Below are 69577 nucleotides of genomic sequence, written 5' to 3'. Positions count from 1 at the left end.
TCATCGGAGGCATGCTGTGGAAAGTGTAGAAGATCTTATTATATACACACAAAAAGCATGAAAAAATACCTCCTCCCACCCCACTCTCCTGCTGGTAATAGCTTATCTAAAGTGATCACTCTCCTTACAATGTGTGTGATAATCAAGGTGGGCCATTTCCAGCACAAATCCAGGGTTTAACCAGAACGTCTCTGGGGTGAGGGGGGGGAGAGGGGTAGGAAAAAACAAGGGGAAATAGGCTACCTTGCATAATGAAAAGGAGGACTTGTGGCACCTTAGAGACGAACCAATTTATTTGAGCATGAGCTTTCGTGAGCTGCATCCGATGAAGTGAGCTGTAGCTCATGAAAGCTCATGCTCAAATAAATTGGTTAGTCTCTAAGGTGCCACAAGTCCTCCTTTTCTTTTTGCGAATACAGACTAACACGGCTGTTACTCTGAAACCTTGCATAATGACTTAGCCACTCCCAGTCTCTATTTAAGCCTAAGTTAATTGTATCCAATTTGCAAATGAATTCCAATTCAGCAGTTTCTCGCTGGAGTCTGGATTTGAAGTTTTTTTGTTGTAAAATAGTGACTTTCATGTCTGTAATCGCATGACCAGAGAGACTGAAGTATTCTCCGTCTGGTTTATGAATGTTATAATTCTTGACATCTGATTTGTGTCCATTTACTCTTTTACGTAGAGACTGTTCAGTTTGACCAATGTACATGGCAGAGGGGCATTGCTGGCACATGAGACTCCAGCGAGAAACTGCTGAATTGGAATTCATTTGCAAATTGGATACAGTTAACTTAGGCTTGAATAGAGACTGGGAGTGGCTTAGTCATTATGCAAGGTAGCCTATTTCCCCTTGTTCTTTCCTACCCCCCCCCCCCAGACGTTCTTGTTAAACCCTGGATTTGTGCTGGAAATGGCCCATCTTGATTATCATACACAATGTAAGGAGTGTGGTCACTTTGGATAAGCTATTACCAGCAGGAGAGTGAGTTTGGGGGGCGGGGGTGAGAAAACCTGGATTTGTGCTGGAAATGGCCCACCTTGATTATCATACACATTGTAAGGAGAGTGATCACTTTAGATAAGCTATTACCAGCAGGAGAGTGGGGTGGGAGGAGGTATTTTTTCATGCTTTTTGTGTGTATATAATAAGATCTTCTACACTTTCCACAGCATGCCTCCGATGAAGTGAGCTGTAGCTCACGAAAGCTTATGCTCAAATAAATTGGTTAGTCTCTAAGGTGCCACAAGAACTCCTTTTCTTTTAACTATCAGTGTGTATCTATAACTCCTTACACAGCATCTCTACCTGCGCTTTGCAATGACATTGATGCCCTGCATGGCACATGCTTTCATTAGAGACTTCACGTGAGTGTCAGGGACCTAGAATATAAACACCAGACCCAGGGGATCCCTGTACCCTTATGCGCTCTTCCCATTGGCATCAAGAGGTTCCTGGGTCACCCCTTGCTATCAACTTCCCCTTTTACCCCATTTGTTTTAGATAGACAGACAGACAGTATCTTTGCCACTTTCCCTTCCCCTCCATACCAGGTTTTTTAAACTAATATAGTCCGAGCCATCTCTCTCAACCATCAGGTTTCAGAGTAGCAGCCGTGTCAGTCTGTATCCTCGAAAAGAACAGGAGTACTTGTGGCACCTTAGAGACTCACCAATTTATTTGAGCATGAGCTTTCGTGAGCTACAGCTCACTTCAATCAGATTGTAGCTTTTAGTAAAAAGCGAGTAAAACAGTCTTTAACAGTTCCCACTTATGACTCTCATTTCTCTGTTTAAATTCTTTCTCCCCACGGCTTTAGTTTATAATTGTTTTTGGCTTTATGGAATTGGCCCTTTCAAAGCACCAAAGTATTCAGGCCTGGACTTTGTTGTGTTTGCACCTAACACATGTGCTCCAATCATGCTCCCGGGTCGCTAAGGTAGCGCTGCGTTTTCGTTCTGTGATCGATTCCTCTTTACCCTGGCGAGGGGAGGGGTACGATAGAATTCCCCCACGGGGGATGCAGCACTTGGCGAGTTAGGTCACTGTCATCTAGAATATATTTAGAAATCCCAAGGATGTTTTAGTCCTGACAGCGTGAGATCCCCAGCATGTCAGTCAGAGTGACGTCCTGTGCGTGAATGGAGCTTTCCCCCCAATACATTACAGATAGGGGTCTATTTAAATCGCGGAGAAATCACACATTTTGCCTGAGCTGGTCAGGGCATACACAGCAAATTTCGCGGATGGGTTCAGACAGTATGTATACAAGTATTGTACTATGCAACCGCTAGGTTTGGAAGACACCCAGATGAGAGAGTCTGCTAAGTCAGGGGTTCTCAGACTCTTTTTGCGGGGACCCCCTTTGAAAATATTTCAGACGGTGACACCCCCCCATACCATGCCATCCTTGGGCACCCAGCCAGCAGCCACCGCTCTCCTGCTAGCACCACTCAGCTCTGAAGGCAGCACAGAAGTACGGGTGGCAATACCATGATCCCGCTACATTAGGCTTGTGACCCCTTTTTGGGTTGGGACCCCCCAGTTTGAGAAACGCTGTGTACTTTTGTATACTAGTTGTCATAAACAGAAAGGGAAGGGTAAACACCTTTAAAATCCCTCCTGGCCAGAGGAAAAATCCTTTCACCTGTAAAGGGTTAAGAAGCTAGGATAACCTCGCTGGCACCTGACCAAAATGACCAATGAGGAGACAAGATACTTTCAAAGCTGGAGGGAGGGAGAGACAAAGAGTCTATCTGGGTGATGCTTTTGCCGGGGACAGAACTGCAATGAAGTCTTAGAATTTAGTAAGTAATCTAGCTAGATCTGCGTTAGATTATGATTTCTTTAAATGGCTGAGAAATTAAGCTGTGCTGAATAGAATGGATATTCCTGTCTGTGTGACTTTTTGTAACTTGAGGTTTTGCCTACAGGGATTCTCTGTGTTTTGAATCTAATTACCCTGTAAGGTATCCACCATCCTGATTTTACAGAGGTGATTCCTTTTAACTTCTATAAAAAGTCTTCTTGTAAGAAAACTGAATGCTTTTTCATTGTTCTAAGATCCAAGAGTTTGGGTCTGTGGTCACCTATGCAAATTGGTGAGGATTTTTACCAAACCTTCCCCAGAAAGTGGGGTGCAAGGGTTGAGAGGATTTTGGGGGGAAAGACGTTTCCAAACAACGCTTTCCTAATAAACCCAGATAAACATTTGGTGGTGGCAATGGAAGTCCAAGGGCAAAGGGTAAAACAGTTTGTACCATGGGGAAGTTTTAACCTAAGCTGGTAAAAGTGAGCTTAGGAGGTTTTCATGCAGGTCCCCACATCTGACCCTAGAGTTCAGAGTGGGGAAGGAACCTTGACACTAGTATAGGGTAAAAGTACACAAAAGACCAGATTTCACCAGGGAGACCAGCTTTCATGGCTTTGAATTTGGTAGGGCCCTACTTTTATATACGTGTGTACGGAGCTGGTCATTTTCTAGTGTGATGTGGGGGTCTGTAGCAGACGCCAGCGGGGGCCTCATCTTTTTCTGTGTCTGGTAGGCCACTGATCCCTGAGCAATCAAGAGAGTTTGCTTCCGAGTTGTCAGTGACTCGGACACAAGCCATGCCATTTGTGACACCGAGTGCTCCTCCCCACCCCTTTTGCCCACTCGATCCTTCCTAAACAGGTCCTAACCAGGGATTTTACCATGCCAACAACACAAGTCTTCCCATCAGGGTTCTGTAATGCCCACCAGATCAAACTGAGTGGAGTTTGGGCCCCCTTCTATTGAGATGGGGCCAGTCGGCTTGGACAGGCCCCTCTCCCCACAGAAGACGGACCAGTGTTCCTCCAAGCACAGAGCCCTTTACTCTACCCCACTTACCAATTCACTCCCACGGGGGACAGGAAGGATCTCAGAGATCCCTTGGCCTTTCCTCTCTTTCAGCGCCCTCCAGGTTCCCTGGAGTCATGTATAATCTTTGCGCTGGCCCTGCAGGCAACTGGCATTTTGCTTGTCAGGCTCCCCCTTTCGAATGCTGGTGTCAAAAAGTAAAAGGGAGCCAGGTGTCCCCATAGCACTGATATCATCCAGGGACTGCGATAATGTGACCCTGATGTCGCCCACTGCTTCAGCCTTCCCTTGGGGACCAGCTGGTGGACAGCTCTCCGTACAGCCCGAAGACACTCTGCTGAGCCCACTGCCCGGCCTGTTGACCAGCTCTGTCTCTGTTTCCTTGTGCGCCCCTGTGAAGTGGGAATTCCCTGGAATGTTTTTCTGAACCTGGTGTGTGCCTCAGTTTCCCTCTTTACTTTGCATGGCTACCTAGGATTACATTTGCTTTCAGGGCAGACTAAGTGACATGGGGGGGGGAGGGGAGGGTGTTGCCTCCCTGCCTCGGTGGAATGAATAAAGTTAATAAGGGACTGGTTGAAACCAACCCAGATCAACAACAGATCCGGAGAGACCATGCAAGTGCCAGGGACTCCTGAAGCCACACTAGGCTGAGCACAGACACCAGCTCGAGCCCAGAGAACTGAGTCAGAGAATGATGTGGGGGGTTCGTGAAGAGCCTGGGACTGACTGAGGAAGTCTGAGAGAGACAGAGCCCGGAAGTGGAGTCACTGCAGCTTGGCTGGCGAATGACGCTGGGCTGAGCAGAACGGATCATGCTTTGACCTTCATCTCTCGGTGCTGACCTCAGCACGTCCTAAGCTGCGTTCCACTGACTCATAAATCCTCTGTTTTCAGGCTGCTGCTCCGATGTCACTGCAAAGCCCGGCTGGGCTGCATTAGTCTCTGAGGAGTGGACTGGTCTCTGAGCAAGCGTCTGGCTCAGCTGGCCTCGCAGGGCAGAGCTCATGGGGTGACGCAGGAGGGCTGGAGGCCAGGAGCTCAGTTAGCCGGCCGGGAGCCCTGGAGGAAGAGTGGGAAGGTTCAACAAGGACAAGACAATTTAGGACAGAAGAATCCCATGCACCGCTGCAGACTAGGGACCGAGCGGCTCGGCAGCAGTTCTGCAGAAAAGGACCTAGGGGTTACAGTGGACGAGAAGCTAGATATGAGTCAGCAGTGTGCCCTTGTTGCCAAGAAGGCCAATGGCATTTTGGGATGTATAAGTAGGGGCATTGCCAGCAGATCGAGGGACGTGATCGTTCCCCTCTATTCGACATTGGTGAGGCCTCATCTGGAGTCCTGTGTCTAGTTTTGGGCCCCACACTACAAGAAGGATGTGGAAAAATTGGAAAGAGTCCAGCGGAGGGCAACAAAAATGATTAGGGGTGTGGAGCATGTGACTTATGAGGAGAGGCTGAGGGAGCTGGGATTGTTTAGTCTGCGGAAAAGAAGAATGAGGGGGGATTTGATAGCTGCTTTCAACTACGTGAAGGGGGTTCCAAAGAGGATGGATCTAGACTGTTCTCAGTGGTGGCAGGTGACAGAACGAGGATCAGTGGTCTTAAGTTGCAGTGGGGGAGGTTTAGGTTGGATATTAGGAAACACTATTTCAGTAGGAGGGTGGTGAAGCACTGGAATGGGTTCCCTAGGGAGGTGGTGGAATCTCCTTCCTTAGAGGTTTTGAAGGCCCAGCTTGACAAAGCCCTGGCTGGGATGATTTAGTTGGGGTTGGTCCTGCTTTGAGCAGGGGGTTGGACTAGACACCTCCTGAGGTCCCTTCCAACCCTGATATTCTGTGATTCTATGACCCCTCTGGGGTCTGGCCGAAGGGGTTCCTCCCAGAGACTATTTAAGAGCTGGATCATAGCGGCCCCCTCCGTTTTTATCCGTCATCTCTTGTCTTACACTTAGATTGGAAGCTCTTTGTGCTGTGTCTGTTCTGCACCAATCATGAGGCGGCCCTGAGCCATGACTGGGGTTTCTAGACGTTTTGGTAAGACAACAAATAATTATTCCCCCCTCCCTCCCCCTGGGTCAGGGGGAAACTGAGGCGCAGAGTGGGGCAGTGACTTGCCGACAGACTGTGGCAGAGCCTGGCTGAGAACCCAAGTGTCCTAGCACCCAGTGAACCGTGAGCCTTTCGAATCTGCACCAGATCCCACCAGAACAACACGGGAACAAAAGCAAAGCTCCCCTGCATGTTAATTACGTCTTCCCAACCCCGCAGGGAGGCAGCTGCAAGGTTCAGCATCTCTTGATATCTGAGACCCTGCCCAGCCCTGTGTGCCCTCCCTGAACGCCGCTTGGCACAAGTGGGGAGGAGGTGCCAGGTAGGTGGGAGAACCAGCTGGGAGCAGGGAAGTGGCCACTCGCCTGGCAGCTCTGGGCCCACCAGGTGGCACTGTGACACAGCTGCTGGCGGCTGGCTGGAACTGAGGGTGCTCAGATGGGTGAGTGCGAGGGACTGGGCCCCTCCGCGAGAGCGTCCACCAGAGCAGCCTCCACCCTGGGGGGCATTGAGGGACCAAGGCGGCAGGGCCAGCCACGGCAGGGCAAAGTCTGGGGTCCCTCCTCGCACAAGACACCCCTCGTGCAAAGGTGTGAAAATGGTGCCCGCTCACCCCTGGCTCCACGACTGTTCTCTCCCTGGCAGGACAGAGGCAGCATGTGTCCCTCAGCCCTAGGGCCCCGGGCCCAGTGCAGAATCTGAGCCAGGCAGATGGGATCAGGCTGGAGAGGGACCCAGGTGGGGTCACTAGGGGCTGCCCAGGTGCCCAGCTAACAGCCCTGCTGCTGCTCACACAGCCACTTATGCAGGCTCTGAGCGAGGGTGGGTCGGTGGCTGGGTGCCTCTTGTGATGGCAGGAGGGAGTCACCGAATGAGCCCCAGCACTGCAGATCATCACGTCAGGCCAGAGTCAGAGTCCAGAAGTCATGCTCTGCACGAGCTCAAAGCTTGGCTAAGGGCAGCCTTCCATTCAACAGATGGGGAAACTGAGGCATGGCGCCTCACCCAGGGTCACACAGCTGAGCCACGAGTAGACCCCACAACTCCTGACTCACTGCCCTCCCAAATCCAAGACAAGAACCCAGGAGTCCTGACCCCCCAGCCCAAACCACTAAACCCCACTGCCCTCCAAGCACCAGGGAAAGAATCCAGGAGTCCTGACCTCCAGCCCCTAGCTGGGAATAGAACCCAGGCAGTCTCACTCCCAGTCCCCATAGCCGACTCTCCTGTCAGAGCTCAGACGACAATGCAGGAGTCCTTCCTCCCACTCCTCTCTGCTCTAATCACTAGATTGAGCTGCCTCTCTTGAGACAATAACGTCAAGACTGGACAAAGGAGGAGAGGGAAGGGGACATATAGGAGCCGGAGCCTGCTCCCTTCCAAGTCGAGCGCAAAACCCCCATGGAGTCCAGTGAGCTCAGGATCAGGCCCTAGGGGGAGGGGGAGTGCAGCACTAGGAGGAGGGGCCCATTGGCTGTAGCTTCCCCTTCTGCAGCCACTATGGCTGCGCATTGCAGATGCAGGGCCCGATCCTGAAAGGTGGCCCCCTGCCTCCCTAAATGCCTTTGCCATACGGAACTCAGCCAGTCTGGGAAACGTCCCAGGATGGACAGATTCGGAGCAGCCCCTCGGCTAAGAGTCAGTGAGACGTGCATTATTGGAGGAATATACCCCCCCGGCTCCCAGCTCCCTCTAGGGGCTGCTCCCAGCCACTGACGAGCCTGCTGTGTATCGCTGCTGGAACTGGGTGGGTGGGTGGGGGGTAGGGCTTAGAGCCGGGGGGCCATAGCAGGGGTATTCTTGTGGGTACAAACTGCTGGCCTGGGGATTCGTGACCCCTCGGAGTCACGCGGCCCTGGACATTCGCAGGGGAGAGTTTTCACATCTGTGGGCATCACGTGTGCTTTCGCTTTCTAGCTCCGCTGATGAGCTCGGGGGGGCTGCATTTCTGCCCCGCAAGGCCTGTCGGCCCTGGTGGGCTGGGGCATGCTGCACCATTCGGCACGGGCGGCGAGAGCAGAGAGGGGCAGCTGCAGAATGAGTCACCGGGGCTGGAGCTGGGGCGGTGACTGGGAACAAGGAAAGCGACTCGGGCAGCGTGGGGGGTCTGTGCGGGGCTGGCTGATAACAGCAGACGGGGACGGGGGGCGGACGGGATGGGGGCTGGTGACTCAGCTGGCACTGCAGACGGCAGCAGGGGAGGGGCTGGGGAGTTCCATGAGGAAGCGGCTGACGGGCCTGGGCAATGACCCATCTCCAGTGAGCGCAGAGACCCCGGGCCGGACGCCGAGTGGCCCAGCTCCAGACGGGCCCCTCTCTCTGCCGGGCGGCAGGCAGCAGTGGCAGACTCACCTACATGCTCCAGCCACTAGAGGGGGACACAGAGCCACACATCCATCCCTGGGGTCCATCACCCCACGCGTTTGCCACTTCCTTTGCCCGTCTCGCTCACGGGCCCATCCCCATGGCCTCGGGCTCCAGAGGAGTCTCCTGGGAACCTGCTCCGGCTCCTGTACGGGGGCCAGGACAGCCGCGTTTGTGCCAAGCTGCAGCTGGTGTCCTGTCAGAGGCGAAGGTACCAGCAGCCGGGGCAGCTGAGCTGGACCGAGTGGGCGGCTCCAGCCCTCATCAAAAAGAAAGGAGGCAACGGAGCATCCTCCGCGAGGAGCCTGGGCTGAGGTGCCAGTCGGCCAGGGAGCCACGCAGCCTCCCGGCTGCCAGAGCTCGCGGTGTCGCGACAACCAAGGGCCCAGGAACGGTCCTGCGTTCAGCAGCCTCCAGCACAGCGAGCTGGGAGTCCTGCGGCAACTCTGCGAGATGTAACACCGCAGCCCTGCGCCGGGCATTGCCAGTGGGGATCGCACCGGCGAGTCCAAGCTCCCAGGCCTCAGGCCTGAGTTAGCACGGTGGCTGCAACAGACTCACAAGCCAAGCATGGCCAGGCCACTAGAGGGGGACAGAGAGTCGCCCTGAGAGCACAGGCAGCCCGGGAAGGAAGGGGTTAACGAAGGGAGGTGCCCCAACGGGACCGTCGGTGCAGCACCTCCGGGTTATGGATCCCAGGGAATTTATTTCATGCCGTCCCCCAGGTTTCAGTTTCTCAGTGTCCCAGATTTTTGTACTGGCAACGCCCAGCGGCCTTGTTGGGGCGGGTGGGGGAGAAGCTGGGGGGCTGGCAGCTGGGTAGGGGGTGTTTGGGGCTTTGGAGCCTGGGCGGGGGGGCAGTTGGATCTATCTGCCCTCAGGATCGGCAATAGGACAGTTACCAATGGGGACACGGACAGGGTCACCTTTAGGCTTCGGAGCGATTGCCCCTTCTAGATGAACGGGGCAGCTGACACCAGTCTCAGCCATGTGCAGACTCAAGCAGTGATCCTTGAACCGGTTACACTCAGGTCACGGTGATTGTCGCAACAACGAGGGCGTATGGCTTCAGTTCTGGAGCCCGGCCTCATGCCCAGGATTGTGTAGCAAACTGAATGGCCAGCAACCACTTGTAACTGGCCAACACAGTGCACCCTTATGCCATGGGGGCTGGGATTTCTTCCTGACGCGAGCTGGGGGATCACTTCATGCCCTGAAGCATGAAGGTTGGTAAACCTGATTCTCCTCTCGCCTACAGCTGGTCTACCCCAGTGGAATTCCCTTGGCTTCAGGTGTCACTCCTGATTTATAGTGGTGTGACAGGGAGACAAACTCCCGTTTTCACTAGTGGATGTGACTGCAGCTGTTCCTTCTGTTCCAGGCAGTGTCCAGTCCTGTTCGATTTAATACCGATAGACCGCTTGCCTCAACGTCTTCTAACAGTATTTATAAAACCCGTGTGAAAAGGCAATAATTAAGGTTGCAACGTCGAGCACGCGTGAGCTAGGAAATGCCAGAATTAAAGTTACCTGGGCTGTGTCAATCTGGCCCCCTCGGGCGTAGGCATTAGGAGACTGTCTGTCATCACAGGTTCACACAGGGTTTTCTCCACAGGACCCCGGCCTCATTCAGTGCAGGGAGGGACGTGCTCGCTAAATGAGCAGCACTTAGTCTCTTGTTTTATCCTCACTGGTCAGCGAATGGCCCTATGACTTATTTACAGCACGCTGCTCAAACCCTGCTCTGAGGACAGAACGATTTTTCCTCTGTCATTTTATCACTGTCGTCTCGGAGACCTGCACACTCACCCCCCTGGGAAAGAAGGGATGGCGTCATCTCCGGCTTACATGTCGCAAGTCAAAATGCAGAGAGATGAAGGGAAAAAGCTCCCACTAATTTTGTGTGCCCAGTTCGAGACCCCTCAGCCCCAATTTTTCAGAGCCCTTAGCCTTACCCAGCTCACGCTGGCTTCAGCTGTCACCGGGAATGCTCAGCGTTTCCCCTGGGTTGCCAGCTGGCAGCCAGCAAACGAGGCGCCCGCAATGAAAAGCTGCTGCAAGAGACTTGCCCAGGAACTGTGGCAGAGGCAGGACTGGAATCCAGTTCCCCAGGGCAGCATCCAGCAGCCGTAACCACGAGACTATCTGGTCTCCTCCGGCAGAGCCCTGCCTCGTTCACCACACACCTGCCAGCTTCTGCAACAAATGAGGCAGGGCCCCTACAGGGAGCCGCAACCTTCTCTGCACGGCCCCGATTCATCCCAGAGCAGGTCCGTGAGGCAGGGTCCTGTGGAAAGAACAGAATGTGAGCTGGTAATTAACGACCGCGTCATTATGTAAAACTGGAAATTCTAGTAGGTGGCATCGTACTGGCACCCAGAGGGGTCATCAGCGGGGTAGGAACCCTTCGATTCACCGCACAGACCTCTGCCACTTGAGCTAATGGAGTAACTGACAGCAGTAGTAGGTTGTTATCCTCTGTATGGATCAGCTCTAGATGGGGAGGAGACGCACACTTTGGCAGTGGCTTTCTCAGGTGTCTGCTGACAGCAGAGGAATGGTGAGACTCAGGAATCCTGGGGTCCAGTCCAGGCTCTGGAAGGGAATGTGCTACAGAGAACAGACTCTTCTGCCCATCCCTTCGAGCTTCACCCCTTCTGCCCCATCACCTCCAGCCAGCCCTGGCCCAGTCCTGTCTCTTCCCCTCACCTGGCTCCTTGTCCCAGTCTCCTTGCCCAGCCAGCCCTAGTCCTTCCTTCTTGGCTCACTACCCCGACCCAGTTTCCCCCCATCTCCTGGTCTCTCCCCCCACTCCCTACACCCAGTCCCTGTTCTCCCCAACTGCCCAGCATCTCCAATGGGTCTGTGTCTAACCCCACCCTGCACTGGTTCCTAGGTGGAACAAGATCCACTCTAGTTCAAACAGGAATGAAGTCAGGGCAGCCCTGTGACCTGTGCCAGGCAGGGGATGAGACCAGATGTTCACAGTGGTCCCTTCCGGTCCTGGAATCTATAAATCGACTGGTTCAGTCTCCCCCCATTCCTCCCCTGGTTCCTGATCTGATCTCCGTGGTCCCCCATCCCTAGCCAACTGGCTCCTAGTCCCCCCATTTCCCTCTCTGTCTCCCCGTCTCCCTCCTCTCCCAGGCCCAGTCTTGCTGTCCAGCCAGTCCCAGCCTCCCCCCCGTTCACAGTCCCAGAGTCCTTGCCCAGCCAGCTTCAGTTTGCCTCCCCTCTCCAGTCCCCATCCCACCAGACTCCTCGTCCCAGTCTACCCCTTTCTCTCCTCCGGCCTGGCCCTTGGGAGCCTCCACATTAGACTCGGGCACCCTCCTCCTCCCCTCTGCATGGGCCCCAGCAGGTGGTGGATCCTGGGACAGACAGGCTCCCTGCTCTCCAGTCTGGGATGGCAAACACTGCTGTTCTGCTCTGGTTCACTCTCACTTTGCACGAGTGCAACCGGGCCCGGGGGGAAGCCAGGCCCCAGGGAGTTCAGCTCGCCCGTCATCACAGAGTGGCGTGGGCAGAATCCCAGCCCAGAGCCGTCTTCCTCTCAAGCGGGCCGGAGCTGATCAGCGCTTCAAGGGGATGCAGAGTTATTCTAAGTCAAGTGGGAGAGATTGCCAGCTCCTAATCTTGGTGGCTCTGCTCCCAGCCAGGCCTTCCTCCCTGACCCCCTGCCCCAGAGATGAGCCCTTAGCCAGGAAGATGCAAGTGTGCTCCCAAGAAGGCTACCCCGGAGCTGGGGCTGGTGTGGGCTGGCGGCAGGGAAAGCTCCTTGGGCAGGCCCCTGGGGTTCCTCTCTCGGTTCCGAACATCCAAGGGGGAAAGAAGAGAGGGAGGGAGTCCTTAGCCTTAGCCAGCCCCATGGCGTCCCTGCCCCGGCTGCACATGGCTGTTTACCGTCAGCCCAAAGCAAACCAGATTTTATCTCCCCACTCCAGGCGGAGTTGGCTGCCGTCCCTTGCAGATGCCTCCTACGCAGACGGGGCGCGTGATGCACAGCCGCGGCCCCGGGGAGACAGAGCGAGTCGTTTGTACGCCCGCCTGCATTAGCTCATGTTCACGGCCCTTCCGGGGGCCACGGCCGCCCCCCGCCACGGCAAACGGCTCCTGGCTTTTCTATGCGATAACAGCCCTGTCCCCGACGTCCTGCCCTTCCTGCTGGAGACCAGCGCCTCTCTCCCAGTGCCCTCAAAGCACTTCCCATGGGGTGCTCGGTGTCATTAGCCCCGTGATACAGCTGGGGAAACTGAGGCATGAGACGGGACGGGGTTTGCCCAAGGGCACACAGGGAGCCAGGCACAGATCTCAGATCACCTGCCTCCCGATGCTGCATGCTGGGCCATGTGGCTTCCCTTTGCCCCTGCTAACTTCTCCCTAGGAAGCTACTGAGATCCAGCATTTTGCGAGCAGCGCCGACAAGAGCCACAGGGGAAACTCATCTGAGCAGGCCTGGGACTTGGGAGACCTGGTTCAAGTCCGACCCAGACTCCCTGTGTGACCGTGGATGAGTCACTTAGCCACTCCGTGCCTCAGTTTCCCCTCTGTACAATGGGGGTGACAGCCCTGTCCTGCCTCCCAGGGATACTGTGGGAATAGAGACATTGTGAGGTGCCCAGATGCTGGGGTGAGGGGGGCCAGAGCCGCACTGTAGGTAGAACCCCCTGAGATGGCACAAAGGGGCGTGTTTTCAGGGGTCACTGAGATGTTTTGCATTTTGGGACAAAAGGACAAATTTCCAGGCCGGGACAAAGTCACGCGAATTCCCCTGGAGGGCAGAATCTGGTCTGTTCTCCCCATGTCCAACCGGGTCTGCTGGGTGGAGAAAGTGACTGGAAAGCAGTGTGAGCTCTGTGGTTTGCACAGAGGCCACCTGGCCACCCAGCCACCCTGCCTGGGAGAATCTGTCTCTGCAGGGCTAGTGCATCCACCATGGGGAAGCTGAGGCACAGAGTCTGTTCATAGATTTTACAGGCAGGCGCCCAGATACCACGCTGACGGGCGGCTGATAGATGGCAGGTTTCATGCAGCGAGTCCCCACCGAGCAGTACAAACCAGGGGCGTTGCTTTGGCAGTAGCCGTATGATGCCCCCAGGGGCAGCTGCAAGCGCCCAGCTGACAGGAGACAGATGGGAGCATTGCTGGGCTCTTTGGCTACGTTTACACTGCATGTTTTAGCTCTTAACCCCAGCCTGGCGGGCCCCGGCCAGCTGCCCCGGGCTAGGAGACTCAGTGGGTGTGGGGTTTATCGCAGTGCGGATGTACCCTCAGGCTCTTGGTAATCCTCAACTGGGACTGTGTCTCGTGAGCCGCCATGGGGCAGCAACCCAGGGATTAGCTGACACTGCCCAGCCTGGGGGCAGGGAGTGGGGGTTTCTGCCTAGGGAAAACTCCAGCAACGAGCCCTAACCCCAAGGGCCCAATCCTGTGCACCCAGAGCTGCCCTTGATGCAAATGGGCCCAATCCTGGCCCCAGCATGGTGGATTAGGCCCTTTAAGAATGACATGAATTAGGGAGAGTGGAAAACTGCCTGCCGTTTGTGAAGCTGAACCCAAATCTAGGATCCCAATCCAACCCGACCCCCATCTCTGTAATGGGCCGAACCAAAACCCCAGATCTGGATCCACACACCCCCATCTATGTACTGGGCCGAACCAAAACCCCAGATCTGGATCCACACACCCCCATCTCTGTACTGGGCTGAACCAAAACCCCAGATCTGGATCCCAAAAAGCCAGATCTGGATCCACACTCCCGCTTCCCCACCTGCCTGCAACGGACAAAACCTGTATCAGGATCCACAACCCTATCTCTATAATGGGCCAAACCAAAACCATGGCTCCACATCCACTCCCCCATCTCTGTGATGGGTCAAACCAAAACCCTGACTCTGGATTTCACCCTCTCTATAATGGGCTGAACCAAAACTAGGGCTCTGGATCCAAATCCCCATCACTACGATGGGTCAAACCAAAACCCTGGATCCGGATCCACACCCCCATCTCGATAATGGGCCAAACCAAAACCCTGACTGTGGATTCACCCTCCCATCTCTGTAATAGACTGAACCAAAACCCTGGATATGGATCATAAAATCATGGAAGGTCAAGGTTGGAAGGGACCTCAGGAGGTATCTAGTCCAACCCCCTGCTCAAAGCAGGACCAACCCCAACTAAATCATCCCAGCCAGGGCTTTGTCAAGCCTGACCTTAAAAACCTCCAAGAGAGGAGATTCCACCACCTCCCTAGGGAACCCATTCCAGTGCGTCACCACCCTCCTAGTGAAATAGTGTTTCCTAATATCCAACCTAGACCTCCCCCACTGCAACTTGAGACCATTACTCCTCGTTCTGTCATCTGCCACCACTGAGACCAGCCAAGCTCCATCCTCTTTGGAAACCCCCTTCAGGTAGTTGAAGGCTGCTATCAAATCCCCCCTCATTATTCTCTTCCACAGACTAAAGAATCCCAGTTCCCTCAGCCTCTCCTCATACGTCATGTGCCCCAGCCCCCTAATCATTTTCATGCCCTCCACTGGACTCTCTCCAATTTGTCCACATCCTTTCTGTAGTGGGGGGCCCAAAACTGGTCACAGTACTCCAGATATGGCCTCACCAGTGCTGAATAGAGGGGAATAATCACCTCCCTCGATCTTCTGGCAATGCTTTCACTAATATGGCCTTCTTGGCAACAAGGGCACACTGTTGACTCATATCCAGCTTCTCATCCACTGTAATCCCCAGGTCCTCCTTCTGCAGAACAGCTCCTTAGCCAGTCAGTCCCTAGTCTGTAACGGTGCATGGGATTCTTCTGTCCTCAGTGCAGGACTCTGCACTTGTCCTTGTTGAATCTCATCAGATTTCTTTTGGCCCAATCCTCCAATTTGTCTAGGTCCCTCTGTATCCTATCCCTACCCTCCAGCATATTTACCTCTCCCCCCAGTTTAGTGTCATCCAACAACTTGCTGAGGGTGCAATACACACCATCCTCCACATCATTAATGAAGATGTTGAACAAAACCAGCCCCAGGGCTGACCCCTGGGGCATTCAGCTTGATACCGGCTGCCAACTAGACATCAAGCCGTTGATCACTACCCGTTGAGCCCAACGATCTAGCCAGCTTTCTATCCGCCTTATAGTTCATTCATCCAGCCCATACTTCTTTAACTTGCTGGCAAGAATGCTGTGGGAGACCATATCAAAAGCTTTTCTAAAGTCAAGGTAAAGTCCACCGCTTTCCCCATATTCACAGAGCCAGCTATCAGAGAAGGCAATCAGGTTGGTCAGGCATGACTTGCCCTTGGTGAATCCATGCTGACTGTTCCTGATCACCTTCCTCTCCTCCAAGTGCTTCAAAATGGATTCCTTGAGGACCTGCTCCATGATTTTTCCAGGGTGAGGTGAGGCTGACCGGTCTGTAGTTCCCCGGATTCTCCTTCTTCCCTTTTTTAAAGATGGGCACTATATTTGCCTTTTCCCAATTGTCCGGGACCTCCCCCAATTGCCGCGAGTTTTCACAGATAATGGCCAATGGCTCTGCAATCACATCCGCCAACTCCCTCAGCACTATTTTCTAAATAGTCCTTAACCTGTTCTTTCACCACTGAGGGCTGGTCACCTCCTCCCCATGCTGTGCTGCCCAGTGCAGCAGTCTGGGAGCTGACCTTGTCTGTGAAGACCGAAGCAAAAAAAGCATTGAGTATTTCAGCTTTTTCCACATCCTCTGTCACTAGGTTGCCTCCCCCATCCAGCAAGGGGCCCACACTTTCCCTGACCTTCTTGTTGCTAACATACCTGTAGAAACCCTTCTTGTTCCCCTTCACATCCCTTGCTAGCTGCAACTCCAGTTGTGTTTTGGCCTTCCTGATTACACCCCTGCATGCTCGAGCAATATTTTTATACTCCTCCCTAGTCATCTGTCCAAGTTTCCACTTCTTGTAAGCTTCCTTTTTGTGTTTTGTGTTCACCGAAGATTTCACTGTTAAGCCAAGCTGGTCGCCTGCCATATTTGCTCTTCTTTCTGCACATCGGGATGGTTTGTTCCTGGGCCTTCAATAAGGATTCTTTAAAATACAGCCAGCTCTCCTGGGCTCCTTTCCCCCTCACATTAGCCTCCCAGGGGATCCTGCCCATCAGTTCCCTGTGGGAGTCACAGTCTGCTTTTCTGAAGGCCAGGGTCTGTGTTCTGCTGCTCTCCTTTCTGCCTTTTGTCAGGATCCTGAACTCGACCATCTCATGGTCACCACTGCCCAGGTTGCCACCCACTTCTACGTCCCCAACAATTCTTCCCTGTCTGCCCGGGGCAGCCCCAGAGCCTCCCTTAGGGCCCAATCCTGCTGTTTGCGGCAAGCCTGGGAGAGAGGGGGAGAAGCAGAGCAGCGGCGGTGCGCTCAGGGGAGGAGATAGAGTGGAGGCGAGCTGGGGGGGCACGCGGGGAGCTGCCGGTGGGTGCTAAGCACCCACCAATTTTTCCCCCAGGGTGCTCCAGCCCCGGAGCACCCACAGAGTCGGTGCCGATGGGCACATTTCCAGGGGCAGCACATTTGCAGGGGCAGCATTCCAGCCAAAAAGGGGGGCTGGCCAAAAATTTTTTTTCTTGGGGCGGCAAAAAACCTAGAGCCGGCCCTGGGCTGGGTGACTGGGAGGATCTGGAGTGGGATGGGGTGGAGCAGGGCTCGGGTCCTGTTGGGGAAAGGCAGGGGCCACACAGGTATTTAGTGGGGGGTTAAACCACCCCTGCACTGGCAGTCTCTCAGCACAGCACCCCCCGCAGCCGCTCACTCCAGTTACCCTTCTGGGGCATGGCTTGTGGGTGGAGGAGACACAAAATCCTTCACAAGCAGGAGCACCTGGCTCTGGCGCTGGGGGTCCTATCCGGGGTCCCACCTCCAGGCCTGGCAGCCGGTCACATGGCAGCTTCATGCAGGTGCCAGCTGGAGAATGATCTCCACATGGCTCTGATCGGGAAGGGTGCGAGGGCTGAATGGGGCGGTGGGCTGGGGGTTGTGCAGGGCTGTGACCGGTGGGGAGAGTTTGATGGGGAATGGATGGGGCTGGGTGATGGACAGTGTGTGTTTGAGTGTAGTGAGGGGTGTGTCTGTCCAGAGAGCCAGGCCAGGTGTGGAGAGGGTGGCTGGGTGTACAAAGGTGAGTGTGGGGTGGTTGGGGGTGTCTGGACAGCAATGGGGCTGCGTGCGGCGGTTGTGGGGTGCTGGTGCTGTGTGTGTCCCGGGGCAGAGGACGTGGGGCGAGGGGCAAGGGAGGGGGCTGGGGCCACAGGCTGGGGCCACGGCCTTGTCTAAGTCAGGAAGCGTCCCCGTCAGCGCTGGGCGGCCGCTGTGATCTGGAGACAGGCCCTCATCTGCTGATGGAGTCACCTCCCGCCAACAGCGACACCCACGTGGCCCCACGCGTGCCCCTGATAAGTCCCAGCTGCAGACGCCCGCGGTGGCTGGCCCGACGCGGCCCTGGGGAGAGAGGAGACGCCGTCTGGCCTGTGCCGCTCTGTGCCGATCCCTGGGCTGCGGGGAGCCCAGCTGGCCCCCTCCCTCTCCCACAAGGAGCAAATGACCCAGCCAATGGCCCCCTGCCAATGGAGCCAGCCCTGCCTTCGGTTACTGAGCTCTGCCAGTGCCACCCTGAGATCGTGGCCCCCGCCGTCAGGGCCTGCCACCCACACGCTGTGCCCCGGCTTCTGCTGGATCCTGCTCCACTGGGGGATCCTGGAGCCGGGGTTAGTAAGGAAAAGCCTAGTGCTGAGCCCCATCCTGCCCCAGATAATCTGGCAGCCAGACCCTGGCCCCGGTTGGACTTACCGTTGTCAGCTCTCAGCCCCTCAGGGTCAGCGTCCCCATGGCAATGAGGGGGAAACTGAGGCACAGAGAGGGGGACGGAACTTGCTCAAGGCCAGCCCTGGGAGAGGAAGCCAGGAGTCCTGACTCTCCAGCTTGTACTTTTGCCACCGTCCTTCCTGTCTATCACAATTCCCCTTCCCAGGAGGGTCACTCACCATCCGCTCCTTTAGGACCCAGTCCTGCAGGCACCCGTCGGGCCCAGTTCCGCTCTGACACTGAATGTATTTATCCCATATTCATGCCACTGGCCTCCCTGAGTCTTGAGTCACAGCGGTGCCAGAGCTGGCCCAAGATCGATCTTCTTTGTAGCCTGCCTGGAGGGGACCCTTCCCCTCCCCCATGCTTTCATTAATGCAGCCCTGTATGCCCCGGCCATACATGTTGCTACACCTCCATGGGAAGGTGGAGATTTCCCCAGAAGCAGAGTCTAGGGCAAAAGCCGGAGGCTAGGTGGGGGAGGTAGAGTGGGCCTGTGTTATTTAAAGCCACGTTACAGCAAGATCCACCAGTGCCTCTTAGGTGCAAATTCACCAGACTTCACAGCCTGAAAGGGCTGGAGCAGCAGGAGGCTGGGGAACGGGGTCTCACCGTGGGAGGACGGGGGACGAATTGCGGGTGCGTGCAGAGCAAAATCCACACAAGAGGCCAAAAATCGCAAGCCGGCGCCCCCTCCCCATGAAATTGGCTTTAAAACATCACATGCTTTTTTAAAATAAACACGGGGGCTTCTTTGCCCTCTGGTTTCTGAGCTCATAGGGAGCTTATTTTCCAGCTTTGCTCTGCAGCCAGCGAGGCTGCAAACATTGAGTTTCCTTGTAAAACGAGAGCGGAGCGTCTCCCTGCTGGGAAGTGGGGCTTTCAGAAACACCCCAGAGCCGGTGACGGCTGGCCAGCCCTAGCATGCTGGTAGGTGACCTCCCCACAGGGAGGCTCTTCCCCAGAGCAGTCCGGGTCCGTACGCTAGCTCTGGAAGTGGCAGGAAGCACAATCCAGACCCAGACCCACCAGCCCGACCGGCAGCCAGCGGGAGGGAGGAGAGATTCGTCCTACTCCAGCGTCCACGGCATGAATAGGAGGACTTTTGTGGCACCTTAGAGACTAACCAATTTATTTGAGCATGAGCTTTCGTGAGCTACAGCTCACTTCATCGGATGCAGTCAGTGACGAAAGCTTATGCTCAACTACATCTGTTAGTCTCGAAGGTGCCACAAGTCCTCCTGTTCTTTTTGCGGCTACAGACTGACACGGCGGCTACTCTGAAACAAGGCATGAATGCGAGAGAGAAAAAGGGACACCCACAAATGGCCGGAAGTGGGCCAGACTTTCCAGTGACAGGGGATGAGAAGAAACGGGAGCAAGACAGCAGGGCTGGCATCCCATGGGCGGCCACTGGGTGAACTGGGGACTCAACCCCCGACCCGGGTCTGCCCCCAGGCTCTCCCCCTTGGGCGGAGGCAGAGTTTTGCCTTGGAACGCCCTGGCTGCTGCTTCTCCGTGCCGCCTGCATCGGGATCCTGTTGTTTCAATCAGATCATTCTCCCCCTGCCGGGAGGGCCGCAACCCCATGCTGATGACATCACAGCGCGCTGCCATGGAGACGGCGGGGATGTCACAAACACGGGTCTATGACCTCACTGCAGGGGCAGGCGGCGGGGCGGCGATGGGGCCACCCTGGCTTTAATCACCAGCGGCCGTGGTCACAGAGGAGAGATAAATGATGGGAAATATGTGCCTGCAGAGCGGCCGGCTGTTTGGGTTGGATCTCGCCGCGCTTTCCCACAGCGGGGATGGCCCGTTTCCCTGCCTCCCTCTGGCTGCGGAGCAGTTGCAAGGCGGGCGATTCCCTGCAAACAGCCAGACCACCTTGGCCTCCCGCCCTGGCGGCTCTCGCAAGCGAAGCTGGGGGGGTGGTGGGAAAAGGTGCACGGGACACCGCTGGCCAACAGGGGGTAGTGCACTGGGGATCCCGTGGGAGGCGCTGTCCTCTCTGGGTCCATGCAGACCCCATCGCGGTGCTCGGGGGGCACTGTGCTGCAGGGAGCCGTGGGGGTGACCCCAGGCTAACTCCATGGGGGTGCTGGTGACTCTGCGGAGGGTGCCATCCGGAGGTGCTGGAGCTCGGGGTGCTGGGGGTGCTGCCACGGCCCCCTGGCTTGAAGCGGTTTCTGTCATATACAGCAGTGGTTTTCAAACGTTTTTTTCTGGCCACCCAGCTGAAGAAAATTCTTGATGCCCGTGACCCCGTGGAGCTGGGGATGAGGGGTTTGAGGTGTGGGAGGGGCTCAGGGCTGGGGCAGAGGGTGGGAGTGCGGGGGTGAGGGCTGTGGAGTGGGGCTGGGAATAACGGGTTTGGGGGGAGCTCAGGGCTGGAGTGCAGGAGGGGGTCAGGGCTCTGGGCTGGGGGTGCAGGCTATGGGGTGGGGCCAGGGATGATGGGTTTGGAGTGCAGAAAGGGGCTCCGGGTTTGAGGGGGGCTCAGGGCTGGGGCATGGGATTGGGGGGTGGGGTTGGGGCGTGGGCTTACCTTGCGCAGCTCCCGGCCAGCGGCACAGCCGGGGAGCAGAGGCAGGCTTCCTGCCTGTCCTGGCACCGCGGACTGAGCTGCGCCCCGGAAGCAGGCAGCAGCAGGTCCAGCTCCTAGGCGGAGGCTCGCAAGTGGCTCCGCGTGGCTCTTACCCACAGGCACTGCCCCCCCCCCCCAGCTCCCAGGAATGCAGAGCCAATGCTCGGGGTGGGGACAGCGTGCGGGGTCCCATGGCCCCCCGGCCTAGGAGCCGGACCTGCTGCTGGCCGCTTCGGGGCACAGCGTGGAATCAGAAGAGGTACGGACTAGCCTGCCTTAGCCGGGTAACTCCGCCTACGGGACCGGGACCCAGCGCCTTCCATGCCGCCGCCCAGTCCTGGGTTGCGACCTGCAGTTTGAAAACCACTGATACGCAGGGTTTACAGTTTGGTTCAATGGCTCTCAGCACCCCACTATGCAAATTGTTCCGGCCCCCCTGGGGCTGTCTCCGTAAAGTGAGCGCTAAAACCAGCCCCAAGGTGGGTGGGCGGGCAGGGCTGTACTTCAGGGGAGATTTAAAACCAAGGCCCCAACCTCTTGGGGTCTTGTTTTGCAAGACGAGGATATTTACATTCCCAAATGCTCCCTGACTTTTCAACGGGGGATTCATCTTCACTTCCTGTCCCAAACTGTGTTAACCAGCTGCCAAGTCCCACCCAAGAAGTGGCTGCATGTAGGGGTTGGGATCCCTCCCAGCTTACTTTGCTCATCAGCGTAACAATGACTAATAACACCAAACACTTTTACAGCACTTCACTGTGCTTCGTGCAAAGCATAACTCAATTAATAGCGGATAACTCGTGAAGAGCCCAGCAGCTCCTCTGCCTCTGAGCTCTGTGGCCAAGGTATTATGAAGATTAAGTGTCTCCGCTGGGGAAACGCTTTACCAAGGCAGAGACAAATCTGGAAGTCCCCTGCCCTAGGGGTCATCAAGCGGCCGGTCCTCGCTTTGCAGGGGCGACTTAGGAACACGGCGCTCTCCCCTGATAGCAAAAATAAATACATTAAAATTCTTGCAGGAGGCAAAAGAATGCGGGACGGCAGGACAAAATTGTTTTATAATTTGCAATAACACAAAAGACGGGGGGAAGAGGGCTGGGAGGGGAGAGACAGGAACAAGCCAGAGACAAAGGACCGGATCTGCTCGGTCGGTGTTGCGGGTGGATGGCAAATGACAGGTCTCTCTCCACATCCCTTTGCCCCCCCTCAGTCTATGGCCAGCTCCTCCGCCGGCTGCAGTGAGCCGAGCTCCATGGGCGGAAGGGTGGCGACCGACAGCAGATAAGGATCTGGCCCTTTGGATATCAGTGTGTTCTGTTCTAGAAAGGCTGGCCTTAAATCCACAGGGCTGGGACCCAGGAGATCTGGGCTCTGTTCCAGACTGTGGGTAAGTCCCTGATTCTCTGTGCCTCAGTTTCCCCATCTGCAGAATAGGGATAATGACCCCGCCCTGCCTGACAGGAGGTGACGTTCATTCATGTCCAGGAGGGGCTCAGGTCTGATGTGGAGGGGAGACACAGAATCGCTCATGAATAAATAAATATAAACCCATGGTGATCCCATTCACCCATCTCCACGGAGCTGATACCCCTCCCTCCCCCGCCTGTGACGTGCTGGTACCCCCAATGCACATCTGTCTTTCAGGAGCAGTCCTGCTCCCCCCTTTAATCCCAGCGCGGAGGTTGACAGTACCCTGCTGTTTCACACCAAACTGGAATCCCAAGATACGCTCCGGTCACTTGATACCATTCCCCAGGGATATCTGGGGGGCTGCCCAGGCACGGGGGCTGCAGGGAGGGAGGCACGGGGGCCTGCGCTGAGCCCCCCCATGGATGCAGACATGATGGATTGCAATCGGACGCACCTGCTGCTCTGCTGAATAGGCTTTGGCTCTTTTCCCCTTTGAACTCCCCCCCGTGGAAGAAATCAAAGGGATTTTTCTGCCATTAGTACATCAGATAAACGGTTTTCACCTGCCCCGTGGTCCCTTTATGGCAGATACTAAAATGGCTTAGAATGCCAAGAGCTGGGGGGAGCTTTTCAGCACGAGACGTGGCTCATATTTCAGCTCTCTTGGGCCTTCCCCTCTGTCCGGAGAGCCTGAAAGCGAAGCCCCCCGTGTGATGAGTGCTACCACGCCACAGCCCTGCGAGCCCCCTCCCATGCCCCTGCCGCCTTCTGGCCTTGCCTTGGCCCAGAGCCCAGTGCAGCTCTGGGGTGGATGCAAAAACTCAGCGGGTTAGATGCCTTCTGGTGGGGATTAACTGAACCACTCTGGGGGAGATTGCAAATCTACCTCTGTCTCTTGAGCCCCCCATCCCCGGTCATTATCCTGCTGCTCTGAGTTTGAATAACGAGCCCCAGGACCCTGGCGACAGAGAAAACCGCCCAGCCATCCCAGCAAAGACTCCAGGGGCGCCTGGGTCCTTTGCGGTTTGTCTCGGAGGTGGATGCATGTTTTAAAAGCGCAGCGACAGACCCATTCCCCTGGGGAAGAAGTTGCAGACAAAGAGCAGGTAAAGGCATGCGGGGAAGCTGGGAACACGGCGAGAGCCTCTGGCGAGGAGGGGGACGTCGGAGTCCTGCAGGCAGAGAGGAGTTAGCAAAGCCCTACACGGTAGGGGGACTAGAGGTCAATATATCAGGGGCTTTGCCTTATGCAACGATACCCCCTCCCTGAAAAGAAAAGGGTTCCGATTTGTCACACTTGCTCTCTGGTCACCCTAGACAATGCTCTGGATTGGGGGCGGCTGTGGGAGCCTGGAGAAACCCGAGGTCCTGCTGCTGTTCAAACAAGGGACAGGAGAGAGACCCCGGCAGTGGCTTCTCTGGCAGTCAAACAACAGGGCAAGTATTAGGAGAGCAAACCTCACATGAGTTGGTGGGGCCAGATGGGCCGCCAGGGCATCGAACACGGCTCCCAACAGCAGTGGAGTTGCAGGCCCTGGCTTCAGGGCTGGGTTGAGCTCTCAAGCCAAGTCAGTCCGGGCAAGCCGCTGATCTCTGGCCTCTCACCCTCACCTGGCAGGCAGCTAACTCGTCCCAGGAGGGGAGCCTAAGCCCAACTCCTCTTAAAGGGCCAGCCCTCCCGTGCCACGCTCTAGGCTGACAGGCTCATCTGCCTGCCTTGCGGACCCCAAACCACCCACCTAGCACCCAGGCCCACCCAGATCTGACCAGGGGCGTGGAGCTGCCCCAGCGGCCCGGAGCGGCACTCGGGCTCCTGGAATCCAGGACGGAGCTCTGTGCCCGCCCTTCCGAAAGCCACGCTCCGGAAGCTCTGCCGGGCCATTGTCTGAGCCACCCCATGTGCGTGCCCCGCTCGGCAGGTGAGGCCGTGTCTGGGGGCAGCAGGGCTAGGGAGAGGGCGTGGTGTCGGGGGAGATGCTGAGCGAGCGCCATCTGTCATTGCTCACCTAAATTCCCACTTCTAGCTGCCCCAAACTCCAACCCATTTCAGTCGGAGTGCTGGAGGGAGGGGAGCAGCTGACCCCAGGTGCACTGAAGTCACGTGTGTCTTGATATTGCTGGATCGGGCCCCAGGGGGTGAGGGAAGAGAAGAAATAATGAGTATGGGGTGGCCAGGGCCCCTTCTGAGCATGGGCCTGGCACCATGGCACCCCTGGCTCCTTTGTAAACCCAGTACGGGGCGCTGGGAAAGCCAGGCTCCCCAGACCAGCTCGGCTGCTTGGCTGGGGGCAGGATGGCAAAAGGGAATCACTGACGGCACACGGTGGAGTTTAGGGTGATGCGCGGGATCCTGTTCTCCAAACAGCTTCTGATCGGGTGGCTGGATGCCGACACCTGGCCAAGAGAGGGAGAAGAAAGGGTAGCAGCGAAGGAGGTGGTATCGGGACCAGAATGGGGCCTGCAGGGGCCCTGCTAGGCCAGGGCTTCTCATGGATGGGAAGCCAGAATGGTCCCAAAATGTGCAGAGGGCACTAAATGGGGAGGAGAGAGGCGTACAGGGACCCAGCCAGGTTAGACAGCCGGGCTGGAAGGAACAACATGGGATTTGCCTAGGAAAATGCAGGGTAAACCCTGGTTTTCACTGGCAGGGAGAGCAGAGAGCTAGGCAGGGCCTGGTACTGGCGTCTTCTTACCCTACCCATCTGGGCACCTTCCAATGGTGCACTGAGTGGCGTGACTGACAGCAGTCAAGGTGTGCTTCATCCTGTCCCCGTGGGGAGAGCCGCACGTGCAAGGAACTGGTTTGTTCTTGCAGGATTTGGTTGTTTTAATGCTCAGGTCGCGTGGTGTTTCCAGGCGAGGAGGCCGGGGGAAGAATGCATCTGGCATGTGGAGCAGGGCTGGGCTGGTCCTTGGTTCCTAGGGGGGCTCGTTCTGCAGTCTGGGACTGGCCCCCAAGGACCCTCTGCCTTCTGCCCAGATGGCAGAACGTCCCACGGGGCCAGAGGAGCAGAGTTGTCATCCACAGTCCCCATCCGATGCCAGGTGCCCAGCCCCACAAAGTATAATGCTCAACCTCCCCATCCCCCACATAGTGTGCACCCTGCCCCCCCCCATGGCTAGGTGCCCACCCCCTGTGCCCTGGTTCCCCAGCCCCCGGGGTGCCCACCTCCCTGACTCCCTGAGTGCTCCAGGGTGCTGGAAGAGTGAAGCTGCCAACAATGGGCTGGGTTTGATCCCGGGAGTCCTGGCCACTGAGTGCTTGAAGATAAGGACCAAGACCTTGACCTTGATATGGCTGCAAAAGAGTCTACACTGCCTGGGGCAGAGATACGGTGCTGGCTCCACACACACGCCCGGCGGTTCCCAGGGGAACTCCAGCGGTGGCCGAGCAGCTCGCTTCACTTCACTTCAGCCCAGTGGTTTTCAACCCGGGGTCCACGGCCCCTGGCGGCCCTCCGACAGTGGGTCCGCACCCCCTTTGAAATTGTTGAGGGGTCCGCAAATGAAGAAAAGTGGAAACTCCTGGTTCAGTTTAAACCTGGTCTGAAACTAAACTGAAATAAGAGCGTCCACACAGCCTGGTGCACTGCCTTGTGTCAGTTTAAAATCACACCCACATTAAATTGGCCCAACTCTGGGAGGGAGATCTGGGGCATCATCCCCCGGGAAAGGGCCGCACCACGTTAGGGAGATGGATCCACCCCAGGAATTATCCCCCAGGGGCTCAGGGCATTTCAAACAAGACAAAGGAGCGGCCAAGGTTCTGTAGGAGCCACTCCTGCTGGGGGGACACAGGGGAGCGATGAGAGGGGACCGGAGGGACCAGAGGAGCACGGGGTCTCCCATCTCCTGAGCCGGATTCTCCGCCAGCCCCCTGCGATTCCCTTTGCTCCTGCACTGGGCTGTCCCCTTTCCCTTTCTTCCTCGCACTGGCTCTTCTCCACCTTCCTCTCGTCTCCCTCCTTTCACATTCTAACCCTCCCCTTGAAAACGGCTGCGGGGCGGGGGGAGGTTCCAGGGATATCCCGCAGGGAGGGGGAGCAGGGGCGCTGGGAGCCGGGAAAATCTCTGGTCAGTGTCTTGGAGGATGGGGGGACTTAGGGGGTGGATCACCTCTGAAGCACCCTGTGGCCTGGCCAGCAGCTCAGGACATAAGGGCTTGTTCGGCCCTGAAGTGCTCTCAATGGTTTGGGCCAGCTTGGCTCAGTTGGGCTCCGAATGGCTGGCTGGCCTATCAGAGCTCACTGGGAGTAACTCCTCAGGGCTGGGTGCTGCAGGGGCATGGAGTCGGGCACAACTCTGCCAGGCTGGGTCCAGGGGGCCGGGCACCGCTCTGGCAGGCTGGGGCCATGGGGCTGGAACTGCTCTGCCATGGTGCGGCTAGGGACCGGGCACCGCTCTGCCAGGCTGGGGCCCTGGGGCTGGGCACTGCTTTGCCAGGCTGGGTCCAGGGGGCCAGGCACCACTCTGCCAAGCTGGGACCAGGGGTCCGGGCACTGCTCCACCAGGCTGGGTCCAGGGGCCAGAGACCGTTCCGGCAGGCTGGGGCTGGGTGGCTGGGCACTGCTCTGCCAGGCTGGGTTCGGGGGTCCGGACACCGTTGTGCCAGGCCAGGTTCAGGGGTCCAGGCACCGCTCCGCCAGGCTGGGTCCAGGGGCCGGGCACTGCTCCGCCAGGCTGGGTTCGGGGGCCTGGGCACTGCTCTGCGGGGCTGGGGCTTGGTAGCCGGGCACCGCTCTGCCAGGCTGGGTTCGGGGGTCTGGGCACCACTCCACCAGGCTGGGTTCAGGGGCCGGGCACCGCTCTGCCAGGCTGGGTCTCAGGGGGCCGGGCACCACTCTGCCAGGCTGGGTTCTGGGGTGCCGGGCACCGCTCTGCCAGGCTGGGTTCTGGGGTGCCAGGCACCGCTCCGCCAGGCTGGGTCTCGGGGGGCCGGGCACTGCTCCGCCAGGCTGCTTTCGGTGTTGCCGGGCACCGCTCCGCCAGGCTAAGTCCGGGCACCGCTCCGCCAGGCTGGGTTCGGGGGTCTGGGCACCACTCCACCAGGCTGGGTTCAGGGGCCGGGCACCGCTCCGCCAGGCTGGGTTCAGGGGCCGGGCACTGCTCTGCCAGGCTGGGTTCAGGGGCCGGGCACCGCTCTGCCAGGCTGGGTTCAGGGGCCGGGCACCGCTCTGCCAGGCTGGGTTCAGGGGCTGGGCACCGCTCTGCCAGGCTGGGTTCAGGGGCCGGGCACCACTCCACCAGGCTGGGTTCAGGGGCCGGGCACCGCTCCGCCAGGCTGGGTTCGGGGGTCTGGGCACCACTCCACCAGGCTGGGTTCAGGGGCCGGGCACCGCTCTGCCAGGCTGGGTTCAGGGGCCGGGCACCGCTCCGCCAGGCTGGGTTCAGGGGCCGGGCACCGCTCCGCCAGGCTGGGTTCGGGGTTGCCGGGCACCGCTCCGCCAGGCTAAGTCCGGGCACCGCTCCGCCAGGCTGGGCGCTCCCGGGGCCGGGGCGCTGCGCTCCGCCCGGCGCGGCTCGGTGCCCCGGGGCTCGGGAATCGCTGCGCTCCCGGAATTGGCGCTCGCCATCCCTCCCCCCCCCCCCCCGCCTCGTCCCCTCGGGCTCCGGTTTCCTTGGCGGAGGCAGATGCTTTCGCAGCCCGGTCCCTCCTCCTCCGGAGCCGCCTGCGAGCCTGCCCCAGCCCCTGGCTCCGCGCCGCCCGCCCGCTCCAGCCCCGGAGCCCCGCGCCGCCCCGGACAAGGCAGCCGGGGACCGCGGGTGGCAGCTCGCCGCGCTCTACCTGAGCCGCGCCGCGCTCCAGGATGCTGCCCCCGTCCCGCACCCAGCTGGGGCTGTTCTTCATCCTACTCTGCCCCGCCAACATCATCGGGCTCTGGTGGTGAGTAGCCGGGACCGGGGCGGGACGGGACGGCGGCAGCGCGGGGTCTCCTCCGCCCCAGCCCCTGGTCCCCCTCCCGGAGCCCCGTGGCCAAGGAGCGCTCACCTCCGGGACAGGGGGGAGCGGAGACTCCCAGCCCGAGACCTGCCGGCTTCTGCCCTCAGCCGCGCCGGTGTCAATCTGGAGTCAGACCCGCTGGAATCCGGGGAGCTAGGTGAGGCTTACTCCGCGACAAATCGGCGGCGTGGCGCGGCGTTTACACCCAGGGGCATCGGTTCAAGGACGTTCTTCGGGAGGGGATGGGGGAAAGTTGTGTGAGCACATCCAGCCTTACATCGGATTAAATCGTATCCTGCAAAATCGGAAGGAGTGGAGCATATAAACCTGTGAAAAGTCGGGGGTGGGGGCAATTGCCTTGCTTGCCGCATAGCCCCCTCTTACACAGCTGCTGGGGGCATTCCTCGGGAGCTGGGGAGCTGCAGGGGTATTGGTGGAGTTTCTCCGAGTTTATCCAGCTGCTGGGGGAGTTATTCATGAGGGTTGGGGCAGTTACTCCGGCGTTGGAGGAGTTACTCAGGTTCACACAGCTGCTGGGGGAGTTACTCGGGCTTGGGGGGGTTACTCAGAGTTCACACCGCTGGTGGGGGAGTTACTCAGGGTTCACACCGCTGGTGGGGGAGTTACTCGGGCGTTGGGGGAGTTACTCAGAGTTCCCACCGCTGGTGGGGGAGTTACTCAGAGTTCACACAGCTGGTGGGGGAGTTACTCAGGGTTCACACCGCTGGTGGGGGAGTTACTCGGGCGTTGGGGGAGTTACTCAGAGTTCACACAGCTGGTGGGGGAGTTACTCGGGCGTTGGGGGAGTTACTCAGGGTTCACACAGCTGGCGGGGGAGTTACTCGGGCGTTGGGGGAGTTACTCAGGGTTCACACAGCTGGTGGGGAGTTACTCGGGCGTTGGGGGAGTTACTCAGGGTTCACACAGCTGGTGGGGGAGTTACTCAGGGTTCACACAGCTGGTGGGGGAGTTATTCGGGCATTGGGGGGGTTACTCAGGGTTCACACCACTGGTGGGGGAGTTACTTGGGCGTTGGGGGAGTTACTGAGGGTTCACACAGCTGGTGGGGGAGTTACTCGGGCATTGGGGGAGTTACTCAGGGTTCACACCGCTGGTGGGGGAGTTATTCGGGCATTGGGGGGGTTACTCAGAGTTCACACCGCTGGTGGGGGAGTTACTCAGGGTTCACACCACTGGTGGGGGAGTTACTCGGGCGTTGGGGGAGTTACTCAGAGTTCACACAGCTGGTGGGGGAGTTACTCAGGGTTCACACAGCTGGTGGGGGAGTTACTCAGGGTTCACACCGCTGGTGGGGGAGTTACTCAGGGTTCACACAGCTGGTGGGGGAGTTACTCAGGGTTCACACCACTGGTGGGGGAGTTACTCAGGGTTCACACCGCTGGTGGGGGAGTTACTCAGGGTTCACACCGCTGGTGGGGGAGTTATTCGGGCATTGGGGGGGTTACTCAGAGTTCACACCGCTGGTGGGGGAGTTACTCAGGGTTCACACCGCTGGTGGGGGAGTTATTCGGGCATTGGGGGGGTTACTCAGAGTTCACACCGCTGGTGGGGGAGTTACTCAGGGTTCACACCACTGGTGGGGGAGTTACTTGGGCGTTGGGGGAGTTACTCAGAGTTCCCACCGCTGGTGGGGGAGTTACTCAGGGTTCACACCACTGGTGGGGGAGTTACTCGGGCGTTGGGGGAGTTACTCAGAGTTCACACCGCTGGTGGGGGAGTTACTCGGGCGTTGGGGGAGTTACTCAGAGTTCCCACCGCTGGTGGGGGAGTTACTTGGGGTTTACATCGGTGGAGCTGGGATCAGTCCACAGGCCGTTGGAGGCAATGGGCTGAGCAAGGTGTGAGTAGCAGCTGTGCAAGGGTTTCAGGGTTTGCCCCCCTGGATCGGCGCCTTTGCAAGCCTGGGGGCGTCACGGAGTCCCCTCCCCTCCCTGCCTGCTCCTGTCTTCCCTCCAATAAGTCCACTTTAATTAAAAGGCGGGGGCTAGCGTGAGGCGACCTCCCCCCCCCCGAGCCTGCCCTGGCCTGGAGCAGCAGGGACAAACCCCCCATTTGTAATGGTCCCTGCATCAAAGGCCCAGACTGCAAGGCAGGCTCCTGGCGGGGCGGGGGGGGGGGGAGAGATTCATGACAGGAGCCGCAGCCGGGACCAGCCTTGGAAAGCCCAGGGATCTGTCGAAACATGAACCATTTCAATCGAGGAAGAATTTTGCCGAGCCCGTCTTTATCCGCTTTTAAGTGCTTGGATTCCAGCCCCTGCCGTGCAGCCCGGGCCATAATTCATGCTCTGCGGCGATTCATCTCCACACTGTCACATGCTCCTGACCCCGAACATAAAGCTCGCCTCCCCCTCTCCCTCCCCTTGCCCTCCCAGCCAGAGCTGCCTTAGCCCGCTGCTGGGTCCCCTTCGCCAGGAAAGGGCAGGTTGCAGCCCAGACAGTGGCAGGAAAGTTTGGGAGAAACAGACCCTGGTTTCAATTAGCAGAGCAGCACTGAAGGATCTGGCCCTTTACTCTGTAGCATTTCAGTAGGACCTACTGTATTTGTCTACCAGGGAAGAAGGAGCTCAAGGGACACAGAGACGCAGCTGCACTGGAATTTTGCTGCAGGGGATGGTGTACGGGGCATATAGGCATCCACAAGTATTTATTAGGGCAGGGTGTACACAGAGCCCAGGTATGCAATGGCAAACATTTATCCTCCTGGAGGCAGCCTCCCATGGTGACTGACAGATTTACCTTTTCTCCTCCTGGCTATTTCTCAGTCTGTTGCTTAATGCATCACTCTGTCTCTTGATCTCGGCTTGCTCTTATCATCCTGAGACTAGCAATGCTTCAGCACAGCCCCTTGAGCTAGCGATGGCAACCGCAAAGCACGCTGGTGCAGCCAGCTCTGGGGAGGAGCGCAGCAGCCTGGAACAGTATCACCTGGCAGTGTATTTCGGATGGAAAGTGATAAGAAATCCTGCATGCCATCGAAACTGCATGAGGGATAAAGTGGACAGAGAGAGAAACTGTGGCCCCATTTAAATCCATGGGCATTTACCCAGAACATGATTACTCCCACTGGAGTTTGGCCGGGACATCAGATTTAGCACCCCACTCTCAGAGAGAGTGCTACAGGGTCTTGGATGGTAGTGGGGTCTGGATTTTGCGTCTCATCTAAAAGATGGCTCGTATTATTGCGAGGGGCCGTGTTGTGTGTGTTGGCTGTGCCGGCATGGGGAGATTAGGGGGAGAATGTAGATCAGGGCGAAGAGTCAGCCAGTGCTGGTTTCTCATTGCAAACAACGTGACCAAACACCAACACTCAGCAAAGAATCACAAATCGTCATGCAAGAATATTGAGCGCTACACAGCCCACCCTGGGTCCTCACGCCCGGCCCTGCAAGGGGGAATTAGTCCCCAGCGAACAGCAGTTGTGTGCGAGACCACATGCTAGAATAAAACTACATGGGCCAGATCCTCAGCTAGCGTACGTCAGTCTGGCCCTCCGGGGAAGAAGCGACCCACCCATCGACACTCTGCCCACGCTTAGATGAAGCTCAGGCAGAGGGGACTTGCTCCGACATTATCTGTTTGTGCGACTTGCTCCTACATTATCCCCCTCTCAGGCCCCAGGGATCCTGAACACCAGCTGCAACATCCCAGCTAAAGCGTCCTTGCTCCCCCGCCGACTGGGAGAAGGTCACTCTACCTGCCATGGACCGAAGCCATGGGGGGCCCTGGACACTCAGAGGAACGCCCGGGTTATCCTCCTCGAATGGCTGTGGGAATTTCAAAGGGCTAGGTCTATGCTGGGATGTTCCCCACAGCAGAGATCCCTCACCCCACTCTGGACTCCAGCTTGAACCGTTGATGTCTGTGGCAGACAGGTGATTAGTGCCCGGGGGGGCAGGTTCAGGCTCTGGCAGAGCCGGACCCCAGCCGGCAGCACACGTGCCGGGTGCTTGGCCACGGTGGTGCACTCTGGGCTGAGTTCTGTACTCTGGACGGATTGATAGTGCTTTGGGGGAAGGCAGCCTGGTCCAGTGGGTAGAGCACTGGACTAGCCTGTGGCCTGTTTCTGCTTTTGCCCCAGACCTGCGTGAGCCACCACCCCTCTCTGTGTCTCTGTTTCTCCTTCCACCATTCATCTGCCCGGGGTATTTCAAACGAATCCCTTCAGGGCGGTGACTGTCTGTCCAGCCCCTCACATGGGGGCACTGACCTTGGCTGGCTACTGTAACCGTGGACAATGGTTTAGCCAGGCCAGAAAATGAAGGCCCCGGGGCTCTTCTTCCACGGCCAAGCGGCCTGCCCCACTCCCCCTGGCTGAGTCTGCTGCCTGATGAAACACGGGGGAAAACTGGAGCGAGTTTTAAAACCTGTCACCTTCCCGCCCCAAGGCGCAGCTTGCATTCAAGACGGGAGAGTGGCCGCCCAATGAAATCAACATGGGCTGAGCCAGTCGTCAGACAGGGGCTGTCCGTCCCGCTGCCTCCCCCGGCTTGAAGCGGTTCCCACCCCAGCCAGGGTTTGCGGTTCGGTTCGGTGGCTCTCAGAGCCCACACTGGTTGACGCGGGCCAGCAGCCCGGAGCTGCGGCGGGATTTTCCCCGGGCCGCGAGCAGGCGTGGAATTGCACTCTGAGCTACAGCCAGCTGGGCTGAGAATGCACCCCGCAAGGGGTGTTTTCCCTTCAATAGCCATCCTGCTCCGGGCTCTTGTTCGCTGGGACTCTGCAGGGACGTCCCAGGGACGTGCCGGCTTCAGGAAAGCTGCATCGAGCGGTTGGGGCAGGTTTCGCCTGACAAAATGAAGCAAATCCCTCTGGTTACCTCAGAATACCTAGAATGGGTCCCCCGCTGAGGGGGCAGGGGGCTGGGGAAAAGGTTCCCCTTGTTCTCCGGCTCCCTTTCCCCCTCCTTCCCTTTCATGGCTATTTCTTCTGCTCCCTCTCTCTAGCGGGCGGCGCCCTGAACTCTGCAGGTCTCAGAGAGGTCGGGCATGATGGGGTTAATTATAGGTGCTCCCAGGTGCGGGAGAAAGGTAGCGCTGGACTGCTACTAATAACCTCATGTCCCAACGCTGGGCACTGAGCACAGAAGGAAACCTTTCACCGTCCACAACATTTCAACCCCTCCGCCTTTTTAGCTGCTTTGTGTGTCTCATCCCCGCTGACTCCTCTCCTCCTGTAAACCAGCCCCTTCATTTCTCGCTCCCCCACTTGGTTCTCTTCGGACCCACTCCTTTCCTTGCTCCACCACACACTGGACTGGATTCCGCGCCGTCCCCCCAGGTGTAAACCCACAGGCGCGCCATTCCATGGTCGCTGCAGATCAGTGCCCACCCCGTGGACCAGCCCGACTCCATCCCTGGGTCACTGGGACACGTGCTCGGCTGCGGTTGGCACAGCAGGTTCCGTCTGCGTGCAAGGCCGCGCTGGGCGCTGGACGTCACTAGGAAGCACGGGGGCCACGGGGAAGCTCACAGGACAGGTGAACTCAGTTTTCCAGAAGCTCAGAGAAGGTTCAGGTTGGGCTTAGGGCAAGATTCAGACCAGCTCTTATGTTATACGAGCCCCTTTGCCTGGCCCTTAATGTACACGTCAAATACCCGAGTTCACACGCACGCCTCCTGCGGCCGACACAGTCACCCGGCTCAGAGCAGCATCTCTACATTATTTCACCTGCACACGCTCCCCAGCTCTCCTATTTCTTCTCTCGCTCACGCGCCAATTCTCACTCAGATCCGCTTCCGAGCCCCTGCAGACCGACAGACACAGGTGTACACATGGGAGCTGCAACCCTCGAGTTAAAGCTGCCCTTGGTCCAGATTCGGCTCTTGTCTACATGAGGATAAATCAGGAGCAGGTCCACTGGAGTGAATTCTGGTATGGATCTAGAGCAAGGCAGCACCAGCCACTCAGTTTAGAGTCACTCGTAACTTTACAGCACTTTCACCTCGCGCTGAGATTTTCCAGGCCTGCTTTTAGCCTGGGGGTGGAGTTTGGGGGACATGTTGATTCTGCGAAAGAAATACGCTTCCCATTGCATCAGAAAATCCTGGTGATCTGCTTTTAAACAGCTCTGCTATTGGGAGTCTTGTGTTTGGGCCTTCACTGTGCTGGGCGCTGCGCAGCCCTGGAATAACAGCCAGGGCTCGCAGCAGGTTGGCTGGGGCTGGAAAGCTGCATGTTAGCAGGAAATTAGTCCGGGGAAAGGCTTTGGAGTGTTGTGGTTCCCTCTGCTTGTAGTGTACAAGCGTGTGTTGAGAACTCGGCGAACGGCGCTTTTGCTGCTCCAGAAGAGGGCAGAGTTAAGGTTACACTCAGCAATGTCAGCATTTCCTATCTTCTGTGCTAATTGATGTTGTCCTAGCATAGCGTCGGTGTGTGCCACCTACCTGTGGCCGTGACATAGCTATGAGAAACAACAGGGCCCTGTGACAAGGTTTACTCCATCCTTTCCCAGTGTGTCCTGCCCCTTGGACTCACCGACACTTTGCCCACTAATCTGTCTCAGCTGGGACTACCTTCACCACGCCAGACCTCTGGGCAGCGGTGGATCTCGCCCTCGCTACTTGGTGATCCTGCTGGGCTGGAAAGGGAGTTTTAGACCATCGGGAGAGGGATGTTCCCGGCTTCGCAGTGGGACGCAGCGGGCTTGCTTCTAGCCCTGCAAGTCCCAAGCAAGAAGGCCTGGCAGTCTAGAAAAGCGACTCTTGGCTGCTTCTCGAGGCACTGATGGCTCTTCGGAGCCCTGCACAGCTGGACTCAAGGCAGCGAAGGGATCAGTCGCCAACTGGAGACTCCGCACAGCCCTGTACGGAGCCGCTCTGCACAGTCCTGCATCCATCTGAAAGTACAGGGGCAGACGTGAATCTGGCCAATCTGGGGCCAGCTAAGGACCCCAACTCTTGGGGAAAGTGGAGCCTCACAACCCCGTTCATCTAGGAGGAGAGGAAGATTGTGATCATTGGCACATGGTCTGGGGACGAGCCTTGGGTGGGTGGACTGTTACCGTCACCATGGGCTTTTGTACCTCCTTCGGCCAGCCGGGCACGAGGCAGGCATCTCTATGTCCCGCCACTCGCTTGCATGTGTCCTCCTGGTTTGCACAAGAAGCCAGGGTCCACGTGCACCATGCTCTCGTGAGCACTCAGAAGATGGCGGAGAGCAGGAAAACAGTCGGGATCAGAGAAGGGTCCATCCAGCCCAGTGCCCTGTCGCAGACGTGGCCAGCCCCAGCTGGTCCAGAGCAACAGCCCCCTTCTGGAACAAAAGGCCAGTGGGGGCAGGTTCCTCCTGAGCCCATAAAATGGGGGACTCACACCTGATGTTGGAGGGACTGTCCCATGGGTCATCAGCCTTATCTCATCTTATCATCGGCGTTTGGATCTGCTCTTGAATCCTGCTAAGCCCTTGGCTTCCATGATAACCTGTGGAACTCACTGCAACTAGGTAACCAGCAGTGTGAGAGTATCAACCCTTTTATCCACTTTGAATTTGGTGCCTCTTGCTTTCACTGCATGTTCCCTTGTTCTCTCATGAGAGAGAGTGAATAGCAGCCCCGATCTACCTTTTCTAGTATCTAGAAGATGCACGTTCTAGTGGGTCTGAGCGGGGGAGCCTGTGATCCAGGACTCTGAGTTCTTGTCCTTGCTTAGGGTGAAGACATTCTTCCCAGGGTGCTTAATCCATAGGATTAGGAGCCCCTGACTGCACCTTAGACTTGCTGTGCGATTTTATTCAAATCACTAAAATTGCCCCGTGCCTCAGTTTCCCCATCCATAAAATGGGGCAATGATACTCAAGCCACAGGGCTTAAGTGATGAATATTTGTAAAGAGCTTCAAGCTTCTCAGATGGAAGGTGCTATTGGCAGGAGCTGCTGGATTTTAGTCCAAGTGATGATTTGCCAATAGGATGAGTCACCCGGCCACGTGACTTTTCGGCCAGTTGTATAAGTGCACGCATATGACCTTCAGTGAGCCATATTCCAGTTAGCTGCTTCCCCACAACTGCCTTGCGTGTAAAGCAATGCAGCTGACAGAGAGGTCCCTATGTTAAGGAGCACATGGGAGCGAGTCACAGTCTGGGAATAAATCACTAATTCCACAGGGCTCCTTGCAGGCTGGTGGGGTTTCTGACGCAGCCCAGGGGACGATCAAGCCAACCCAGCCTGCTGTGATGCCAGTTTGGGCAACGGCATCGAGGGTTCGTGGGGCGCCCCAGCCCCCCATCTCAATGCAGTTAGCCACGTCTCCCCTCGTCCGGCGTGACAACCAGAGGGGACTAGGCTGGGCTAGGAGACCCAGCGGGGGCTGTGATGCCAGGAGCTGGCTGGCAGGCAGTGCAGAAGGGCTGGAGAGAGCTGGGGCCGCAGGAGCAGAGGAACCACCTTCCAGGAAGGAGGGCAAAGCAGAAGCCATCAAAGCCCCCTATGTGACGGGAGGGGACCCGATTCTCCCATGTGGGCCCAGCTCCACCAGTGTCCCCATCACTCAGCCCTGCAACCCCAGGGACTTGTCTTTGGCACATCCCGGCCATGGCCAGGCCTTGCTGCGGCTTCTCCACAAGGTGAGACTGTGCGATCTGCCCCCAGGCCGTCTTTGGCTCCCACCTTGACTCCAACCCCGAGCCCAGTCCCTAGGAACTGCACCTGTTAGGGGGCCGGGCTCAGCAGAAGCCCTTCAGCACGAGTCCTTTGCCAATTCAGGGCCAGGATCGCCTCCCTCCCCCAGGACTCCAGCCACATGGCCGCCCCCTTCAAACCCCTTCACTGACTCCCCCATCTCAAAGTGATGTATTCCCACCGCCCCCCAGCCTCGCTCAGATATTCATCCGCTTCTCCACCACACCCCAGGCCTTGTCCCTGGTGACCCCTCTAGCCGGACGCCCTGCAGGAACGGCGCCGTAAGGCCCCGCCTCTCCCCTCACCTGGACTCACATCCATGTGTCCACAAGCCGTTAGCCAGCTGCTCTTGCCACGGGTAGATTGTCCACAGATCTGGCGGCCCCACCGAGAGCGACAGTTGCCTGCCACTTGCATTTTAAGACCCTGCTGTCGGTTGTTTATCACTTTGCCAGATTTTACCAAGTCTGGCTGAAGTCCTCCATGCTTGGCGTCTGCTTCCGGCTGAAATTTTGGGGAATGTTTCAGCAAGAAATGTCTCAGCCGGTGCTAAGAACAAGATCAGAGGATTAGACTAAGATTGCCCGTTTTACTGCCAATTCCTGTCGCTGTTTGGTTGAAATGTGCTAACGCCTCCATGCTTTGGAGCAGGGCCTTGCAATTTGGCAGTGGGGCGGGGGAATGTGCCTTGGTGTCAGAGATCTGCCTTTTGCCGTCGTGGCGAAAATCCACCAACACTTGGTCCAGACTTTAAGAAGAAACCCGCTTGCACATGCTCGGTAGAGACTTGTTAGCATTTGACAGCTAAATTCTCAGAAGATTCCATCTGCACTGAGCACGCTCCAGCCCCACGGCTCCGACACTAGACCAGAGAGTCCAGGCACCATCCCCACAGAGCGACTGAGCATGCTCCACCCCAGGGCTGCAGGGCTGACTAAGACTTTCCCTGCAATTGCTGCTCTCGGCTGCTGAGGTGCCGGGACTCAGAGCAGAGACAGTGCCGTCCGTGCAGAGCGGCGAGGGGCAGAGACAAGCTGCCACAAGGTGCTGGGTGGGGGCATGGTTTCCGTCCCCTTGGCTGGTGCCCAAGATGCTGGAGAAGGAGGCAGCCCCACTCAAATGCAGCGGGGACAAGAACCAGACTGGGCTGGGGGTGGGGTAAAGGGTTGATTGGGCCAGGCAGCCTGGGCTGGGGAGAAACTCACCGTGATGGGGCTGAGCCATTGCGGGCATTGGCCGGGGCAGGCTTCTGGGGAAAGAGCGTCTCTAATTCCGAGATCACAGCCCGTCTCGTCATGCAGACGCCCCGGGGGGCCGAGCTGAGGTTGCGTGGCCAGGCTTTGTCCTGGCGTTTCCGAGCTCTGGGCTTTGCAGCCTCAGCACCGCTCCTCTCCTGCAGTTTGTTGTGTGGCAGATTGAACCGGGTGAATCAGATTGCAGGCCCCTCCCCGGCTAGCGATGCGAGTTTGGGAGCTCGCTGGGGCAGGGACCGTGCCTTCCCAGACTGCCAACGGCGCCGCTGGGCACTGCTGGGAGATGAATACATATTTTTGAGTGTGCGCATCAGGAGTTTACCCCCCAAGATATCTGACTGGATTATGGGGAATTTTGCACTCACGAGAGACGGACCTCTCCACACACAGCTCTGCCGGTGCCCCTCACTCCCGACCCACAGCCCCCTGCTAGCCCTGCCCCACACACACCCGACAATGTACCAACTTCCTGACCGGCAGTAGCGATGGCATCCAGCCCTTGGGAGTCTCTGGGCAGATACGGGGAAATAGTGCCCAGCTGCCGGGTGGTGGGCGATTTCTGCTGGGGATGTGGCTGGGACTGACTGGCGCCGCTTCTGACCAAAGTCACGGTGCAAAGCCTGCACCCAGAGCCGCAGGGCTAGCCCCCTAACCTCTGGCAGCCCCTTGTCGGCCGAGATCCCCACATGCTGAGCTCAGCAGGGGCTTAGGAGCAGGAAGGATTAGTCTGTGTGCCGTAGCTCAGCCTGGAGCGGCGACCCCATCAGAACTCCCCGAGGGCCCGAACGCTTCCCGTTGGCTTCAGCGGGCCCCTCGCTGGGCTGCCTCAGCAGCGGGATAAGAACCGGGAGGCTGCGAGGGTTAGCAGACAGCTGTGCCTCAGTTTCCCCATCTGTGCCAGGAATGATGATGCTTTCCGCGCCTTGGGTCATTGCCACAAGTTACCAGGGGGCCTGGGGGATTCTCTGACCCTTTATAACCCCCACGTGTCCAAGGGAGCTGCTCCAGGAATGGCTTTGGGGCAGTTCTGTGGCCGGTGTCGTACAGCCGGTCAGTCTAGATGATCACCAGGGTCCCGCTGGCCTGGGAATCTAGGGATCTGTGCTGAATTAGTGACACGTCCCAGGAATGACAAACCTCCAGGGAACTGCCACTGCGGCAGGGAGTGGGTCAGTCCTTAGAAGGAAACAATGGGCCAGTGACTATGTGCGGTGCAACCGAACCTCTCCAGCTGCTTTCTGGCAGGGCCAAAACCCCAGCTGAGTTGCCTGGATTTTGTTCCCCTAAATGCCCCCTGCAGAGTGTGAGATCCACTCTCACTTCCCAGCCTAAGGCTTCGCGTTGCTGTGAGCTGTGACAGCTGCCGCCTTCCGCCCCAGAGGTAGCTGCATCTCCACAGCGAGCAGAGGGGCTCCTGTGGTGATCAACACTCTGTAAATGCCGAGGAGACTGAGCTCGCTTGGCAGCTTGTGCAGAGCGATACGGGCGAACGCTGGAGGGGCTGGTGAGCGAACCAGCCGGGCAGGGCCCAAGCCAAGAACAGGGGCAGCATCAGGGGGCTCGGCAGGGCCTGGCAGGGCCGTTCCCCTGCTCCTGGGGCATCCTCCCAGCCCCGCTCATTCCTGAGCGGGTCCCCTCACCGGGGCAGGGGGCGGAGTGGCCAGGAGGCAGGGGTGTGGCGTGTTAATTATAGATCCCCCCAGGTTCAGAGGGGAACAAGCTCAGACAGCCCAGGCTGCGGTGGAGGAGCCCTCGCCTCGCCCTCCCGCACGCCCCCCCCACCCCAGCTTTGAAAGGAAAACAACTCGCTGGATCCCAGCGACATCCCCTTGCGAGAGGCAGGAGCCCGACGGAAATGAATATCGCAGCTCGGCTTATGCCGGGCCGTCAGGGCAGCGGGAAGGAGGGCAGGCCTGATAAGGGGGCAGCTGAGCAGAATGGGGGGGGGCGGGTAGCCCTGGGCCATGTACTAAGGGCTGGGGGCGAGGGAGACCAGAGGCTCCGAAGCTCCCTGCGCTTGCTGGGCTGTGTGTGTCCCAGCCCTGCCGGGCCAGCAGGCCGGGGTGAGCTGCAGTTCGGCATTTGGTCCAACGGCCCTCGGGCTGGTTCATCATTTTCAGATGAGTACGGAGAGTCCTCTCTTAATGAAAGTCCGGGCCCCTCCAGCTCAGCCAGCCACGCCTCCAGAGAGACCCTGCCAATTCCCAGAGTACCTGACCCCCACGCGCCCCCCCAATCTCCCTCGCTCGCGCCATCCCCAGCACTCTCCGGAGCTGGGCAGCTCTGGGGACATGAAGCACGGAGAGACCACGGCCCAGAAAGGAACGGGAAGGAGCAGCTCGTGGTTCCTGTGCAGAGTCAGGGGACATGGGTCCTCGCCACAGGCCGAGGGTGATATATAATAGGGCCAACCTGGGGGCCTCACGCCCCCTCTTCGTGCCTCAGTTTCCCAATCTGGAAGCCCTGGGCTGTGATACCCTTGCCCCGTGTTGGGGCGGTGGGGTTCCTGCAGGAGAGGCTGGGAGCACTTTGCGATCCCTGGAGAGGGCAGGTTACCACCCATGTGTCTGTATGCACACCGCTGCGCTCTGCTGGATGGAGTGAGAATGGCGCCACCGCGGGTCATGGGCCCTGCGCACGGGGATTCGCTAATGCAGGAGAGACACTCATACGAGACCCTGGTCGTCAACAGCAGCTGCCCGGGTTCTGTAACCCAAGAACTAACCTATAGCCCTCTCCCTGCCAGGGCACCCAGTGGAGGAGCCAGGGTTAACCATGTCTCACTCCCTGCCCTTTGGCCTGAGCACAGGCCTGTCCAGCACGGCTCAGAGGCAGCAGCCACACCCCACCCCAGAGGTGGCTGCATTTTACTGAGCGCAGGAGCGACGGCTGGACTTTGTGTATTGCCAGTTAGTTTGTGGAGCACGTTGGGGGTCTTTGGATCCCCAGCGAGGGGAGAGCAGCTCTGCCTTTGGGAGTTAAAGGAGCTAGAGACATATATACATTGGCCAGACCCCATCCTGGGGGATACAGCAGGTTCTTACCTCTCTGGCACCGGGTGGGGCCAAGCCTCAGTTTCCCTGCTGGGCCCATGGTCTGCAGTCTCGTAGCTGGGTAAGTTCGTGCCTCAGTCCTCCAGCCAGAGGGCAGCCGCTCCCCTTCCAGGGCAAGGAGAGACCCTGACACAAGCCCCCTTTGACTGTCCCCACCCACAGCGTTCACCCCACTGAGGCAGGGTTCCAGCAAACATCCCCTCCCAGCCCCCATCCCGTCCCGTCCCCACCACTTGTATAGGTGCCCAGGGCCCCCCTCTGCTCCAGCCCGCACCCACCATGTCATGGCCACAGCCAGGTGCTACCCACTAGCGCAGGTCAAAACCTGCCCCCTGCCCCAGGGCTGCCCCAGAGCTCCTTGACCCACCCGCCTCCGGGGCACCCCCAAACCCTTTGGCTGCAGCTGGCCCTGGGTCAGGGCATACTCCCAGGCTTGGCTTGGGCCTGGTCTTGCCCAAGCAGACCGAGGAAGTTGCATTAGGTAGCTCTGCAGTCACCTGCTCCCTGGGACCCTGCCGCCCATCAGGCCCTGTGGACGACAGCCCCCAGAATGCCCTTGTTCTGGGCCATGGCCTCTGGGCTCCTTTAAAGGGCCCCCGTAGACCCTGCTGGAGGGGTGGAATGGACAGGAGCGGGGCCGGGTTGGGAGGGCTAAGGGGGCAGCAGCAGCAGGAGACTTAAGGACAAATGCAGCCCTAATCCGAGAGCCTCAAGCTGGGACACTGTCTCCCCACGGGATGGGGCAGGAGCCATCAGCCCAGGACTGGCCACAGCCCCGGAGAGGGCCAGCCCTGCCCTGGCTGTGGGGGGCCCCCACGGGGCTTTTCTCTCTCTGCGGCCGAGGAATCGTTCCGTGCACCGATCCCTGCCGGAGGGGAGGGGGCTGAGCCGGCTCGGGACGCCTCGCCCAGCTGCACTGGCCGGGTGGCAATCCGAGCTCAGCCTGCTGGTGGCAGAGAAGGGGGCGTCTTGGGGGCGGGCTGTGAAGCCAGAGCCCACCGGGACACAGCCGTGATGCTTGTCGGGCATGGGCGTGGCAGCAGGAAGGCTCAGAGTCCATGGGGGAGGCAGAGAGATTGGAGGGGGAATCCGGGGTCGTCTGTAGCCGGGCGTCCCCGTCTTCTCTACCCTGTGGCCACCCGCCTGGGTGGGTTGTCGGTGAGGGTCGAACCTAGGACCTCTCCATCTAAGAGCAGGAGTCTCTCGTGCCTGCTGTGAAAGGGTGGCGTTAGCAGGAACAGAGACCAGCCGTGGGGTGGGGGAAGCCCTATATTGTATGAATGAGGGTTACCCCTCCCCGCCCCACTGAGCCCCGGCCCCTCCTCGGATAGATACAGGCTGGGCAGAGTTTGGTTTTTCTTTTTGTAATTTTGAAGAGTGATACTGATGTTTATTTGTAGTCGATTCAGACTGGCAGGGCTGTGGGAAGTTACAGAGGGTCGGACAATGCCGGGGGACGGGGGGAAGGAGGGGAACCAGTACTAGTTAATGGCAGTGGATGGTGAAGACTTGTTCTGGTCAAGTTCAAGTGCTACTGGCCAGTTGTGTGAAATCGACGTTTATCGACATTCACCCACAAAAATCGAATCCTTCCCAACCCGGCTCTACCGTGGGCAGATTCTCCCATTCTGGACACAGGGCGGGAAGGCCTGGACTGGTTTGTGGGGCCGCTCTCAGGACCTGGGGAGGAGCTGAGGGCAGAGGGCTGGGCAGCAAACCAGAGCTGGGGGCTGGGGCAGGCAGTCGGGGGTCCCCCCATGCCTGTCTCCGTGTCGGACCCCAGGCTGCTGCTTGGTGTGGAATGGGCACCATGATTCCAAGCTGCCACAATCGGCTTATTCCACCCCGAAGACCCTCTTGTCCTGACCCTCATAGGAGGAGAATCAATAAATCGTCCCTAAGGCCCCCGCCTTAGGCAGCTGTAGTATCAGGAGCCAGAAGGCCGGGCTGATCCCTCCCGTTCACACACACCCGGGCTGCAGCATCCCTTGACCTTGTTGCTGGAGGCTGATGGTGGGGCATCGGGAGGCAAGCCTGGGAGCTGGGGAGGAAATTGGCAAGCAGCCAGGGGTCTTCCTGGGGCTTTATCGCCGGGCAAGGTCGTTCGGCTCTTCTCCCACAAGGTAAACAGAGAACAGCCCCTGCTGCAAAAGCGCCTCCCTCCCCCAGGGAGGAGACATTCCAAGAATGTGCGGCACGCTGCAGCCCGCCCCGGGCACTGCCCACCCGGGGCCCGGGCTGAGACGCCGTGGAATCAAGGGCTGGGCTCAGCCGGGCCCCGCTCTGCAGGGGGGTACAAATGCCTGCCCCCAGCACCTTGTTGTAATAGCACCTGGGTGCCCAGGCTGTGCAGCCACCCGACGAGACACAGCCCCCGCCTCGAAGAGCTCGGGAGCTAAATAAACCGGGCAGGCAAAGAGTGGGAGGGGAAACTGAGACACAGAGAGGGGACAGGGCTTGCCACAAGCAGAGCTGGGACTAGAACCCACTTTTCCTGATGCTCAGCCTGGTACATTAGCCATTGAGCCAGGCTGCCTGTAGGCTGAAGGGCCTGGCCGGCATTGTGTCTGAGCGCACGGCCCTGTAGAGCTCTGCCAAGAGGGGCAGGGCCAGACGTGGATCTCAGCAACGCTGGTGTCAACCCAGGGCACGGCTATGAACGAGTATTGATCCGTGATCCACTCACAGGCCAGGCCCCCAGCGTGCCAGGTGCTGTCTGAACCCAGAACAAGGAGAACTGCACTGCAGTTACTCCGGAGTCACACCCCACTCAGTGAGAACAGGATCAGGCCCTCGCAGGCTGCTTTCCCTCTTTGGATCGTGGGGGAAATTGAGGCAGAGTCATTCCTGGTGTAACGCTGTGTGACCTGGGAGGATTGACACCAGGTCTGGATTTGGATCCGTGTCTGGTGGGCCAGGAGAATCCAAAACCACCAGGGTGTCCTGATAAGGCAGAGCTGGACAGTATTTTCGTGTGTACAGAATACACCAGCCACACAACGGTCCCTCTCCCCTGCTCAACCCCCCATCCCTCTTCCCCCCAGACTGACCCGTAGCAGAGGGGGAGCCCTCGCTTGCGGGGTTGCCACGGCAGTGCAATAGTCGCTGATATTTCTACAGTATCTATCACTCCTCCCGGCATCTACTCGACCCACTAACACCACAGCAACTGCTTACACTCACCTCACCCACCAAGGAAAGGCAGCCACCTCTGGGGTGGATTCCGGCAGCTGATCAGCTGTGCAGGGACAGTACACAGGAGCATAGGGCAGGAGAATTCAGCAGCTGGTTGACCTCACAGGCACAGGGGCAGATTAGAAATAAGCGAGTGATTTTCTCTCTCTTACCATGGGGCTCTGCCATCAGCCCAGTGCCCCCTAGCACCATGCTGGGGCACTGGGGTCAGCATGAGCTGGAGAGGAGAGCGCCCCCTACTGAGTCACCCCCTGCACTCTCTGGAGCCGCTCCCCGCCCCTAGTTCTGGCACTGGTGTGAGCTGCATGGAGGCAGGGCCCTCCTTTGCCTCCTGCGTCTCTCGGGGCTCATTCCGGAGCTGAGCTGGGCTCGTGGAGCCAGGGGCTGGTCGCTTGGCCAAAGGCTTGCAAGTCCTGCCAGCAGCCTTTGGCACAGCAGGCTGGGAGGGGCTGCCAAGGGACCTGGCAGGGCCAGGCTCCCACCCCCTGTCCGGCAGCTCCCCCAGCGCACCGAGGGGCAGCTGCTCCTAGGCTGTGAGAGTTGACCCCGGCGGGCCCATCCCGCCACCATGCTCGGCACCTGGGTGGCAGGCTCCCTGGAGAGACCTGGAGGACCTCAGCTCCACCTTGCCCTCTCCCCAGTGCCCGGCTTCCCCAGAGAGCCCAGCGCCTGGAGGGGAGCAGCTGCTGCGACCAGCCCAGGCTGCCCCAAGGGAAAGACGGGAGCTCGCTGATGTGCCGTCCCCAGCCATCACCACCCCTGCCTCACTCGAGGGGGCTCAGAGGCTCAGGGTCCGTCTGGGCTCTTGGCTGCCCGTGGGTACCCACTGATGCCGGGGAGAGGAGGCGGCTCTCCTCGCGGTCCCATGAGGCCCCGGCCGTGCGCTGTGGGAGAAGAGGGCACGGGTGGGCTCGGGGACAGGGTTCCCGCACAGAGAGCCCCATGGCAAGGGGCAGAGAGACAATGCAGACAGGCGGCGGGGCCCGTGGGTGACACAGGACGGGGCAAGAGCGGACGCCCTGGGAAGGGCCTCGGTGGGGAGGGCAGGCCGCGGGGGCATCAGGCGGAGGAGGGCTGCGTACAGGGCCTGCACCAGCCCCAGTGCCCAGCTGCTACAGCTGGCTTCCTCCGCTCTCTCCCTTCTCCAGGGCAGTGGGCAGCCCCCTGGTCATGGACCCCAACAGCATCTGCCGGAAGACCAAGCGCCTGGCGGGGAAGCAGGCCGAGCTGTGCCAGACGGAGCCCGACCTCGTGCAGGAGGTGGCCAAGGGCGCCAGGCTGGGGGTGCGGGAATGCCAGCACCAGTTCCGCTTCCGCCGCTGGAACTGCACCAGCCACAGCAAGAACTTCGGCAAGATCCTGCAGCAGGGTAAGGCTGGCGGGGCCAAGGCGACCCCTGGGGCCAGGCTCCCCCCCGGAACCCCCAGGACAGCTGGAAACTCCCCCCGCCCCGTGCTGTTGCGGGAGGGGCTGGCCGGCGCCTAGAGACAGGGGGGCTGGGGAGTCGGAGCGGGGGCTCCAGTCTAAGGGAAAAGGGAGGGGGCCAAGCCCCACGGCGGAGGGAGAAGTGGGTCCCCACCTGTCTGGAGGCTATCAGAGGGGGCTGTGTGCGTGGGGCACAGATCAGCCTGTGCGTCAGTGTCCGAGTCAGGATCAGAGGGGGCTGTGTGCGTGGCTGTCACGGGGTCCCCGGGCGATGCTCTGGGACTGCTCCCCAGGAAGCCAGGCAGGGCTCTGGGGAAGTCTCCTCTCTGGGAGCAGCCTGTCTGCATGACACACAGCTCACTCGGCTTCCCCCTTCCTGGGTCTGACCTCAGAGCATTCAGCCTCCTCTGCCCCTCCGTGCACTTCCCACAGCGAGTCCGCCCAGGTGGGGTCCTGGGGGGGCCAGAGGGTCCTGCCCCACAACTCCGCAGTCAGACGGGACTCTCAGCCAGCCAGTAAAACAGAAGGTTTATTAGACGACAGGAACATGGTCTAACACAGAGCTTGTAGGTGCAGAGAACCGGACCCCTCACCTTGGTCCATTTTGGGGAGCAGTGAGCCAGACAACCACGTCTGCCCTTCACTCCATGTCCCCAGCCAGCCCCAAACTGACTCCCCCTCCAGCCCCTCCTCCTCCGGGCTTTGTCCCTTTCCCCAGGCCAGGAGGTCACTTGATTCCTTTGTTCTCCAACCCTTTAGCTCTCACCTTGCAGGGGGGAAGGGCCCAGGCCATCAGTTGCCAGAAAACAGGGTGTCGGCCATTCTCTGTGTCCAGACCCCTGCACACACTTGCCCTCTAGGGCTCTGCAATGATCATACACCCTTACCCCACCACCCAGACACTCAAGAACTGCATAGGGGAAACTTAGGCACCCCCACACTATTCAGAGGAAACATTAAGAACAGTCCCACTTCATCACATCTCTCCCCCCTTCGAGATCGAACTGAGCGGGGTCACTTTAGCTGGTGACCTGGGGAAGTTCGAAGCCACCAGCGTTCCCAAGGAGGCCCCAGCATCTCTCCCGTTCCTTGATAGGAGTTACACCAGGCCTTTCCAGTTTCACGCCCTCCCTTAGGTCGGGAGTGGTCAATAGCATTTGCAGGCCGCATGTGGGAAGGTTTATGTGGCCCATGCCCTTTGGCCACCCCAAAACCTTAGGGGCTCAAACTGGGATTGGGTCTTCTCCCCAACAAGCTGGCCAAACACAGCCACTTGGTTAGAGGACTGTTTAACTTTCTTAACAGCTTTCACTCCATCTGAGACCCTCTCAAAGCTATCCACACTGGATCTTTCAACAGGAAAGTCAGTGGATCCATTCACAACAGAAAATTTCTGGCTGTTAGGAACTGAAACTTTCTTGATTAAATCACTTTCACACCCTTCAGTTGCAGTAAACTGCTTGCAAAGACTCCATGAGGATTCCTTTCCCTAGGGCTTTTCTATGCAACAATTCACCCCCACAGAAATTCTGCTCTTACCCTCTTTCCCTAGGGCTTGCTCTAGAGGAACACTTTCCTGAGCAACGACAGACTCTTTCTGGGTCTCCCTTACATCCAGAATTACCTCTGGCCCATCCGGCGGATTCCTACACAATCCCCTTTCAGGCAAACTTACAGACTTCCTAGAGAAAAGGTCAGAAGCATTCTCCTTCCCTTTGCCACACACAAGTTCAGGAATCTTTTCCTTCTTGCTACAGGTTTCCACACCCTCAGTAGGTAACACAATCACACACCTTCATGCTCTCCTTGTGCCCTGGCTAGGATCTCACCCTGATTAATCAGAGTTGCGACACCCTTTCCCAACAACACACTAGCAACAGGCAAAATACAAGCACCAGAATTGTCTGGGCTCTGGGATTTTACATAGACACTGACTGGATGCAACCTAGTTACAGGGCCATTCTCCCGAGCGGACACAAACTTAGGACCGTTCCCTTCCTGGGCTTTAGCTGAATCCAGAGCCAACTCTGAGACAACTGCAAGACCCTCAACCATCACAGGCTGCAAGGCCCCTTCTGTCTGCTCCACAGACAAAGAAGAGCCGGACACACTTTCTCCTTTACCAGACACCCAGCTTGGGATCTCATTCCCCTGGTCCCAGCACACAAGGCTGGTCACAGAGAACTGCTTGGAGATCAGGGTAGCTCCCTCCATAGGCAAGTCAATACCCCAGACACACACAGACACGTTTCCTTCACTGTCACAATTCTCCACCCAGCTAACAGGTAAGGTCCAGGGACACTCATCTTCCACTCTCCTCGCCTTCCCACCCTGCTGACTAGACACAGCCATCAGCTCACAAGGCTGCCTAGGCTCATCCAAACTTTCCTTACCAAGCACCTTGCCACTCCCAACAGATCCCCTGCCCTGCCTGTGTCTCCCCCCACTCAGCTGGGGTCTTATCTCCCCCCTTGCTCAGCGCTGCCCTGGCTGTCCCAGTGGGGGTAGGCAGCGAGCTCCCTGCTTTCCTCACTGCATCAGAGCCAGCCTGAGCCCCCTGAGCCCCTTCTCCAGTGTGCAAGGGGGGCGGGGAGCATCTCTCTGTCCCACCCAGCCCCAGGGGTCTGGTTACAGGCAGGCAGGTAGCCTGAGCCTAGCCGCTCCTCCCTGCTGCCAGCCAGGTCATCTGCATTTTCACTGACCGTTTCCCTCTCCACCGATTGGTTCCCTGGATTCAAATTCAAACCCTTGGCAGTTACCGGAGCAGGGCCTAGATCCTGTCCCAAAGAGACACAGTCACCCCACAACAGGGTCTTGCAGCTGGTGTGCTGGAGAACCACAACGACCAGCCAGCCCAACCCCTCCTGGGTCTGCACAGGGATCTGGGTCATAGGCAGGGCAAGGGGCTTCGTCCCTGGGACCCTCACCCAGCTCACACAGCCCCTCAGCATCTGAGGCTGCACCACCCAGGGCCTGACAACAGTTCTCTCTGTCCCAGGATCTCGCGACCCCAGGAACGTCCCCCCATTGACCATCACCTTCTGCTCCCACTGGGGGTCCGAGGGGCCTGGCCCCAGGAAACTCCACACAGACATATAGGTTGGGGTCAGGAGTGGGAGCCTGTCCACCTCCCCACCCATCTGGCTGACGGAGTCTATGGCCTTGGGACCCAGCAAGGGAGCTAGACACTGGGGCTTTTCCGCAGGGTCCCCCTGGTTCAAATCGCCAGCCTGCTCAAAGGCAGTGAGGTGGCATCCACATCCCCCCCTCCTTAACCAGGGGCAGCAATTTAGTCTCGAGGTTCCCTGCGGAACTGGCCCCCCGGGGTCTATCCCCACTCACCCCTGGGAGGTCCCCTAGGCCTCTCCGCCGCACCATCGCCAGTTCATGCTGCTGCTGCTTCTGCAGCTCTTTCTCGGGCTCTCGCTGTCTCTCACAGTCCTCTGGCTCTCTCGGACTCAGCTCCAATCCCATCCATCTCCGATTCCCCGATGGGGAGCCCGATCGTGAAGACCCCCGTCTGGTCGGGGACAGGAGTCTTGGCGATGCCTGGCTATCACTCCAGCTGCTCCCAGATCCTGCTATAGCCCCAGTTGGGGTCAGGAATCTGTCCCTGAGAGCGGTCATCCTCCTCCAGCTGCACGATTAACTGTGCTCTGGTGAACTTTCCAATGCTCAACCCTCTCTTCCTGCACAGGGTTACAATGTCCTTCTCAAGGAGACGGTGACAGGCCATCACTCCGCTCTTCCCAAGTTGTTGTAAACTCACAGGCCTGTGTGCTCTCAGCTCCCCACAGTTTCCAGGGAGAACCCCTAGTGTGCCAGCCCTTCTCGAGGTCACCGCCTCTTTGCCAGGGTCGAGCTGCAGACTCCTCCGCCCCTGGGACCGCTCGCTGCAAGCTCCCGGGGGACCCTCTTACTGCAAAAGTCCTTCTCTCTGGGTACACACACTTCCAGGGGTTAACCGCCCCCCGAAACCGTCTCTCTCTGAATCTTCAGCACGCCTGGTCCCCATCAATCCCCCTTCGTTTTACTGCTCCCCAGTCACTTACTGCGGGAAGCGCCGTCCACGGGGTGCAGTAGATCCCACCGCTACCACCAGTTGTCACGGAGTCCCTGGGCGATGCTCTGGGACTGCTCCCCATGAAGCCAGACAGGACTCTGGGGAAGTCTCCTCTCTGGGAGCAGCCTGTCTTCAGGACACACAGCTCACCCGGCTTCCACCTTCCTGACCTCAGAGCATTCAGCCTCCTCCGCCCCTCCGTGCACTTCCCACAGCGAGTCCACCCAGGTGGGGTCCTGGGGAAGCCAGAGGGTCCTACACCCCAACTTCGCAGTCAGACGTGACTCTCAGCCAGCCAGTAAAACAGAGGTTTATTAGACGACAGGAACATGGTCTAACACAGAGCTTGCAGGTGCAGAGAACAGGACCCCTCAGCTGGGTCCATTTTGGGGGGCAGTGAGCCAGACAACCAGCTGCATTCATCACGGGGGTCCCTGCAGTCCCGCCGAGGGGGAGCCCTCAGAACCAGAGCCGGCCTGGCCTTACGAAGTGGGGTCACTGGCACATTTAGTGATTAACCGACCTCCCTGCGCCCGCTCCCCTGGGTGAGAGCCAGGCCACGGCGCAGGCCCCCGGGGGCGCCGGTTAGTGCTCCACGGTGCAGCAGGGCCGAAGGTTTACTGCCGGGACATGTCTCCCCGTGTTGTAATGAGCCAATTACCCGTGCTCCCAGCCACCGTGGGGCTTAATAATGCTCAAGAATGCCTCCGCGTCTGGCAGTGATTTACTGCGCCCCGAGGTGGCATGCCCCCCCCACGCCACTCCCTGCATGCGCCTGCGTGGAGGGCACCGGGGGCGGGGGAGGCTTGCAAATAGCTTGCACGCAGCCTGCAGGAGAGGGGCATGGGGGTAGAGAGGGCTGGCAGGGGGCCAGGGGGATCTGCCATGAGGAGGGGGCACTGGGATGGGCAGCGGGGGTTAGGGATGTAGTTTCGCTCCTGCCCTTGGCTGGTGCCTGGCCCAGTTGTAGCCAAGTCGGTCCCCCCACCCCCCACCCCCAGCCTGCAGAGCCCCGGTGTCATGTAGGCAGCTGCACGGGCGGTGTGCCACGGATGGCCGGACCTGGGGGGCGCTTGCCTCCTGCCACGGTGGGCTGCCCTGGCCCTGTGGGGCCTGGCTGTCCCTGGCCCTGTGTCGGGCCTGTCCGAGCACATGTGGGACCCCCACCCCCGGCCACCCTAGGGGACATCAAACCCCCCAACCTGTGCCCAGCTGGGGTGGGGGGGCCACAAGGGAATTTAGTGCCCCCTGGCTGCAGCTCAGCTGTCGCCCAAGCTGGCCCTACTGCATGTCCAGCCACTGCCCTCTACTGGTGGGACTCAGTGCTTCCACTGTGTGTCATAAGCCCTGTAGTGCTACGAGCTAATGGAGTGCTGGACCAGGCAGGGCGGCGTTTCCTGCTGTCTCTGAGAATGCCCCGAGGGCCCTGGGGGCAGCACAGTGACACCCTGGGCAACAGTGGAGACGCCATGTCCCAGCATGCAGTGCGGCTGGGCTGCCTGGATCGGCATGGAGCATTGCATGCTGGGAACTGTCACTTCCGAGGGCCGCAGCAGCACCTCTGGGCTACCCCAGCTAGCAAACCGCGGGAGCACCCGGGCCTGTGCATGCCACTGCCGGGTGCGCCCAATGAGACGCCCCCCTTCCCTTGGGGCTCCAGCTGCTGCAAAGGGGCTGGGGCATCCTGCATGTGTCTGGGGCGGCTCCCTGCTCTGGAGACATTTATCCCAGCAGGGCCAGTGCCCAGATTTCTCAGGCGATGCCCATTCCCACCCGCCCTGAGGCCAGTAAGTTCTCAGAGGGAGGCGTGCGCTGCCCCAGGGAACAGCAAAGACCCATCCCCACAAGCGTCAGGGCACTAAATGTGCCAGTGACCCCACTTCGTAAGGCCAGGCTGGCTCTGGTTCTGAGGGCTCCCCCTCGGCGGGACTGCAGGGACCCCCGTGATGAATGCAGCACCCACGCTTGCCTTTGCTCCATGCACATGTACCGTGCTGGTCAGCCGCTGTGTCCACCACCCGGCCTCACCCGGCCACAGCCCCGAGCCAGCAGCCCTCCCCTCCCACAGGCTCTTGTAGGAAGCAGTGAGGGGCAGCAGCTTGTGCTGTGACCCCCACTCCAGCCCTGTGGGGGCCGTGGATCTGCCTTAGGACAGGGAAGAGAAGGAGGAACCCACCCTGCCCTCCTGCCCCTGCCATGATCTCCCAAGGGGAGAGGTGGGAGCCCTGTCCCACACACCAGCTTTCCCACCGGGAATGACGTGGGGTTCTCCCGTTGGTAGGACCATGGACCTGCAGCTCTGGGGGCTGCGGTGGCGCCGGGGAACGTCCCAGCTCAGAAGGATGAGAAATGCCAGCTCAGGACTCCTGGATGGGGCCCCGTGGGACCAGCATGGCTGAGCTCCCCCGCAACCCCTGCATCCAGCCCCGAGCAGGCAGCCGACGAGCGCCGAGCCGTTAGAGACACAGCCAGTGTTGCTGGAATGCCGTCAAGCGATGGAGAACCCAGCCCAGGCCGCCAGGGGGTCCAATGGGTAACTCCTGTCCCCGTTAAACATTTGCACCTTACGTCTACTCTGAGTCGCTCTAGCATAAGAACATCAGAGCGGCCAGACTGGGTCAGACCAAGGGTCTATCCAGGCCAGCGTCCTGTCTGCACACAGTGGCCAACACCGGGTGCCCCAGAAGGAGCAAACCTAACAAGTAATGATCAAGTGATCTCTCTCCTGCCGTCCATCTCCACCCTCTGACAAACAGAGGCGAGGGACATCATTCCTTACCCATCCTGGCTAATAGCCATGAATGGGCTTAACCTCCATGAATTTATCTAGTTCTCTTTTAAACCCTGTTATAGCCCTAGCCTTCACAATCTCCTCAGGCAAGGAGTTCCACAGGTTGACTGTGCGCTGAGTGAAGAAGAACTGCTTTTTATCTGTTTTAAGCCTGCTGCCCATTCATTTCATTGGGTGGCCCATAGTTCTTATATTATGGGAACAAGTAAATAATTTTCCTTATTCCCTTTCTCCACACCACTCATGAGTTTATAGACCTCTATCATCTCCCCCCTTAGTCTCCTCTTTTCCAAGCTGCAAAGTCCTGGCCTCTTTAATCTCTCCTCCGATGGGACCCGTTCCAAACCCCTGATCATTTTAGTTGCCCTTCTCTGAACCTTTTTCAATGCCAGCATCAGCTGCTGGGTCTCGTTAGCCCTTCATCTGCTAGGTCAAAGCACCATCAGCTGTCAGAGATCGCCTTCCCGGGCAGGTCCTTCTGAACGCTGATCAGTCACCGCTCAGCCTTCCCTTGGATACCTCGCCAGGTGGAGCCGGCGCGGCTCTCGCTCTCGGGCAGGTTTTCCAGCCCTCGCCTGGGCGCCCTTTTCTGAGCCCTTTCCCATGAGGCGCCGTTCTGGACGTGGGGCCTCCAGGTGGGTCCTGGTCTGGCTGATGCCATGTGCCGAGGTGACGCCGGCTCCAGGACACGTTCCCTACATGCACGGCCGAAGCTCATGCTCGCCCTTCTGGACGCAGAGCACGCCGTGGGGAGCTCACCAGGATGCCTGGGTCCTGTGCAGAGTTGCTGCATTGAGGGGTCTGCCCCACGCCTGAGCTAGGTTCTGCGTTAGCAGGCACAGGACTGGCCCTTTGGCCGTATGAGACGGCACAGCGGAGACCCAGGTGCGGAGCAGCAAGCGTAGACAGCTTGGTGTCTGGAAACCAGTGAGTGGGGACCCCCTGCTTTGAGAACAGCAGAGTCTGGGGGCTCTGATCCCCTTGGGCGACCGCTTCTGGGTGCTCTGTGCCCAGATGCCATGGTGACAGGCCCAGTGCAAATGCATCTGTGAGGCAGGTCAACTCCGTCGCCACATCCCCTCCCCTGGCTCCCCACGCCCCGGGCCTGCGCCAGTCACAGTGGTGCCCCTCCTAGCCCGCTCTCTTGTCTCCGAGCACGTCGTCTTTAGCCCAGGGCTGGTCTCTCCCTGGGCATCTGGGCATCGCCTGGTCCGATGGGGGTGGCTATCCTGAACGAGGACCCACGGGGCTAGTGCAGTGTCCCCCATGGCCAGGCCCCACAGCCCCACCGGGGCCAGGAGTTGGGCTCCCACATGGGCTGCAGAGGGAGGGCTGGGGGCCCTGCCGAGTGCTGGATGGGCCCCAAACCCTGCATAAGTGCCGCAGTGCCAGAGCAGCAGCCGAGGGGGTGATGCTGCTCGAATCGTTCGCTGGGGCTGCTGGAGCAGGTCCGGGCAGGGGAAGGATGCTTGGAATTCGTGTCCCGGAGCAGAGATGGGGAGAACACGCTCATCAGAAATAATCCCGCAGGGCGGAGGCTGCTGCTTGGAGAGTGAGGGGGGTGTGTGAGCGCCCCAGCATCGCCCCATGGGGAGGCACCGGGCAGGGCAGCCTGGCACGTGCCCCAGGAGGGGGGTGGGCCCCAGTGGGGCCTCCCCAGCTCCGTCACCTCCCAGCCAGCCCCCGGTTGGACTCTCAGACTTTGCAGCTCTGGGGCAGGGGGGAGCTGAGGCCATCTGGGGCATTAGCTGCCGGGATCTCCTGGCGCCCCCTGCGGGCTCAGAGCCGTCACTGACACAATGCTGAGCTACTCGCATCTGCCCTCTACTGGCTGCAGTCAGCACCACTCAGCTGAGGGTCAAAGTCCCTGTACTGCTTGTAACTAATGGGGAGTTGCCTTTAGCTCGAGGTGGGGACCCATGCTTTTGGGGGCTCAGGGAGTTGGGGTGGGAGGGCAAGAGAGGCGTTGATTCCGTGGTTGGGGTGCTGCACACGGGGACAGCCTCTGGCGACTCTGATCTATGCCCCCCCCCTCATTGGCTCCAGGAAGTGCCCCTGGGGTGGGGGATGGGGTTAACCCTCCTTGGAGGGACTGCGTGGGGGGGCTCTGGGACAGTGAAGGGAACCTGGCCAGGCTGGACAAGCTGCAGCATCCCCCCAGCTGCCATCCTGCCTCAAAGCATTAGTGTAACCCGCCTCGCAGCCCCAACCCCGAGCCCCTGTCCCCACCTGCCCCACAGAACCCCCCTGCCCCCGCCCCCGCCCCTGAGGTCCGAGAGTGACCAGTGAGCCCCTGTGCAGAGGGAGGCCTCATGGTGGGGGTGTTACATTTTCCAAGCCTCTTTCTCCCGGCAGAGCCTTTTGCAAACCAGACACAGGGACCCCCCCCACCCCCAGTGACAGGAGACCAACAGCCACCTCTGGGGCAGCACAGGGTGCCCGCTGCACAGCCCACGGCAGCCTGGGGCAGGAAGGGAAGATGCCAGGGCAGGGGGGAGGGTTAGAGTGGCATTGCCCGAGCCGGGAGGGGGGGTCACACCCCAGCCCCTGGCAAAATCCCCCCCAGGGGTACCCGCCAGCCAGTGCCCCCTGCAGCACAGCGCCCCCTCGCGTTGCTTGCCGGCAGGTTGCCTCCACCGCCCTGGGGGCAACCGGCTAATGCTGCTTCCCCCCCCCCCCCAGATATCCGGGAGACGGCCTTCGTCTACGCCATCACCGCGGCCGGCGTGAGCCACGCCGTCACCCAGGCCTGCAGCATGGGCGAGCTGCTGCAGTGCAGCTGCGAGGGGACGCGGAGCCGGGCTCCCCCGCTGCCCACGGCCGGCCCGGGCCCCGAGGGCTCCACCTGGGAGTGGGGTGGCTGCGGGGACGACGTGGAGTTCGGCTACGAGAAGTCCCGGCAGTTCATGGACGCCAAGCGGAAGAAGGGCAAGAGCGACATCCGCACCCTCATCGACCTGCACAACAATGAGGCCGGGCGCCTGGTAAGCCCACCGCCAGGCCGGGCCGGCCCCCCTACCCCATCCTCCCCACCCGACGGGCAGGGCACCTGCCAACCACACTTCCGCTGCCCTGCCACCGCCGGGCCGGCCCCCCTACCCCGTCCTCCCCACCCGACGGGCAGGGCACCTGCCAACCACACTCCCCCTTGCCCTGCCACTGCCAGGCCAGCCCCCTTACCTGTCCTCCTCATCCCCGCCCCACCCGACGGGCAGGGCACCTGCCAACCACACTTCCCCTGCCCTGCCACCGCCGGGCCGGCCCCCCTACCCCGTCCTCCCCACCCGACGGGCAGGGCACCTGCCAACCACACTTCCCCTGCCCTGCCACTGCCAGGCCAGCCCCCTTACCCCGTCCTCCCCACCCGCTGGGCAGAGCACCTGCCAACCACACTCCCCCTTGCCCTGCCACTGCCAGGCCAGCCCCCTTACCCCGTCCTCCCCACCCGCTGGGCAGGGCACCTGCCAACCACACTCCCCCTGCCCTGCCACTGCCAGGCCAGCCCCCTTACCCGTCCTCCTCATCCCCGCCCCATGCAATGAGCAGGGCACCTGTTAACCACACTCCCCCCCTTCTCTGCCACAGCCCAGCCATGCTGCCCACCAAGTACCATCCCCCCGCCCTGCTACACTGCCCATGAAGTTCCACCCACCCACCCTGCCCGGCCACACTGTCCACTGCATACCAACTCCTGCCACGGCCCGGCCATGCTGCTCACTGAGTACCAATCCCTGCCCTGCCATGATCCTGCCCAGCCGTGCTGCCCACCAGGTACCACCCTCCCCTGCCACAGCCCTGCCTGGCCACGCTGCCCACTGAGTACCAACTCCCCCCCTGGCCCTGCCATAGCCTGGCCATGCTGCCCACCAAGTACCATTCCCCTGCCCTCCACGCTGCCCACTGAGTGCCAACCCCCGCCCTGCCATGGCGCTGCCCAGCCACACTGCCCACTGAGTGCCAACCCCCGCCCTGCCACGGTGCTGCCCGGCCACGCTGCCCACTGAGTGCCAACCCCCGCCCTGCCATGGCGCTGCCCAGCCACGCTGCCCACTGAGTGCCAACCCCCGCCCTGCCATGGCGCTGCCTGGCTACGCTGCCCACTGAGTGCCAACCCCCGCCCTGCTACGGTGCTGCCCGGCCACGCTACCCACTGAGTGCCAACTCCCCCCAGCCCTGCCATGGCCTGGCCATGCTGCCCACCAAGTACCATTCCCCTGCCCTGCCACGCTGCCCACTGAGTGCCAACCCCCGCCCTGCCATGGCGCTGCCCAGCCACGCTGCCCACTGAGTACCAACCCGATGGCCCTCCAGTACTGCACTGTCCAGGCACAGCCGCACGCTGCCCTCCAAGCATGCACCATGTACCACACCTAGGTGCTCCTTTGCTTGACACCCACCAGCACACACCCACCTTCCCCCGCCAACAATTCCCTCCCCCATGACCCTCCCTCCCCGGCAGGGTGCCTGCCCGGCCCTGGAAAGCCTGACACCCACCCCAGTTCTAAACCCCCTGCCTCAAATCTGCTCCGGCCCTTGCTGCAGAACCAAGTTTTATTCTTCCCAAATCAGGCTCACTTAGTGACCTCAGCCCCACTCTCCTGCCTGGGCACTGCCCGTGCCCAGCCCCCTGCCAAGCTCTCCCTGGCCCGGTGCCCATCCCCAGCCGTGCCCCGGGCTGGCTCTGGTGGGCACTGGTCCAGTCTCTGCTGGCAGGTGGCTGGTGAGGTTGGGTCCAGCTACCCTTATGGCCCCCCCCGGACACTCCTGTCCCCCCGTGCTGTCCAGCACCCGGTACACCCCCCTCCTTTGGGGGGGCTGGCGTCCCGGTGGGGTTTGATGAGAGGCTCTGGGCAGAGGCAGGAGCGGGGGGGCAGGGCGGGGGCCAGGGGGCCAGGCAGGGGACCCCAGTGCGGGGCGGGGGGGCCGGAGCCGGCCCCCGCTGAGCGGCCCTGTCTCCCCCAGGCTGTGCGGAGCTACACGCGGACGGAGTGCAAATGCCACGGCCTGTCCGGCTCCTGCACCTTGCACACCTGCTGGAAGAAGATGCCGCACTTCCGCGAGGTGGGCGACCGCCTGCTGCAGCGCTTCAACGGGGCCTGCCAGGTGATGGGCGCCAACGACGGGAAGACGCTGCTGCCCGTGGGCCGCAGCCTCAAGCCCCCCGACCCCCAGGACCTCGTCTACTCGGCCGACTCGCCCGACTTCTGCGCCGCCAACCGCAAGACGGGCTCGCCGGGCACGCGGGGCCGGGTGTGCAACGGCTCGGCCCCGGGCGTGAGCGGCTGCGACCTGCTGTGCTGCGGGCGCGGGCATCGGGCCGAGACGGTGGTGCTGGAGGAGAGCTGCCTCTGCCGCTTCCGCTGGTGCTGCGTGGTGCAATGCCGCAAGTGCCGCGTGCACCAGGAGCTCAGCCTGTGCCTCTGAGCCGGCCGGGGCCCCTCTCCCGGCCGCGGGCGCTGGGGCAGGGTCTCCGTCCAGCCCCCGGGGAGGGGCTGGGTCGCGCCCCCCCTGCCGGCCAGGGGCCCCGAGGCCTGGGGGCCGGGCTGCGTCGGGGGGCGACGCACACAGACTCAGCGGGGATGCGGCCGGACTCCCTCACCGGCGAACCCGCATCAGGCCAGGGTGGCGCCCGGGCTGCCCCCTCCCGGCCGCCTCCTCGGGCCCCGGCCGCCACCGGGCCAGGGGCTCCGTGGGCACGGGGGTGACACTAATAAAGATATTTCAACAGAGTCCTGCCCCCTTTCCTGGAGCAGGGCTGCGGAGGGGACGCCAGCTTTGGCCACACCCCAGAAGGGGATGCTGGCTGGGGGGCAGCCAGCTGCGGCCGTGCCCCAGAGGGGACCTTCTCCGGGGGCACCCACACATTGCCACACCCTGCAAGGGAGATTCGTTCGGGGCCCAGCCGGTTCATGAACTGAACATACCCTTGGTCCAGCCCACGTCTGCCCCGGCTCCTGGGCGCGGCTCCCCCCGAACCGCTCACTCAAGCTGATTAGTCCCGGGGGCTCTGTCCCCCCTGCGGCCATGCTGAGCCCCAAGCCACAGGGGGCCCGCGGGGGGGCGCCGTGCTGCAGGGAATGGCGCGGGTGACTCAGTAGGGGGCGCTCTCCGCTCCGAGGCGACATGGACCCGGCGCGCCCCTCGAGGTGCATCTTTCACTCGCAGCAAACAAGTCAGGCCCCCCCCGTAACGAGCCCAGGCCACAGCTCACTCCTGCCAAGCTCCTCACTCCGGGGCCTGGCTCATTTCCAAGGGGGGTGTTGATCGCCGGTACCGCTGCCAGCTCGCGCCCCCTCCAGCCAAGGAGCTCCCCCCATCTCCACTGCCCCGAGGTGGGAATGGAGGCAAAGCCACCTGCTCGAAGACGGCCTGGAGAGTTAGCAGCAGAGCCAGGCCTAGACCAGGGCGAGATTTTTCAGACCCATCGGTGGTTCGAGGGAAATGCACTTTCTGGCCCCCCAGGACTGTCTGAAGACGGCCAGCGGAAGTAGCTGGGGCTCTGTGTTGCCTTCCCCGGCCCCCTGGCCCCTTTATAACCATCAGTCCAGCCGCTAGGTTCCTCAGGGTACATCTGCGTTACAATGAGATGCCCGCGGCTGGACGGTGCCGGTGGACCCGGGCTGGCAGGGCTTGGCCGTGGGGCTGTAAAACCGCAGCACAGATCTCCAGGCTCCGGGACCCTCCCCCCTTGCGAGGGATTTTTCTGACCCCTCCCCAAATTCTGACCAAGTTCAGATTCGGTTCAACGTGAACCAATGTCGGTTTGTCACGATTTTTGCTGGCCCTGCCCCCGACCCGTCCCACTCAGCTGTTTGCCCGGCTCTGCCCGGGCATCGGGACCCAGCTGGCAGTGGTTGGCACTGTCCCACGTGCTCCGGGCCTGCGCATGGGAGGGTCACGCTCCTACCTCGCCTGACGGAGAGTGATCTGGGCTCAGGAGGCAGCAGGGAGTGGGCAGTGGGGCAGAGGTGGGCCAGATGGCTGAGGCGGCGGAGATGCCAGGGTGGGGAGCCTGGCCAGCCCCTCCTAGATGGCTGCAGGGCCGGTCAATGGTCCGTTCCGTGCTGGGGATGGTCAATGGCCTGTTGTGGCCTGTGTTGGGGGCGAAGGGAGAAGCCCCCAGCATCTTGCCATGCAGTGCTCGCCCGGGGGCTGGCCCGATCCCCACGCGTGCCCTGAAGCAAGAGGAGCAGGGCCGGGTTTGAAGCAGGTGCTCACCCTGGGTGCCAACTTCTGGGGGTGCCCCCCCATGGTCTGATTGGCAGCTGGTTTTGCTCTGCTGATTGGCTGGCTGTTTTGCTGGAGGAACGGTTGGCTTGGCTGCTTCGGGGGGCCCCCTGGAAAAGTTTTCTGCCCTGGGGGTGTTCTTGAGGAGGACGGGCAGTGCGGGTCAGGCTTCTCCTTGGTAGTGTCACTGCAGAGGCTGCTCTTGGCCATAGAAACACCTGACCCTTCGCTGAGTTCTGCGCTTCAATAATGTATCCAGTAGCCGTGAGTTCCGCAGGCTAATTAAACACCCGCAGAAAGACGTTTCCTTCCAGCAGGGGCGGCTAGTCAGGGTGCAGTCTCTTAGGGGGGCGCTGCAGGGCTGCCCCCTGCTGGCCACGCACGGCTCCGCTAGGTTCTTCGCATCACACCCGCCCCCTGCCGGCGAGGGAAGCGCTGCTTTGGGGATCACACAGCCCCCTGGTGAATGGTTAACGCTGCCCCGAGAGGGCTGGCGCGGCCCTGGCTCTACAGCCCATCAGGGAGGCACGGACAGCGCCTGCCTCTGTGTCTGCCCAGCGCTGCTGCCTGGACCGAGGTGGGAAAGGAAAAGCCAGGGAAGCCTGGCGTGAAAACCTGGTATTGTGCGTGTGTGCACGCTTGCGTGCGAGAGTGCCACTGTGTGAGTGTGCGCACACGCTTGCATTTGTGTACGCCAGCATGGGCACATGTGCACCACGTGTGCACATGATTGTGTATTCCTGCGTGTGTGTGCGCGTGCTTGTGTGTTTTACTGTGACTGCCTGTGCGTGTGCATTTGCACGCTTTTGTGTGCGCTGACCTGCCCCCTCTGGGAAGGGGAGCAAGCAGACTGCAGAGCATGGGTGGAGTGAGTTTGACGGGTCTCAGGCTCCTGTTGCTAGTGGCTGTTTGGCTGGCTCACTAAACCACAAGTCCTTCAGCCAGCGGGCCCTTCTGTGTTCAAGAGGGGCCCAGGGCTGGGCTAGCAAAAGGGCCTGTGGGTCAGGATTGAGGGGCACCATTGGGAGCTGATGTGGGGAGTGAGGGGCCTGGGCCCTGGCCCTGTCCCACCCTTATTTGGCTTGTGCCACAGCCCTGCTAAAATGCAGCCACCTCTGGGGGTGCAGCAGCTACACCTGGGGGCTCAGTCTCCACGGCCCGCTCGCTCTCTGGCCGGCTAGCACCGGCTAGTGGCTGCTTTGGGGAGGCCGACAGAGCCCAGCTTCGGGGCGCGGTGGGGGGAACCGCAGCCCAGTGGGCCCAGAGCCGAGGCTGGGGGGCACCCTCCGCACACATGGCAGCAGAGCAGAACTGGGATCCCCTCAACCTGTCAGAGGGCCCCCGGGGCGGCTGAACATGCCTTTGTCCTCACTGCAGCATCCTGGGGGTCTCCATAGTACCCCTCCCCCGCTGTGTCCCAGCATCACCGCAGAAACACCCCAGAGCCAGCTGCTCTCGGGTGGCGGGAAGGGGACGCTCAGCAAGCTGCCCATGCACGTCCCATTCTGGCCAGCAGAGGGAGCCCTGGGCCGATGTAACAGGCCAGCGGGAGGGGGAGGGGGGCGCACGAGGGACTTTCCCTCCTTCTCCCCCTAAAGGGGGTGAATTCACCCCAGCGTGGTGTGTCCACCGGCTGCAGCCCCTCGTGCTCTGGGTGCCCCAGCCTGCCCGAGCTCCCCGTCCAGGGCTGGCCCCTCGACCCGCGGCCCCCCCCTGAGCACCCGAGCCCCGTCTGGCCCGCTCCAGCTGCCTGCATGGTGCCAGGGTGCTGCCCGGCAGAGGGAGGGGTGCCCAGAGCAAACACCCAGAGGCTCCTTCGGGCCACCAGCTGAGTCGCCTCCGGGCAGGAGCTTCCCTGGAGCAAATTCCCAGGTGCGGAAAGTGAGTCGCGCTGTTCCCCAGGGCTGGTTCTTTAACCCCGGAGCCAGGCAGGGCACCGGGCACCTGGAAGCTGGGGGTCCAGCCACTGCAGCCCCCTGCCGCTAACGGGGATGAGGGAGCTGCTGTCCAGCCGCTCGGGGGCCGTACACGCTCACGCGTCCATGCACAATCAAAGACAGGTGTGCATGGACACAAGCACACACAATATGCACAGCAGCACGTGTGCACAAGCGCCCAGAGGCAGCCGTGTACACACACGCGTGTGCACAAGCCCCGAGATGCAAACAGGCGTGTAGGTGCACATGCCCGTGTACACGTTCCCCCCGCCCTACTCAGCTCCTCCCCCACTGCAGGCCTTTTGCCCCCCTCTCCCTCCCACATAGGGCTGGGTACAGGGAGGGGCTGCTCCATGCCAGGGAGATGGGACCATCGCGTCTGCCTGGTCAGCTCCATCATGGGTTGCTGTGGGGCTCGGCCTGCCCTCCCATGGCCTGGATTCTTGGCTGGCCGCTGGGGAATCACAGAACCCATGAAAACAACTACCCCAAGCATGGTAGCTAGCATTCCTGTAGGACCCGCAGTGCCGGGCTGCCCCCTGCTGCCCCGAGCTCGGCCGCCCACCCGCAGGGGCCCGGGTAAGCCGAGGGGCAAAGGGGGGGTTGTTTCCAGGGTGCAGGGAGGAGGAGAAAACTGGCCCGGGAGAATCTGTCTTTCCCAGCTCCCAAGGGCTCATCAAGGGCAGAGGTGGGAGGACGTGAGTCGAAGGGGCAGCGCCTGGCTGGGGGCATCTCCCAGCACCGAGGCACCCGCCAAGGGTCAGACTGGGGGACAAAAGGCAGCAGGGCCCTTCCAAAAATAGCCACCACGATTGGTCCCAGTAGATGGTGCCGATGTTAGACTGCGATGGTGTGGCCGCTTGGCCCCCCCGGGACCCCTTGTGGGGCTGGGTCAGGCCCGTGGGCTCGACTCCCCAACTGGGGGGGCAGCCACGGGCGTTTAACTGCAGTGTAGCTGTACCCTGAGTGTTGGAGGCTGAGCCGGAGCACCCGGGTATCTGCTGAGTGAGCAGGCAGCAGGGATTTAAATCTCCAGCTGCAGGATTGTCTTTCCTAGGCGTGGTTCAGAGGAGCAGCCGTGTTAGTCTGTAGCCGCAAAAAAACCAGGAGTCCTTGTGGCACCTTAGAGACTAACCGATTTATTAGAGCGTGAGCTTCCGTGTTTCCTGGTCCCAAAGACTCGCCCGAATACACAGGCTCCTGCCCTCTGGCCAGCAGGGGAAAGATCTGAGAGGGCAGGGGCGAGCGCTTCTGAGCAACCCTACAATAACAAACCAGCGTGCAAAGCCCGTCTCTCACCGGCAGCCACACAACCAGCGGGGACAAGCGACCCGACAATAACAACCCCCTTCTGCCAGCGATGCCCGAGGCACGTGGGTGCTGGTCCAAGCCACAGGAGCCTGTCGGTAGGTTTCCCTGCCTATGAGCCTATGAGCAGCTGCTGTGCCAGCTGAGCCCTTCGGGTGCCCAGGGGCCCGGAAACACCATGCTTGGCAGAGGCTGGCCTGGCGCGCAGACCCACGGCCACGGCTGGGGAACCGCTGGCCGAAGCCCATTGGGCCAAGTGTGTCAGTGGTGAGCTAATGGGCTTCTCGGCAGCACAGTGTGTCACCAGCCGCCCCCCCCCCCATTGCCCTGAGGGGCTCGGTGACACGGCTCTGAGTCACGACATGGGGCATCTACACATACAGCCCTCCTCCCGTGGGGCTGGCCGTCATTAATTGTTCACCGTCCCATGACTCACTGTGATGAAGTGGGACTGTTCTTAATGTTTCCTCTGAATACCGTAGGGGTGCCTCAGTTTCCCCTAGGCATTTCTTAAGTCTCTAGGGGGTGGGATAAGGGGGTGTGATTGTTGCAGAGAAAAGGGCCAGGGTACATAAATGGCCGACACTCTGTCTCCTGGCAACTGATGGCCTGGGCCCTTCCCCCTGCAAGGTGAGAGCTAAAGGGTTGGAGAACAAAGGAATCCGGTGACCTCCTGGCCCGGGAAAGGGACAAAGCTTGGAGGAGGGGGGGCTGGAGGGGGAGTCAGTTTGGGCTGGCTGGAGACATGGAGTGAAGGGCAGACGTGGTTGTCTGGCTCACTGCCCCCCAAAATGGACCCAGCTGAGGGGTCCGGTTTTCTGTACCTACAAGCTCTGTTTTAGACCATGTTCCTGTCGTCTAATAAACCTCTGTGTTACCGGCTGGCTGAGAGTCACATCTGACTGCGGAGTTGGGGGGCAGGACCCTCTGGCTTCCCCAGGACACCGCCTGGGCGGACTGGCTGTGGGAAGCGCACGGAGGGGCAAAGGAGGCTGAATGCTCCGAGGTCAGACCCAGGAAGGTGGAAGCCGGGTGAGCTGTGTGTCCTGCAGACAGGCTGCTCCCCGAGAGGAGACTTCCCCAGAGTCCTGCCTGGCTTCGTAGGGAGCAGTTCCAGAGCATCGCCCGGGGACTCCGTGACACTCACCCACTGCCCCTCCCCATCCTGTCAGGCATCTCAGGGGCCAGAGCTCAGTAATTCACACCCACTTACCCTAGGGCAGACAAGCGCTGGACGCAGGGGTGGGTGCCAGGGAGCTGTCCTGCCTGTGGAGTGACTGCAGGCCAGGCAGCTCCCCGATCCTCACCTGCAACCCTAGGGGCGACCGGCCTGCAGCTTGTCCAGCCACTGGGGAGCTGAACCGGTGATGCTGGTTTGGAGAGGGGAGCTGATAGCGGCTAGATCAGGGGATGGGGCGGGGAGAGACTGCATGGAACCAGGCACTGGGCAGGGTCCCACACAGGCCTGCCGACTTCCCTCAATCCCGACCCCTGCTATTTCGTCCCAGAGCTCTCTGCACACGCAGCTCTGCCGGTGCCCCTCAGTCCTGACCCGCAACCCCCTTCTAGCCCGGCCCTGGGCTCCCCCATAACCAGCTCTGCTGGTGCCCCTCAGTCCTGACCCGCAGCCCCACCTGCCCTGGGCTCCCCCAGCCCCCTGATGTCCCTCACTCACAGGTCCTTGTGCTCTCTTCGCTCCTCCCAGGAGGGAACGGAGACCCTCTGTCAAAGTAAACTCAAGCTCTGAATCGGCAGGAACTGGCGGCTCAGCTGCACCCACATTTCCACATATGTAATTGAACTGATTTCATTAAACCAGTTCAGTTAAAGCAGCAGGAGCCCCCATGTGGACGCTCTGATTGCGGGTCAGGTGACTCCTGTCACTAAGGCCTGGCCTGCGCACAGCTGTGCCGTGGGCCGGCCGATTGGCGCAGCTCTGGGTGTGGATGCTCTGACATTGCTAGAAACCCAGCTAGGCCCCTCTGAGCCCTGTTTATACCCATCTCCCTGGCTCCACACCCAGAGTCGCACTGATTTGACTAAACTGGTTTCAAAGCCAACCTTCCCCTAAGCTGGTGCAACTCTGGGTGTAGCTGCGCCATGGCGGGCGAGATCTGGCCCACCGGGTGGCCTCGCTATGACCGAGGGTGGGGCCATTACGATGGAGGAGGCAGCAGGAGCCCGGATTCACTGGTCAGCGGCAACCCAGAAAAAGCTCTTGGGGATCTGGCATTTCCCGGCGGTGACAGAGGTGGACCCGTCCCGGCACGCCGGACAGCCAGAGCTCCGTGGAACTGTGACAGTGAAGGGAGCAGGGGGATGTAGAGGAAACTGACGGGCAGCGCCATCGAAGATTAGGGCCAGGCGCGACCCCTGTGCTCCTCTCGTCTGACCCCTGCACAGCACGGGCCAGAAGATTTTAGGCAGGGAGCCCAATCCTGAGCCCACTCAGGCTACAGCAGGTCCGTTGGTGGGCGGCTGCTGCCGGAGGCAGAGAACAGACGAGACCCAGGTGCCCGCAAAGCCCCTGCAATGGTAGGGAATTGATTAGGTGGGAGATGCCCAGTGGGTGACCCACGCTGCAGAGGAAGGTGACTCTCCCCCACCCCCAAGGTCCCTGCTGATCTGACTGGGGTGAAATTCTTTCCCAACTCCAAATCTGGTGACAAGTTATCCTGTGAGCGAGCCCCAACAGCCAGGCACAGGAAAGGGTTTCTCTGACCCACCTCTGGGCACCCAGTGCCTCCCCCGCATCTCCAGGGGAAGCCAATCTCTGATGCTGCAGAGAACCCCCCCCCCAAGCTGGCACTGCCCCAGGGATACACCAGGCCCAGTGCGCATCCGGGGAGAAATTCCTTCCTGTCCTCATAGGTGACAGCCAGCCCTTCTGCCCTGCTCCCTCTCGCCTGCGCAAATCCTTCAGCTCCTGACGCTCCCCTCCGCTCTCCCACCCACAGCCTGCTACACAGAGGCTTCTTCCCCTGGGGCCGCGTTGCCCCTGGCCCAGCCTTGCTGCGGCACGCTGGGGTAGCCGCCCCCGGTGCCCTGCTCCATGTCCGGCCCTGAGATCCTCCGCTGTCGCGCCAATCGGGGAGGCGCCATCCACTGGCTCTGGGCAGGGCGGAGCAGGCAGCCTCCTCCTGTTCGGACAGACAAACTGGGGATGACCTGGTTGCCCTGGAGCCGGGGCCCCGGGGCCAGGTCTCTGTGCAGATTAGCACTTGTGGCCGCCCAGGGCTGCTCCTGGTGCCTGCAGCAGTAACTAGCCCAGGTCTGAGTTGCCAGGCGGCGCCGGTGGCCACTGTCGGTCAGGGGGAGCACGCTGTCCAGGCTCCCGGGCCAGCACGGGAGGCAAAGGCCACCGGCTCAGGGGACGCGGAGTCACAGACCCATCACTCTGAAAGCCACACGTTGCTGAAGGTTAAAACGCCCCCAGCAGGGCACACGGTGCATCTGCCGGGCTCTGCGGTACACAGTCCTAAAGAACAACCCAGAGTGCCAGGTTCTGAGAGCGACTTATCTTTGGAGAACCCCAGAGGATCCCACCGGGGTCACAGAGATAACTGAGCCCTGGGATACCACAGCCCATTTGCCCCTGGGCTTTGGCCATCGGGCCCTGAGTCAGGGCAGCCTCCCCAGCCACCTGACCCCCCCCAGCTCTGTGCAGTGGGGTAAGGACTGTACTATAATAAACCAAAGCCACTAGGGCTTCCTGGCTGTCACCTGGCCCCTCACTATGGCCATGTGGCACTGGGAATACACCCTGGATCTCCTGAATACACACAGTGGGAGGTTCTGTGTGTCATAGACCCTGTACTGGGAGGGTTCTGATGCCAGCCAGCAGAGGGCAGAGGTGCACATGGACTCTAGCCAGCTGATTATGCTGGGCTCCCATGATCCACCGTGAACAAGGGGGAGCCACTCTGCTTGGACCTTAAGTGGGGCCTTGGCTTCCCGCTGTCCCCCTGCACTAGACCCTAGTTTCAGTCACCCAGTCAGGAAGCAGAAACAACCCGATGTGTTTTAAATGACCAGTCAGACGCCAGAAACAGTAACGAGCCGTGAAGAGCAAAAGCCACTAGTTTACAAACAGCCGGTCGGCTGAAATATTTTTGCAGGATCCCGTGAGGACCTCTGGGGGCTGCACCCCAGCCCTGCGCCCATCCCCAGTGCAGCCGGCAGCTGGCTGTGCCGTGGCACGGGGCACATGCTAGCCGAAATCCAAGTCTGATGGTGGGCAACACAAGACACATTCACTGCACAGACAGCTTGTAGGAATGGTGAGGGCTTGAGTGACGAAGGAGCTTCCCAGTGGAATGTGAGCTGTAACTGGGGACCGGTTGAAGGACAGCAGCCTACTACTGCTGCTAGCTATTAGAGTTACTCCTTTAACTCATGCGGTAGAGGCCTGTGCTGTAGACCAGAGGGTCGGGCACGCAGCCCCTGCTGACGATCTGTGGTGGGGTCATTCTATTAGCAATCCTGGGCCAGGTTGTGCTCTCACGCTAGCTCAAAGCCGGCGTTACTTCAGGGTTACACCATCGTAGCTGAGATCAGAGGCTGGCCCACGAATCTGACGCCGCGTATGCTACGTGGGCCGGTTAGCAGCGCTTCGAAACCCTCACTTCTGAATTAACCTCATTTCCTGCAGTTAATTTGTACATGCCCTCCTGCAGGCTGTGAAATAGATACCCACGGTCAGTGTGTGAGTGTGTGAGTGTGTGAGTGTCGTTGTTGCTCTTTGGCGGAACACTCTGTGGCTCAGGTCACAGTGTGAAACCTCCAGCGTCGGCCCCAGGGACCACAGAGGAGCTTCTAGTCTTCTGCTTCTTTAAAATCTATACTGTGAGCATCTTCGCTTTGTTAAGGGGAAAGCACGTCACTCGCCTTTCAGTCGCCCAGCCTCCAAACCAGCTGGACAGATTATTTTAGTCAAACTTTCAGGGAAAAAATTCCCCTTTGGCCTGAGACCAGGGATGGGACATTTGAGAGAAAAACAAAGGAGACGTTTTAAGAAAGTTTGGAGTAAATGACAACGGAGGCCGATGACAGGAAAGGAGTCTGAAAAATCGAGATAATGATCTGTACTCGGAGGAGACAGGAACTGAAACTGCTGGCAGAAGCCTCTCAGAAAGGGTACAATGAAATAGACGATTAGCTTAAAGGGGAATTGCTGCCTTTTGGGCTGAAACAAAGAAATTAACAAACTGGAGCGGGAGTCAGAGAAGAGCCACAGAAATGATCAGGGGGCTGGAGACTGCATTAGGAGGCAAGATTTAACCCTGAGTCAGCAAAGGATTAGGCACGTGCTCAAGTACCTTGCTGAATCGGGGCCTAAAAGAGCAAATCTGCCTGACCCGTCTGAATGCTGGCGCGGGGGGAAGTGGGCCCAGAAAGCGGATACCTGGGGAGTGTTACCAGCAAGCCATACGCCGTACAGAGGCCAAGCTAGGAGCAATGAGCAGCATGAGATTGGCAAAGGGAACCTGGAGGCTGAGCCTCAGGGGAAGGGCTGGAGAGTGAAATGTGCGAGGCTGCACCCAGCGACCCATCCCACGGGACACTTGATACTAGACTGGGCGAGGTGCTAGAAACGGGGGCTGATCCTGGCCTGGGGAGCCAGATTTTCAACGTGCTGAGTTCATCTGATGGTCTGGCCTGCAGGGAGAGGGGGGTGGTTTCCATCTCTATCCCTGGGATTCTACAGCCGCCAGTATCTGCTTGGAACCCACGTTTGGTCCCTCTGCGGCCCGAGGGGTGAAAGGTCCCTGGGATAAACCTCAGAGCCTGCCAGCGCTCGCAATGCGGCTGGTCCCCACGGCAAGGCAGCCAGCAGCGTCGTGTCTGGCTCACTCTGCAGGGCTTCGATTACAAGCAAAGCTATTTCCCGAGCACAGAGAGACGTCTCCCAGCAGCCCAGCCCCCAGCAGTGCTGCAGCTGGACACCACGACCGCAGCTAATCTCCCAGAAGCCAAGCCCGGCCCAGATCCTCGTTGTCTTCCAGCTCGGCCCCAGGGGAGAGCTCCTGCTAGCTGGGAAAGTGTCACCTTGGAATGTGTCAGAGCGCGGGACTGCAGACCCGGCCTGGCACCACCTCTTAGTCACTATGGCCAGGGTCATAACAGCAAGGAGGAGTCATTGCAATAGCCCCTCCCAATCTCCCCCCCCCCAAATAAAACCGGGCTGCTCCCTCAGGGTTGGGAGTTTGCTGGAGAAGCCCCCGGAAGAAGCTTTCGGAGCCTGTATGGGAATAATCATGTGCTGGGTCTATGGCATCTTCCGTAAGGACCTCAAAGGGTGTTCGAGCCCGACGGCCGACGTGCCAGCAGCGCTGAAATGCAGCCACCTCTGGGGGAGGGCAGCAGCTGGTTGGCAGCCGCACGGCCATGCTTCAAACCGTTCAGGGCAGGAACAGAAACCTCAAGGGCAAGGTTCAGCCGAGATTTGGCCAGGACCCCAGGGTTAAAGCACCGTGTGCGAACGGCCCTGTCGGGGCCACAGGGCAGCACCTCAGGGTGGTTCATGGCTGCCTATGAGACCACCTGACACAGCATCCAGAGGTTTCTGAGCGCTCTCCTAGCTACCCCAATGACCAGGCCTGACCCTGTCGCGCGTACAAGTGCTCTGTCGCTCCCAGTTCCGTTCCATACGCCTGTATGA

The 69577-nt window shown here is 59.8% G+C and overlaps 1 protein-coding gene across 1 annotated transcript; it reads left to right on the top strand.

Moving 5' to 3' along the window:
* Window positions 1-27814: 27814 nt before the first annotated feature.
* On the top strand, window positions 27815-58141 carry WNT6 (Wnt family member 6). Its single transcript, XM_073304680.2, has 4 exons — window positions 27815-27971; window positions 45314-45534; window positions 55127-55428; window positions 57407-58141. Exons 1-4 carry the CDS (start codon window positions 27895-27897, stop codon window positions 57866-57868), a joined length of 1062 nt encoding a protein of 353 aa, XP_073160781.1. The 5' UTR covers window positions 27815-27894; the 3' UTR covers window positions 57869-58141.
* The last annotated feature ends 11436 nt before the right edge of the window (window positions 58142-69577 follow it).

The sequence above is a fragment of the Lepidochelys kempii genome, chromosome 11 (genome assembly GCF_965140285.1).
Source record: "Lepidochelys kempii isolate rLepKem1 chromosome 11, rLepKem1.hap1, whole genome shotgun sequence".
Taxonomy (NCBI): Eukaryota; Metazoa; Chordata; order Testudines; family Cheloniidae; genus Lepidochelys; species Lepidochelys kempii.
Note: the sequence above shows the minus strand (reverse complement) of the source record. Positions and strands in the feature narration are given on the sequence as shown.

Excerpts from the sequence above, each read along its gene's own strand:
- WNT6 (XM_073304680.2), top strand. The coding sequence starts at position 27,895 with ATGCTGCCCCCGTCCCGCACCCAGCTGGGGCTGTTCTTCATCCTACTC. Across the intron at positions 27,972-45,313 it reads AACATCATCGGGCTCTGGTG|GGCAGTGGGCAGCCCCCTGG; the intron begins GTGAGTAGCCGG and ends TCCCTTCTCCAG. Across the intron at positions 45,535-55,126 it reads CGGCAAGATCCTGCAGCAGG|ATATCCGGGAGACGGCCTTC; the intron begins GTAAGGCTGGCG and ends CCCCCCCCCCAG.